This window comes from Lytechinus pictus, chromosome 7 (genome assembly GCF_037042905.1).
Source record: "Lytechinus pictus isolate F3 Inbred chromosome 7, Lp3.0, whole genome shotgun sequence".
NCBI classification, from domain to species: domain Eukaryota; kingdom Metazoa; phylum Echinodermata; class Echinoidea; order Temnopleuroida; family Toxopneustidae; genus Lytechinus; species Lytechinus pictus.
Genome location: NC_087251.1, coordinates 9,406,591 through 9,478,679, shown reverse-complemented (window position 1 = coordinate 9,478,679; position 72,089 = coordinate 9,406,591). Strand labels below are relative to the sequence as shown.

Below are 72,089 nucleotides of genomic sequence, written 5' to 3'. Positions count from 1 at the left end.
AAGTTAGTCATATCTTTATCCACCAACCACGGAGTTAGTTCCAATCTTACTAAACCTGTTTCTCCAAAGGCTTCCTAACTTAGCATACCTTGATATCGATACTATCGGTAAAAAGAGCAGACGAGACGTAGCCTTAGTCACAAAATAGCATAATTTTCAAAAAGAAAAATTATGACAAAATTGCAAATATTGTGATGAATTGGGAAATAAATCTTTTCAAAATAAAAGCACAGGTGAATTATGCATCATACATACTTAGACCATGAAGACTGGAGCATTCAATAGCAGAGAAAATTAAATTATGAATAATTCATTTCATGACTAAAAATCACTTGTGGACGTTGAGATGGATACCCCCGGGATATCAAATTTTAATAGTTTACGAAAGTAAACCATAACGGTTTTCTTTGTAAAATGATGATAATTATACGGTCTTTTATGACTCCGAAAGTCATCAAAATTATAGTTTAACGAAACATTTTTTAATAATTGATACCGAAACATACGAAATTTGACAAATTATATGCATAAATTAGAGATAGAATTATCCAACTTTTAATAGGGGTCTGAAAACAACAAATACGAGTTCAGTTATGGATGGCCTGACGTGGTAGAATCTTTATCGATTAAATCATTTTACTATTTCAAAATTAATGGTTTCGTGGCGTTTTACCAACAGTTTTTATAGTTTCTTTGTATTACAATTATCATTGAATGCATTATCCCACTTGTTTTGTGATGTAATTTCAACCTCGATGATTGATTACGTAAGATTATAATTTTAAAATTTCTAGGCACTTTTGCATGTCATAGTCTAGACAGGAATAACCGTCGTTTCTGGGGATTTATTCAACAATTTCTGACATTTTACTGTAATCCCCATTTACCGACGGTAGGGTGTACGTGTGGGCTCGCATGTGTTCTCATTCCCTCCCTTTTGTCAATTCACAGTCCAAAGTTTGATGTAATTTTACACATCGAATTTACAATCTAAGGATGTATAAACAACAAACTTTTAAAACTTTATATCTCATTGTTTAAATACTTTAAACGATATAGATGAAAAAGGCATGAAAAATATACTTTACCGATGTTTAATTGGGTTGAACACGATAAAAATGGTCAAAATGGCAGCCAAACTATAAAATATTTACAAACGAACGTCAACAATTACGAATGTGATATCGATATTGCTTTCGATATTATACGATCTGCTCCATATGCGAACGAAACCGAAGATAAACGATACTAGTTATACTAGTACTAGTTATAATCGCGATATATCGATTCGAGACATTAAGTTAATAACGATAATGACGTCATTCAAGATGGCAACTTGCAAGAAAAACCGTCAGGTCAGGTGAAAATGTCTTAGATGACAGATTTCTCAATCATCCAGAGGATTTTTTTCAATAACTCCGGCCCAAGGTATGCAATTACTTAAGTTATTTATATTTACCTGATAATGGAAACCATGAAACTTTCAATTTTGCTTAAAAAACAGTTTTAAATCGCGATCTATAAAACGCTAGTTCACTATACGTTGGCTGTAGGTACGGGGCCCCATCCCCTTCAGTCTATGTATGGTGTGTGGAGCCAACGTAGTTCAGCGGAACAACCAAAATACAGAGACTGAAGCTTTTGGTCTAGTCATAGTCTACCCACGTGATGCCACTACGTCATTAAGAAAGAAGTTATGACAGGTTCGGAGGTGTCATAAATATTTAGTGAGGTTGTTGTACCCGATCTTGGTAAAGAGAGCTTCGTGAAACGGTTAGTGGACAAGTAGCTCACTCCGATTTAGTCAAGAAGTTAGACTTATGACGGTGTTGAGAAACGGGCCCCTGGGCGCCGGCCCGCTTCGCGGGCCGGCGCTCCCTGGGTTACCCTACACCAAACCCTACGGGTTGGGCATGAAAAATTAAAATCATGACTTGAAATAAACTTTTATCTGGAGGAACAGCACTCTCTCCCTCCCTCTTTCATAACTCGACATATATATATCTTACATGCACTGCATCCTTCATTATACTTACATTTTCTCTGCTCTCAAAGCCAAGTAGTTGATTTTCATCAGTTTGGATGGAAAAGTCAACATGTTCAACCTCCGTTTGTACCGCAGCATCCGACAGAGAAAATTTCAGTGCTTCTGTCGAGAGATGGCGCTCGACCTCTGAAAAATTGGTGCTTCGACAATGTGTTCTCTCTTGAAGGAGATTCTCGTATAGCTCACAGCAAAGTTTCCTTGATGCTTCTAATCTAAAAAGTTAAAATTGAAATTTACTTGTGTAATAATAAAAAATGATAATAATGGATGGCGCCTTGATTGAACAAATACTTGTCATTAACTGACTCCATTCATCTCAAATACGTTAGCCTTATAATATTCTTAAACCTATTTTGAAGCGATTGTGTAATGTTCCATCAAATCGCTGTTTTCTCATTTTTATTTATTCTATTTATCCATTCATTATGATGGATAGCCCTTCAGAGAAACTGATTTTTAAAGGGGGCCACAAACATTCATGTAAAGTAACATTTACAAAGGACAACACCAAAAAAGTGTAGCATCAACTATATCAGTAAATAAAAATATGCAAAGCCCCTTTCACGACTGTTGGTGCGACTGCTTACAACTGTTGCGATTGTGCTTGTGCAACATATATTTTGACCAAATGATCGCAAACGATCGCAAGAGCGATTGTGAAAGCCCCTTAAAATGATAGAATAAAGATATATCATGTACTTAGGCCAACACAGGCTTAAAAATAAAGGATAAAAAATGGTAAAACCAAATAGATTAAAAATGACAAACGAAAAATAATAAAACATAAATAATAGACCCCCCCCCCAGATACATAAGTAATTGGCAACAACTTTTCTCCGTCCCAACATTGGATATATGAGATTTATTCTTTCGTTTACATTATTTTTCGAATTAAAGACGAAAAATGCAGCAATGCGGTCTTAATGGACCAAGGAATCATGTTTTAATAGGGAGTACAATTCTATGGTAATCAAAATATGTGGTTTTCAAACTATACAATGGTCGCTAAGCGTTGACTGATTATCTAATAATAAGAAACGTATCTTTAATGTCATTATAGTATTAGTATTGTTATTATTGTACTAATTATCATAAATAACCCGGGAGATCGAAATTTGCATTTTGTCAATAATAGGACAGGTTTGCTAGTGACGTTAAGAGGAAGTATTATTGTTATTATTATTATTATTAACATTATTACTATTATTATTATCATTATCATTAGTAGTAGTATAGTAGTAGTAGTAGTAGTAGTAGTAGTAGTAGTAGTAGTAGTAGCAGTAGCAGTAGCAGTATCAATTATATTTAACATCGTAATCATCATTACTTCTACTATCTACTACCACTACTTCTGTACTACTACTACTACTAGTAGTAACTACTACTGCTACTACTGCTACTTCTACTACTACTACTATATACTACTACTACTACTACTACTACTACTAGGCCTATACTACTACTACTACTACTACTACTCCTACTATACTACTACTACTACTACTACTACTACTTCTACTACTACTGCTACTACCACTACTACCACTACTACCACTACTATGACTGCTGCTGCTACTACTTCTACTACTTCTACTATACTTCTACTGCTGCTATGACTGCGAGTACTCGTACCACTTTGCTACTAGATAAAAATAAAATGCTTACTCTTCATGTAAAGTTCGTCTTGTTTCACATTCATCCTCCAGCGTTTTTGTCAAGTTGTTTATATCATGCTGTAAGAACAGAAATTAAAAAATTAAAAAATGTCAACCTGCCGCTTCAATGTCATTAAATCTTCTTTTGTTGCTACATTATGGCGCCGACGCAAAAATCTTTGATTTATATACATAATATGACTCATGAGAAAGAGACATATATCTCACCAACAAATTAATCAACAAATTAATGCGAGCGCGAAGCGCGAGCTGAAATTTTTTAGTATACTGACCTGAAAACCGGAAAAAGGTACCTGTTTATAGGACTGTTTGTAGTAACTCATGAGGAGATACATATCTCACTACATAGATAATGTGAGTGCCGAATAAATTTCTTTATATTCTGACCTGAAAGCTTCATATTCTAAGCATTTTTGGCACCAATGATTAAGATGGGTATCTAAAACAACAATAGATGCAAGCGCGAAGCGCGAGCTGAAAATTTTGATATTTCGATATGAAAAAAATTGACAGTTTAATGGACGTTTTTAATAATACAAGATATATATCCAATCCAACGAAAGATTATTGCAAATCGAAGCGGGATTTCTTTTGAGGTTTAGAACTGAAAATGGGACATTCTATTCACCTATTTAATCATGAAAAGTATGGGTTTTTGCTACAGAAATGATGTGAGCTGAAAATTTTTATATTCTAATCTGAAAAGCGGACATTTTGAGCACGATTTTAAATAAAGAACGAGTTGTGTATTTCAATCTCGCTTGCTGATTTCTGTGTAACATTACAATTTTATTTTATTTTTGCACATGCGGAATTATTGGGGGGGGGGGGCAAAACAACATGTTTGCCCCCCAATATTTTCATTGGTGGGGCGATCGCCCCCCCCCCCAGGATCGACGCCTCTGTCTGACTTCCCAATTTAAATCTCATTGAGAGCATTATTTTTGAACCACATAACACAACCTTTATCAACGAAAACAAGGGGGAAATGTAGGCTTTTGTGATGCCTTTACATCAAAACTCATGCAGGATACATTGACCTAAAAAGTTGAGGAAAAAAAACAAAAAAATGTTGATTTTATCGTACCTGATACCCGATATTTGCTTTGTGAAGCATCCTTTCAGTCGCTTGAGATTTATTGAGTTTCTGTTCCTATGTATAATAGATACATGCAATATTCTTTTATTTCAGGTGCATAGTTAGGAATCAAAATGCGATTGCGTTATTTCATTTAATAAAAAAAAAACTTGGTAGCTTTCTGCCCAACATAATTATGCCGGCGCTGAGGGCAAAATCATACTTAACTTGGGCAACTACTATCAGATGAATTAAGGCCACCGCACACCTTACGACTGTTCACGATCCGATTATGGAACAAATCGCATTTTGCTAATTTCCTGAAAATGTGAATGGAACATATTATTTTACTTGAGGTTTAAATTAATTGGAAGAATACTAATATAACCATTTTGAAATATTGCAAGCCTTTATTTCGAAGTAAAGGCCAAATTAGTTTCAAATCGTAGCCAATCATACGACTGCTATGACGTCATTACGACTAGATATTAAATTCGCTTTTATTCTAAGAAGGATGATAGCATAGTCACAGATTTGTACATAGGTATTCGTACGATGATTTAGAACATTACACAGTTAGATATTCCAAGTCTCAATGTTAGCATCAAATTCTACTACATTTTATTCTGAAATCGGGTCGCAGACCAATCGTAAGGTGTGCGGTCGTGGGGGTGCTGAAGTAAATTTTACAAGCATAAAAGAAAAAAAAAGAAGAGAAAAAAAGGTTTTCACTTCAAATTGACTGCCGTTTTGGTCTCAAGAAATTTGACATGCAAAAAAAAAAGTTTTAACACCAAATATTAGGCCTTTTCCATTAACTCTCCCAATTTGTCACACCTACCAGAATTCCAGGAGGTGCTGCCTAAATGGAAAATAATACACGCGGCACCCCTGGGAAAATCTTGGGGGTGCTTCAGCACAACAGCACCCCCGCTTTCCAGGGCCATGGGGTGACAAATAAATGTGTCAATAAGGGAGCCGATGAGTTACAAACTCAATTTTACATCAAATATTAAATCAAATTTTATTGGTTCGATTATCTTTAGTGATCAATTTAGATTAAAATACTTAATTCAGCTTTACACGAAGCAACAAACTGAATACAAAATATAAATATAGGGTGTATGACCTCATAATGCTCCATACAGCATTCATGCGCCTATTATTGTTTGTGTGAATAAGATCGAAATCTTAAAATATCATAGCTTCATTATAGATAAATCCGACTTTGATGAAAGTTTTTTTAAATGTTCTATTTATATTAAACTCAACTTAATGGACTAGACCTTTAATCCCGATAATGGAACATTTACAATTTATACGTACTAGTTGCTGGAGCTTGTTAAAGTCATCTGTATTCATGTATCCGCCTTCCTTCTTTCCATTTTGTGTGTCCATAATCTCCGCTTCCATCTCTGTACTTTTCTGGAGATCACCATCTTGATTCGGATGATCATCTCCACCATCGGAACAGCTGGAAGAAACACTGCTAGCTCCAGGACCACTTTGAACCCCAACATCTCCGAAGCCTTTTATCTCAATCCCTGAAGCCCCTTTCTCTTCTCCTATAGCTGATGTGACGACCTTCGTCATCTCCGATTCATCTCGCATTCTATCCTTGTCCAAAGTCGTGATGTCGAGCAGACTCACTGATCTTCGGAGGACGACGTTCCGTTTGTCGTCGTCATCATTCACCGTTTCTTCTTGGTGATACTCCGTGTTCTGAGGAGAGGCTGTGGCACCTTTGTCTGGTTTACTGTTGTTGATGGGTTTGTTGGATTTGATTGTGAAGAGCTGAAGGGAAGAGGTACTCTGACTCGTTTTCATCTTTTTCTTGTTGGTAGCTTGATCAGAGATCCAAAACCAACCTCCTGTCGTGTTTGGCGTTGGTCCATCCGCATTACCCTTAAAAATATATATTACAGTAGATAATTGAGAGATGGTGTTTTTTGGTCTTGGATAGGGAGTAGACTAATCGGGTGCATCTCATATTTCTTCAATTTCAAATCAATAAAATGGACAATGTTTGTATACCACTGTGATGTCCACCACCATCACCACTTTGTACCACCATGATCTTGGTCACCATGACCGATGCCATCACTATTTGTCTTTATTCTTGCACCGAACTAATTTCCATCTCTTTTCTGTTCTGTTCAAGTCTTCTGAATTTCTTTCTTTTCTCCTCTTCCTCATTTTTTCTTCTTCTACAATGTATTCCTTCTTCTCCCCCTCATCCTTTTTCTTCTTTTCCGTGTCTTTTAATTTTTAATTTGCCTTTCCCCCCTTATTTTTTTTTAAATTCTCCTTATTTTGTTTTTCGGTCCACTCATGATCATAACCTTTAAAAAAAATCCTCTCATTTTCTTTTCCGTTTTCAATTTGTCTGTCTTGTACCGTATATACCCAGTTGTTGTGTGTCCGGACAGGTTGTTTGTCCGGACGATCAATTTTAGGAAGTCATTTGGAATAATTTACAAGCTATGTTTCATCAGTTTTTAGTACAAAATGAGAACAAAATAGAAGATGATTACAACTATTGCATTCATATTTTTAGTGTAATCCAAAGACAAAAAAGAAGGCTTCAAAAATATAAAGTGTCCTGACACCCGACCCCTCCCCCATCCTATTCTTTTTTGTCTTTGGATTACACTAAATATATGAATTCAATACTTGTAATCATCTTCTATTTTGTTCTTTATAATATTTCCTAACATTTTGTACTAAAAATTATGAAACTTCGCTTGTAAATTTTTCTAAATGACTTTCTAAAATTGATCGTCCGGACACACAACCTGTCCGGACACACAACAACTGGGTATACCAGAATTGCAAATTGTAAGAAAATAATTTAGAGTAAAAGATGTTGTTTTTATACGGCAACATCACCATCACTATAGTATCACTCTCTAGGCCTTAGGCCTAATCACTTTTATTAGCAGCTGTAGCTTCAACAGTCAGCATACCATTATAATCATCATCACCATTATCGGCCTAGGCTACACAAGATTCCTCCTACACCCACCACCAATACACCACACAATATCCTCATTATCACTATCTGCATTACCCTTACTCCATTGAACTCTCACGTTACATCAAACTTAGATCAACTTACAATTTTCCCATCTTCCAAGTTATCTCCGCAGCCCGCTGAAACTGGATTCATATTCAAAGACTTGTAGCAGCGTGTTTCTCTTAAAAATTCTTCAAATCTTAACTCTAGATTTGTTTTGTTTGCTCTATTTTCAAGGAATTAAAATGCCTCAATAAGGTGCGCGTGCATGCAGGTTAATACGCGCTCCGGGAGCTCAAAAATAAAAATTCGCGCAAGAAGTGACGCCTTACGCGATCAAGGCCGAGGAAGAGGAGGAGCGCCGGAGGGGGGGGGGGGGGGGGGAGGAGGGGAAGAAGAAGAAGAAGAAGAAGAAGAAGGAGAAAAGAAGGAGAAGAAATTGAATAATAACCTGAGGGAGAAAATGATGAAATGAAGATACAGAAAAAGAAAAAAAAAAAGAAAAAAAAAAGAATGATGATGAACACGAAGAAAAAATAATGAAGAAGAGGAAGAAGAAGAAAAATAAGAAAATGAAGAAGATGAAAGAGGAGGTATTGGAGGAGGTAGAGGACCCAAGAAGATGAAAATAGGAAGGAAAACATCAAGTGAAATGAAATTGAAAATTAGTTCCCTGATTTACATGTATGATAAACGATTCATCAAAAAATTAACTCGTATTTCTAAAATGAAATATTTTTTCAGGGCCATAATTTTGTTCCATAATGATATTCTAAGCAATATTATTGAGCAATGTTCTGAGATTTTCCCAATTTATACGTTATCATTTTTTTGGAATGATTTTGGCACTGTCATTTTCAAGACTTCAAACACAATAAAAAATCGGAATTGCCCAAAATTTCTTTATGAAAAAAAAAAGTCATTTTCAATTAGGTTGTTTTAATTCAGCAAATGTTACTTTTCCGTTGTCTTTTCAAGATTCCCTTTCGCTATCTAGTATTATATGTTTCGACTATCCCTTTCCTCCCGCCATATCCTTTTAGATACGCTCTCTCCTTTCATTTGTCATGCTTACATTATGATAAAGAATACTTACTACATGTCAAAATAAACACGGAATTCATTTTCGTCTCATCCTCTGTTGCATTTTTATCAATTTTGTATGGATGTATACAGGAGCAGAAACAAAGTATTCTGATAAGGGTGTGGAAAGACGACCCAGTGAGAGAGTTGCTCACACACGACCGTGATCTCTCTCTCTCTCTTTCTTATCTTAATCTACTTGGCAAAACAGATCATCTCTTGCACCTTAATAATAATGATAATAATAATAATGATAATAGTATTAATACTAAATAGGTTCATTATTGCGGACTGAAATAATCGCTAGAGGGTATTCATTTGTCTCGCAATCTACTATGGTCAACAAGAAAGCTAGTGAACACTTTTTGCGAGAGTGATCACGAATTTCCTTGTTGACCATAGTAGATTGCGAGACAAATGAATACCCTCTAGCGATTAATAGTAATATAATGATGATAATAATAATGACGTCCCAACCTTATTATGCCGCCCCTGGTTATATTTCAAGTATGTTTCATTAAAAGTTGATTTGGTAAACAATGGATGCAATAAGAAGCATTTTCTAAAGAGATTATAATCATCATATTTCTGGCAACCCCCCAAGAATTTAGCATTTAAAAAACTTTCCCCTCTACATGGTCTTGTGAAGCAAGGCGTTGTCCAGTGTAACAACCGTACACGAGAGTGAAACTTCGCATCAAGTTTTTTTTATATATATTATCAATACCACAGAAAGAGTATCAATCCCCCTCTGCATATTGCAAAGCTACATTGTAGTGCAAAAATTGAAAGACCATTCTGCTGTTCGGTGTTCCAGGGCCACTTTCTTCTTGCCAGAAGTTACAAATACAGTGGCGAGTCCAGGTGGGGCACATCTGACCAGTGCCCCATTTTAAGAGCCATGAACAAATACTTTTACGTGTAAATACGTGGAAACGCAAGTGAAGATCTTTTTTTTTTCTTGCTTGTCCATTTTTTTTTCTTAACAAAAGTGCCCTCCCCCATTTGGAAAATAATGGATCGCCCCGTATTCATATCTATCTCACATTGCGATTTATCTATAAATTGTTGAGTAAAGACTTTTTAACCATACAATTTTTGATCAATCGGAATGTGAGTTAGATTTGAATATATCGCAACACCTGTAAGACGGTGTTTAGTTGTTCATTGATGAAGTCAATCATAACTGTGCACAGGTTAGCCTTAATGAAACATCCCATTTCCCAGGAAGTATACTTTTTGTTGTTTTTAGTCTAACAATTCATGTAAATAACACAATGAAATATGTAATATTCCATAAAGAAAGAAACTGACACAGCTATTATGGCTGGATAAATATAAATGCTGTATATTCCATGTAATAGTTTTATACTCACATCACATCACTCTACTGGCAAGACAGTATAAAAATATAACATGCTGAAATATATTTCAGAAACAATATTATGCAGCACTCCTAACTACAGTGCTTTAGATCTATAACCACAGTAAATAAATTGAAAATAAAACTTACAAACTTTGTTACTAATTTGGCATTGTTCACTGAATCCATATGCCCCACCCTTCAAAACTATTGAATTTGATCAAAACATATTGTTGATTATAGTAAAAAGCCCATATAATTTTAAAATCTGTTCCTTTTCCAAGTACTGATAGCATTGTTTGATGTTTCATATGAGTCAATAATATAAAAAATTCTTGGAAAATATACAAATATGCTATATATCATTTTTTTAAACATGGCACTGCATTTACATTTTTCAAAACATGGAAATAAAATGATTTTGATACACCTGTCCTGAATAGAATAGGCTTGTATTATTCTGACAAACTAAGAATACATATTCACACATCCTACTTGCCTAACAATGAATGACGCACACTGGAAAACTAAAGCACTCTGTCATGTGTGAATGAACTACTAATCAAGATAAAAATAGTGATTATAATATGTACATATAAGCATACTTGCATTAAATTCTGATATCCTTAAACATGTTCAACATCTCTTGTACATTCTGAAACTGACATGCAAGTGATATATTGAAATACAAGTACTTTAAAAGAAAATGAAGACCCTTGGGAAGGTGTAAATAAATATTAGTAGGGAATAGGGATATCACAAATTTGAAAAAAAATGTTCCATTAATATCATACAAAAAAGAGACATACTCTGAAGTTTATAAAGCCTGTATACAGCTTTGGGAATGGTACAATGATTATGATATTCAAGTATTAGTTATCACATTCCAATCTAAATTATAGTGAGCATTTTCATTGACTTTTTGTGAAAATTTAAAGTTTCCCATTCATTAGCTTTAGAGACTATTCATTAATGTTTTATCAAAGCGGGCACCGTTCTCATTACATGATAATAAAACTATGTAAGATTGTGTCCTGAAAATGCTATCACAGTCCATGATTTAGAAACTGTTTTTATACATAACAGAACCAACAAGGTATATTTTTACAGCAAAATTTCACCCACATATATCCCATTTACACCTAATATTTCACATATTAGTATTTTTCATTTTTGTTGACCTTGAACTCAGCTTTGAAAATTACATGAATGATCTTGAGCTTTACCAAAATGTCTGTCATTCTCAAATTATACAGCAATCATCAAATTGATAAAAAATAAGATAGCAGGATTTGGTTGAACGTGTACATTCTTGATTCTTCACACACTTAATGTCTAGTACATGTAGTCCTTAATTCTTCATAAGGAAGAAAACTTAATATCATTTTTCAAATGTATCACAGGAACATATATTTCATGTTATTTTTTTTTAGTTTGCTTATTTTTTTTTTAGTTCGCAATGACACAAGCTGCATCTTGTAAAAGAATACCCCCAAAATCTATAAATTGTATTTCCATAGAGATGAAGAGTTGTTCCAGTGAGAAGAATCACCTTTAAATTCAGTCTATCAGAAATTTATAACTTATTCATTTTGTAACCAAAGCTCTATTGCCAGCATTGATTACCCCTGGATTTTTCTTTCCTTCTACTCTTTGCAATTCACAATAACCTTTAATTCACAATCTACAATGCATTCATGTGTCTTAGTAGATATTCTGCCCTCACTTTGCAAGTAATGCTTTAAAGAAATGTTATATGTTCTTATTGCTAGTGAACAATAGAAAATACAGCTTTGGTTACTAATAGTACACTCTAACTTGGACTGACAAGAGACAATAGATGGTAAAATGAGCAAAGGTTTCAATTTACAAAATTATTAAAGCATATATTTCAGGTGATTGAAAGAAAGAGCTTCCCATTGTAAAGAATGTCTAAGATACATGCAACATACAACAAATACATGTAGCTACTGTACAATATCTAAACAACTTGTATAAGTTGATTTAAATCAGGAATAATTTATAAATGTTATAGTTATGTAACTACCATAGATACATGTAGATGCTCACACATACAGTGTATAAAAAATAAAGTGCACAATATCTCCCAGAATACATGAATATGGACAATGTTGTCGATAAAATCCACTTATTGTGACTGATATTTCATCCATTCTTTCCACTTATTGAATATTAATGGATGTAGTAAGGAGAGTAATTTAACATAAAAATGACCAACAAAATCTCAATTATCTTTTTTTTTACATCTACATTAAAATGATAAAAGTGGCAAATTCCCTCACTCATTCTGTTTAAAGGTCAAATCCATGACCTTTCAGAATACAGAAATATTTCCAGGCATAGGCATTAAAGCGCTTGGAGACAGTCAAGACACCGGAAGTCTTTCACAATCACCTTCTCTCAATTTATAGGAAGCTTCTTACTTGAGCAGGTGTATCAAACCACTGATTGTTTACACTGGTTGATATAGCAACCAGGAAGAGTGCTTTGGGTGGTTGGTTAAAATGAAAATGGACAGAGTAGGAAAGGAAGCACTTTGTGGGGGGATGTTTGCATGTTTTCAATCAAAAGTAATCAGTGTAGCATAGCAACAGATTGGCAAGTTAATGATGAGCTCACACAATCCAATAACCACATTAACAGTATAGCCTTTTATTAATCTAAACTGGCCTTTTAACACAATACACACTCTCATGTATTTCCATTTAAAGTAGGCCTTCTCACCTACATGTAGGTGATCTTATCTGTCAACATAGTATTTCATACAATTGCTTATCAAATTCTTAGTGAAATTTATACTCTGTATACATGTATTAAAGTAAAACCAAAACATTTTCATCTTGCAATGTGATTGCTCATGCTTCATCAGACATGCATACTTTTTTTTTCTTTAATTTGCACCATTTTGCATACATGTACATGTATTTGTTTTTCAAAAGTGTAATCAAGAAACTCTGAGTAAGCAGATTGTGAATATGTACAAATAGGCCTATAAATATTCATGTGATATGCGTATCAATGCTTTTAGGGGGACAGGTATTACAATTATGCAACTCTTGATACAATAATTTGACTTCAAAATAACACATATATAACATAACAGAAAAGTGCAAACATTTACATGAAATTTATAAGCACTGACAATTTTAGTGAAATCTGTAGATTAATTTGACTGGTCAAGAAGCACTGGGGTAGTACAGTATTCTGATATCCATTTTATCTCAGATAAAATATTTCATCCGAGATAAAATCAGTTGGATAAATTACACTTAAAACCTCTTTGAATCAGTATTCTGGGCCCCAATTTAACTTCATTTTTATCTCTGAAGGCCACACCTATTTTTCAAGCAATATCCAATGAGAAAGGCTGTTTCATAGCACTCTCTCATTTCATTTATAAATAAGAAATCCTTTCTGACAGGTTTCATGTCAGATAACAGCTCATGTTTTATTTATCCACGATGCTTGCTGTTTAAGTCTGGAGTTAATTTATATTTTTGATAGTCTAGGGTTTACACTTCATGAAGACATATACATTTAAAGAATTTTAGTGGAATATACATGTAAACCATGAAAAATAAAATATAAATATCAACGAAGCCAATTTTAAATAAGATAAAATAAGATTTACTTATGGTATTTGCTGTATACATGTATGTAGGGGAAGTAGGCCTACAGCACAAGAAGAAAGCCTAAAAATGTGTGTAAGTTTAAACTTAAATACAAAATCAAGTACACTCTGAACTGGATCATATCATCATATAACTTAGTTCAAGCCGTATATTGCAAAATTGCAAGTATACATGCTGAAATCGCCAGTACATTAGTAACCACACATGGTAATATATAAATAATGCTTGGAAAAGAGCACTGTAGTTATCAACCATTCAAATGGATTTTATTCATATAACAAACACTTCTGTGGTCATTTTTATTGGATTCCCTTTACATTTATTTCTGGAGAGCATTTCATGTAGCATCAGTAATTTTCACTTATAAGTTTACTCTGAGCCAATCAGATGCATGGATGTCAGTAGCATATAACAAGATTAAGTGAAAGTCACTATTATTTTGTTCCATAAAATGCCCCCTGATGGTCATACATGTACTATAAATTGTATTTGAAATTAGGTGACCACAGATAAATAAGGCTAAAACAACACAGGATTACATTTGCAACGCACTGGTGTTTCAATTTTTGACATCCTGCATTCTATGTTGACTCTCTTCATGCTAAACACAGAGAGCACTTTCCCTAATTGACAGCCATTCTTGATTGGTGCCAATTAGATTAATGGACAGTTTTCCCCTCTCTCTCCCTTACCCCTATTAATCCATTTCTCTACTTATCCAATAGACTGATTACCTTGTGCGTCATTACCAAAGTCTAGAACGACTACATGTTTTACTAGGAGGCTTACACAATTGTTTATGCAACTACTCGAGACCGTTTTGATCATGTGGCGTGTGTAAAATAAATTGTAAGTGGGATTAAAAGATGCCAGGTATCATCTGATTTTATCCAAACATGATTACAATTACAATTCCATGTCATCTTAAAGCCCCAAACAATATCTCCCCTTTCAACAGATGCAAAATGGAGCCCCTATTATATAAATGATATCAAGTACATGTCATTGAAGCAGAAATGATTGGCTTGCTGTTGATAACTACATGTACCTGTATGGACTGATGAATTCATATTAAAAACTTACTTTATGTTTGTCTTTGTCCACAGTAATATTATTTCTTGCGAGGGGGTGGCTTGGGTCTACTCTTGGTATTTTTGCAATGAGGAATATGCCTTTCAGCTGCAGTTTGATTAAACTTGCGTGCACAATAGGGGCATTGTTTGTAGTCTGGGTTTTCTGATGGGGGAGGTGGAGGAAGATCAGATAGCTTGCCCCCTTTAGCAACGTATGCCTGTGTCTCACGAGCATCTCGTATTGATCGTACAAAGTCCTCATGTTTACGTTTCCAATTTGATGGCTTTGCCTGCAGCAGAGAACAAACATAAAACAAGCAAATATGACATAAGATGTCTATCAATCCTCTAGGGGGAAGGGGACCCACACACCAACATATGAATGCATTTGATCTTTGACCATCAACAATGAGAAAAGTCTATTTGAAATTAAACCTACATGTATGATGATCATTACAGAATGCACAGGACCAGAATAAAAGCAAGCATTTGTCAGGAAAATGAACTAGTTTTAAGGAAACTACGTTCAATAAATTTGATTTAAAATTAAATTAAAATCAGTAATATTCAAATTCAGTAATACTAAATTTTGTGTATATTTCTTAAAATTATTAATTAAGAAGTCAATTACTGAAAGTTATTCATTGCAGTTAAGGAGGCGTGATAGCTTAGTCGGTAGAGGGGGGGTTTCAGATTCCAGTCATCTGAGTTTGATTCCCACTTGGTGCACCCGTACCGTGGTAATGTTTATTCTCATTACCAGGTCCATCGGGATGGACCTTAATTTGTCGGTCCTTTCATTGCTTGCTTAAAAGTATTTACGCTTTCTTAGCAATCAGGTAAAAATCACCACCATAATACCACTTTTAAATCACAAAAGTTTGTTAGATTGAGCCATTTAGAATTTTACAAAATTATGAAATACTTTTGCCCTAGTTGTACAGTATTTTACATTTACATAACAAATGAAAGGTAATTTTCATATTGATTTTTTTAAATCAATATTTCTTAGGTAAAGTCTGTAAATATTAAACAAATTGTGTAAATACATGTACATGTAGGCCATGTTTAATTCACCTCATAATCAGTTTTTATGAAAAGAAGATATCCTACTTTCCAACTTTAACTTTACATTGTGTGATACATGTTCTTTACAAAAACTACTTGTGAGACACCCTTTCATACACAAAGCAAAATATCCTACATTCCAACCATGCATGTTCAGTCATGATTTTGGAGATAAGAATGATCAATCAAAATAACGGGATCCACATCACCATTTTATAAAACCAAGCAATAGAACTGGGACCTCTAGGCCTGTTTTGTAAAGACTTACAAGTATGGTAATTTGCCATTATTTGTACTATCAAAACATTGATTGTGATTGGCTGTTGAGCCTTAATTTCCTAGTAGGTGCCATAATTGCAAAGTTACCATTATTGTAAATCTTTATGAAATGGCTCCTGATCAAATTCAGAAGGTAATTCTTGCCAATGGTTTTACTGAATATTGTACATATTTTCAAAAACATCTAATGACACAAGAACTTTAGCATGCTCAATAGATGAAATTACTTCACCCCTAGAGTGTTATTACTCACCGGAGGATCATTCTTCAAGTGCTGACCTTTCTTAACATATTGAGCAAGTTCTGTCCCCTGAGTCCTATGTTGAGTAGTGTCAAATACCTTCCTTTTCTTCTTGGATGCATTCTTACATACAGACTTATGCTTGGACAGTCTGTCAGCTGCAAACCTTCTCCCACATACTGAACATTCAACTAGATTCAAATCCATAACTTCTCCTCCATCATCAATAGCTTGATCATATAGACTGGTATCATGTGACATGGGAGCAGGTGGTGGAGGGGATGGTTCAGGGTCTGGGTCCCTTGGCAGTGCTTTGCGCTTTGGTTTTGATAACTGTTTCTGTCTAGATTTAAATTCACCTGCTCTGCTCTCATAGTCATCGCCATCATTACGATAAGTAAATGATTCTTCATCCTCATAATGGGAAGTGGCTTTACTCTGGGATTTTGTTTGCTTTTTCACAGGCTGCCTGCTCTTTTGGGCTGGAAAGGAGTCCATTTCATCATCACTGTCATCATCCATTGACATTCTGGCAAGATCATGTTTATGTTTGGCAATCATGGCTTCTAGTTCACGCTCTTTTGCCATCATATCATCATATTCCTTCTTTCTTCTGTTCTTGGCAGACTCCATCTCATCTTTTAACTCCCTGTCATAGTCTACAGTAAAGTCATTATTTGGTTGAGAGTGTGTATCCTCATATTTCTTCAAACGTTCCTGCCTCTCTAAGTCTTGTTCTTCTTGCCACTTCTGAAAATCCCTTTTCTTGCCTTTCTTTGCTCTCATTGGAGATTTCTCCTTTGAGATAGGAGGGGCTACCTTCTTGCGATTCAAATGTTTAGCTGGCTGAGGTGGCAAATCATGTGTAGTGTTCATATTGTTTGGTGAAGAATGTTCATAATCAATTCTTTGCTTGGAACGATGCGAAACCTTCTGAGGTTTTGATAGTGGTTTCATTGGATGATCATCTTCATCATATGCAAGATTACCAGATGTTTCATAGACTTCATAGCTGGGTGATGGAGGGCCATTCACCTTCATCTTTACAGAATCACGTTTGATGGGAGCAAGAGGATTGGATCTCATCGTACCTTTGGCAGGTTTTTGTTGCTGTTGCATCTGATTCTGTTGCTGCTGTCTCTTATAATTTAGCATTTCTTGTTGTTTCCTCTCTTCATACAGTTTTTGCTCCTGAAGATCAGAAATTTTCTTTGCTTGTCTGTTTTGAATATTGCTTGCATCATTAGTATTTGAGAGACCACTTGTATTCTTTCTCTCTTGGAGTTTCTTTTGGAAATGCATATCTCTTGATATGATTTCAGCTGAATGTTTTGATTGTTCCATTTGCTTCCGCTCCCTAAAGAAATCTCTCACAATACCTTGCCCTTCATCTGTACCAGCTTTACTTCCATGGCGGGTAACTTTCTGAAGAGCCTGATCTTGCTGCTTGTTGTAAATGGCTAACATTTTTTCTTCCTTTTCTTTCATCAGCTTCTTCTGGTAGGCATCCTGCATGGCAAGGAGCCTTGAACGCTGCGGAGCACTCACATGACGGTTGGCATCAGGTCTTTGAGTCTGCGGCACTGGTATGCGGGAATGACCGGCAGGAGCTGTCCTACGCATGCTGTCTGGAAATCCTGGATACCTGACAGCTGATCCAGAACTGGCCATACCTATAACTTGTCCTTTCATCAAATCTGAAAAAGAAGATATTATATGCTGTATTTTACATACAGTATTTTTATGTAATAGAAATGCAAACTTTCATAATTTTCAAGGAGATAACATCATATTATTCACTTCACAAAGTCATGGAACACTTTTAATGACCAGACCATTAGTTCATTTAAATCTTGACTTTACAACACTGAATGCAATCTAAATCTCAATGGATTACTTTACAAAATACCGGTATGTCAAATTCCATGAAATAAACTTTCACAGTTTGGCAACATTACCGGTAGGTAAGATCGAATCTAGGATTGTGGGTTTCAGAATCAGAGCTGAAGCAAGAATTTCGGGTTGGAGCCAGATGATGCAGATGAAGGCAATCTCTGATGGCGAATCCACATATAGACTATATAATATAACAGATATTGCCTGTCTATCGTTTTGATAAATTACATTTCAACTCCCCTCCAAAACTATATTTTTCCCTCGGCCTTGGCTTGGGAGAATATTTTCCCTCAGCGCGTCGGGCAACATTAATATAATCCCTTGCCCTTGGCCCTGGGAAAAATATAACTCCGTCAGGGAGAGGAAATGTTATATTCAAACTCTAGGTAGGCAATCTCTGTATATATTACATAGCCTATGTAGGTTCGAATCAGTGATAGGTCAATACGCCATCACGTGATCATAGCTGCGAGGATCGCATTTGGTATATTCGAGGTTTTGACGTCACCTCAGTGAATATAAATGCGTTGTATTTTCAATTGCGGCGTTATATTCACTAAGGTGACGTCACTCGCTGATTACAAGTTGCGTAATCATGTTGTTTATTTGATGTACGCGCTAGTGTTAATGCGTCGATTGCATGAAGAACGCGCTTAATGTATTTTCCAATTTTTTTTTCTATTATGACGTAGACCAATCAGAGCTGTACATGTAGCAAGAATTTCGGGTTGGGGCCAGATGATGAAATTGAAGGCAATCTCTGATGGCGAATCCATATGATATAGACTATATAATATAACAGATATTGCCTGGTCTATCGTTTTAATAAATAACATTTCAACTCCCCTCCGAAGCTATATTTTTTCCCTCGGGAGAATATTTTCCCTCAGCGCTGCGCGCTTCGGGCAAAATATAATCCCTTGGGCCAAGCCGCTTGGGAAAAATATAACTCCGTCGGGGAGAGGAAATGTTACCAATTTCAAACTCTACTAGGCAATATCTGTATAATATACTACTCACGTCTTCACGAGAACAGCGGCAAGCCGGCCAGCTACAACGTCGTACTCGTAGCCTTCCCTGGCCCAGTAACAGTATACCAAATAAAAACAAAATAGGGGAAGTCTAGCGGTAGCATCAGAACCGTACCGCAGCACGACAGCCGGGTGATGTGATTGTGTGTGCTGCTGGCGATTCAGTGCAGATCATCGGTTTCCTCTGAGCAAAACAGAACAATCATGGGATAATTAGAAGTTGATGGTAATAAAAGCAGATCTATGTCTACTACTCATGAAGCTCTCAAAATTTCCTTAGTTTTTAGTACGAAATAGACCCTCTAAAGTTAAGAAAAGTAGTTACAAATAGACATATATAGGAGCCGTTGCTATAGAGATTGTAAACCATTCTGCCTAATATATAATATAGTAATAAACGTACGGTACGTACCGTATACCGTACGTAGCGGTACGTACGTAGTATAGTACGGGCCGCCGGTGGCCCAAAGACCTTATAACACTACGTACGCGCGCGATCGACTAGCTAGACTGCAGTGCAAGCAGGGGCCTGTTGTATGAAAGGGTCTTTCGTAGAACCATTCTACGTAAGAACGAGATATCGCTCAACTGTTTCACAAAGCCGATTTGGGCGATACGAAAAATGGTCCTTGGAAAGACACCTCCAGACATGTCCTACGTAGGCATGATCTTCTTTGCACACGTCCACCGCCCGCCACCGTCGGCATTGAGAGAAAATGCATTTACGGCAAGCCACACTGACATATCACCTCTAAACATTTGTTTGGTTGCACTCTGATGCATTTTATCCGGGAAGGCGCCAAGTTATTTTTTTATATGGGGGCTAGTTGTCATCAATTTCAGGTCGTCTTTTTGCACGGCAGGACGACCAAAAACGGATGTCATTTTAACTTCTCCGGGGTACATGTATTATTCCCGAGGGTAATGTATAGGGCCAAATATTTTTTTTAATATGTTTTCTTCTATTCTCCCTCCGTCTTATCCCCACCCCTTTTCTATTAAAAAAATAAACTTGAAATACTTGAAATGGGCGGCACTATATCTCTTTAGCCGACCCCTCATGCTTTCTCATTATAGATAAACAACAAATTTCTTTAAAAGAAATTATGTAACTAAAGGTAAAAACGTGTTCAATAACATTCAGCAAAAAAAAAAACAAGACAAACAAAACTAAGATATTAAACATGCTAAATCATTTATTTAGTTTTATTTTATTTTCATTATAATTATTTTTTTTTTGCTGAGATTTATTTTAATCAATGAATTGTTGGATTTGAAACAGTGAAACAAAACAAAAAACCTGCAGCTAATATTGAATTTAAGATACAGATTAAGCCTATAGCTTACGAATCCATCACAATCATTACAAATGAAGATCAGTTCATTCAAGAAAAGATTATGGAAAGTCCATACGAAGAGGCGCATTTTAAATCTTAGGGTATAGGCCCCTTTCGGCCCTTATGTCATAGCATATAATCTCTATACTCCTTAACTTTGAAATGTTGAACATATATATTTTTTATGTTATTTCTTAAACCTTATATTCTTATACAAACTTCCATAAATTAAGTGATCATCTTTAAATATGACCAGCGTTTATGATCGTTGTCATATTTAGCATTATTTCTGTAAAAGTATTTTTTCCATTGCGGATTGATTCACACCTTTGCTATGTTTTAATTATTATTGCAAAGTACTACTTTATCCACTTGGACATGTTTGTAGCAATTTTCATATTTTCATTTTCTTATGTTACTCATCATGCAACTGAGGTATGTTTATACTCTAAACACTCACATTTGTATTTCTTGCGTTATATCTGACAAATAAAATAAATAAATTAGATTTTTCACACGCAGCCTCTCATATTTTCCTTTTTAGTCTCATACAATCAGACACTGTTGATTTTGTTTACTCCATTCAAACCCTATATTTACCTCAACAAATAACATATTAACGCATAATTTGCAAAATTATCATTATATACAAGTATTCTATAAAAATACAGAATATTGAACTAATAAATGTCGAAATTACTTAGTTAAATCAATTTTTATGTCGGACAACAGTGGCGTAACAGGCGGGGGGGGGGCAGGGGGGCAAGCTGCCCCCCCCTGGCGGAGCTCACCGGGAAAATAAAAAAAAACGGGAAAAAGAAAAAAAGGGGGAAGAAAGGAAAGGGAAAGGAAAGAAAAATGGGGAAAGGGGAAGGGGAAAGGGAAAGGAAAGGGAAAACGGAAAGATAACGGGAAAAGGAAGGAAAAAAGAACAAATGAGAAAGAACAATTCGCCCCGATATACAAATACATTAGCATGATTGGTAAGAACGTCCTAGGACCAGCGGCGTAACAGGGGTCGGTGGCCAGGGGGGGCAAGAGCCAAAAATTTCCCGGTCATATCATGGAACAGGCAATGGCGTCATAAGGCAAAAATTTTGAGGGGGCGATATGGCGTGTCGGGCAAATATATATATAAGCAAGCGAGCGAAGCGAGCGAGCAAAATTTTTTGACATTTTTATTGCAAAAATCAAATTTTGTGATAGATTTTGACATATTAAAAAGATGATATCATATTTCACCCTCCTCTCTTTCCTTTTTCTCTCTTTTTTGTACGCCACGGTGAACAGGATTTTTGTTATGATTGTGAGCATCAGGGCGAAGCTCTATATGCTCGAGGGGGCCGAGTATGGCGCTTCTGGCAAGAAGTAGCTTAATATAGGTCCCGAGCGAGCGAAGCGAGCGAGATAAAAAAAAATCACCTTTTCATGAAGTTAGATTTTAACGTGATATTCAGAAAAATATAATACACTTTCCTTTTTTTCCTCATTTTTTTTTGTTTGGTTGTAGAAATTTTTGGGGCCATGGTCCAAACTCATCCATATAACAGTGCTTTATGGGTGGGGTCCAGGGCAGAGCCCCGGAACCTCTTGATATCAAAGCCATTTTAAACCTTACAGATGGCCACTTATTTTAATCAAATTGCGTGTATATTTATAAAGCTTTAACACAACACATAAATTCAATGCAGTTGTGTATCGTAATCATCCAAATATTGTGAGGGGCACACTATAGCAAATGTGGGAAAATTTGTAAAAAGTCGCCTTCCACAGGGGTCCTTTATTGAAATCACTATAATACATATATTTTGACAATACATGATTGAATAATTAACACAGTATATGACACACAAGTTGAATATGTACAATAGAATATTCCATGAAATTGTCGTAACATTTGTATAAAAAAAGCAAAATCAAAGTGCAAAGGAAAGAAAAAATCCATACAAGATATATATATATATATATGTATTTTAAAATGATATCAGAGAGACTTAATGTAATAAAGTAAAAGATGACCACCTTTTTATGAATTTCTTCTCTTTCAGATTTGTTTTATATATATACTTTTCCATACCATAATAAGATTTTATAAGAAAAAAAATGGCCTGTTAAAAGGAAATTCTAATTATGTGATAGATTTTTACATCATTATAGCAAATATCATGTCATATATTTTTTTTCATTCATCCCATTTCGCTGCCTCCTTTATTTTCTTGTATTTCCCCTTGGCTGTGGAACCACCCCCCGGTACGCCAGTGCTTCAACGTAAAGCTTAATGCAGGAAGGGTCCATTATATAGGGGCCCGTTATAGAACCCATGTAAGGTTACAGATGAAGAGCCCCCACTGCACGGGGTCTTGACTCTTGGACAGAGCCTTTGGAGATTTAGCAAGTTCATGATAGACTTTCATACGACATTATGCTATATACCATCCATTTGTCTCCCCGCTCGTTATCTCAATCCTCGGCAACCCGGTAGTGTACGTTATCTTGTCCCTATTCTTTATTTTCCAATTCAGATTTTGGCTAATTCCATTATGCCTTTATTTCCCGCTTTTGTTTGCCTTTTTGTCATCTTTAATTTATTTCCCTGTCTTACTAATCATGCTAATGTATTTGTATATCGGGGCGAATTGTTCTTTCTCACTTGTTCTTTTTTCCTTCCTTTTCCCGTTATCTTTCAGTTTTCCCTTTCCTTTCCCTTTCCCCTTTCCCCATTTTTCTTTCCTTTCCCTTTCCCTTTCTTCCCCCTTTTTTTTTCTTTTTTCCGTTTTTTTTAATTTTCCCGGTGAGCTCCGCCAGGGGGGGCAGCTTGCCCCCCCCCCTGCCCCCCGCCTGTTACGCCACTGCCTAGGACCATTCTTCCGAGATAGGAAGATTGGCGACAAATCAGCGCTTTCCGTTTCACGAAGGCAATCTTGTCTTCCAAGTCCGCGACATCGTTTGATATCGATATTATCGGAAAAATATTTAGTCTTCATCGTCACCTGAACCTTTTATTTCGAAATGACGACTTTTCATAAAATCATTTATTTCAATTAATGGAGATCAAATAATTTGTTGTTTATTACCGATAGCAGAAATGATGTATGGAGCTTATTTTATGAGGTAAAAGGAGAACAAAAAATGAAGATTCACAAACATACCTGGATAAAATCGAAATTTTCATTATTTCCCCTATCTAGAACACGGTGCTCTATTAAGGACACCTTTCATTGATATTCCAACGAAAGAGACCCTTGTCCGAAAATAAAAATTGAAGTAACTAAGTAATTTCGGCATTATATTATTTCAATATTCGGACTTTTATAGAATACTCATCTAAAGTGATAATTTTGCAAAGTATGCTTTAAATATTATTTGTTGATGGAAAAATGGGGTTTGAATGGAGTATACAAAATCAACGTGTCTGATTGTATGAGACTATAAGGGAAAATATGAGAGGCTGCGTGTGAAAAATCGAATTTATTTATTTTATTCATCAGATATATATAACGCAAGAAATACAAATGTGAGTGTTAAGAGTATAAACATACATTTGCATGAAAATTAAGTTTAAGTAACAGAGGACAATCAAAATGAAACTTGCTGCAAACATATCAAGTGGGTAAAGTAGCATTACAATAATAAAACATAGAAAAATATGTGAAATCAATTTAACGGGGAAAAATACTATTTACAGAAACAATGCTAAAATGACAATGATATCATATACGTTTAAAGCTGATAACTTTATGGAAGTTTAAATAACATAAGCTTCAATAATATAAAAAAGATATATGTTCAACATGAAGTTAAGGAGTCGAGACATTGCTTTAACATGATATATGGCCTACCCTACGTGAGCCTTTACTTTCGTATGGACTTTCCACAACCCTGTCTATCATAGGTACAATGAACTTAACTTTATTTGTAATGATTGTGATGGATTCATAAACTATAGGCCTAATATTTTTAATTCAATTAGTTATTTTGTTACCGGCAGATTTTTTTTCATTCATCACCTTAACACCAATTCAACAATTTTCATTGATTTACATCAATCTCAGCAAAAAATAATCATGATAAAGAAAATAAATTAAAAAGAAAGAAATGATTTAGCATGTTTATTAACATCTCACTTATGTATCGTCTTTTATTTTATTCATTTTTGCTGAACGTTATAAACACATGTTAATTCTTTACCATACATATTTTTTTCATAATATTTATCTAATGATAAAGCATGGGGGTCAGAGAGGTTGCCGCCCATTTCGATATTTCAAGTTTGGTTGTTTTTTTAATGGAAAGGGTGTGGAGAAAATGTGAGGAAATAAAAGAAAGCATATTAAAAAAAAATATTTGGGCATAGATTAATTACCCCGGAGAAAAATGACCTCTGTTTTGAAATTGATGCCAGCCACGTTACGGCACGTTACTTGGCGCCATCCATGCCCCATCCAAGATGATGCATCTGAGTGCAATCGAATGACCCCCCAAAATGTTTAAAGGTGATATGTCAGTGTGGCTTGCCGTAAACGCATTTTCTCTCAATGCCGACGGTGGCGGGCGGTGTCCAAAGAGATCATGCCTACATAGGACATGTCTGGAGGTGTCTTTCCAAGGACAATTCTTCGTATCGCCCAAATCGGCTTTGTGAAACAGTTGAGCGATATCTCGGGCCTGTTGCATGACGAGATGAGCGATACGTAGGAACGTCCTAGGACCATTCTTCCGAGATAGGAAGATTGGCGACAAATCAGCGCTTTCCGTTTCACGAAGGCAATTTTGTCTTTCAAGTCCGCGACATCGTTTGATATCGATAGTATCGGGAAAATATTTAGTCTTCATCGTCACCTGAACCTTTTATTTCGGAATGACGACTTTTCATAAAATCATATATTTCAATAAAAGGGGATCAAATAATGTTTTATTTATTACTGATTGTAGAATTGATGTATGGAGCGTACTTTATGAGGTAAAAAGAAAAAAAACTTTCAAGATTCACAAACATAACTGGATAAAATCTAAATTTTCATTATTTCCCTTATTTAGAACACGGTGTCCTTTTAGAGACACCTTTCATTGATATTTCAACGAAAGAGACCCTTGTCCGACATAAAAATTGATTTAACTAAGTAATTTCGACATTTTATAAGTTCAATATACTGATTTTAATACATATATATATATAATGATGATTTTGCAACTTATGCGTTAATATGTTATCTGTTGAGGTAAAAATAGGGTTTGAATGGAGTAAACAAAATCAACAGTGTCTGATTGTATGAGACTAAAATGGAAAATATGAGAGGCTGCCTGTGAAAAATCTAATTTATTTATTTTATTTGTCAGATATAACGCAAGAAATACAAATGTGAGTGTTTAGAGTATAAACATACCTCAGTTGCATGATGAGTAACCGAAGACAAGGAAAATATGAAAATTGCTGCAAACATGTCCAAGTGGACAAAGTAGTGCTTTGAAATAACAATTAAAACATAGAAAAAGGTGTGCAATCCGCAATGGAAAAAATACTATTTACAGAAATAATGCTAAATATTACAATGATCATAAACGTTGGTCATCTTTAAAGTTGATCACTTAATTTATGGAAGCTTATATAAGAATATAGTTTAAGAATATAAAAAATATATATGTTCAACATTTCAAAGTTGAGGAGTAGAGACTACATTATTGCTTTATAACATTACATTGGGGCCGAAAGGGGCCTACACTACGATTCAAAATGCGCCTCTCCGTATGGACTTTCCATAATCTTTTCTTTAATGAACTAGCTTATCTTCATTTGTAATAATTGTGATGGATTCGTAAGCTATAGGCCAAATCTGTATCTTAAATTCAATTAGCTATTTTGTTAATGCAGACTCTTTTTTGTTTTGTTTCACTGTTTCACATCTCAATTAGTTAGCCCAAATCCGACAATTAATTTTCATTGATTAAAATTAATCTCAGCAAAAAATAATTAGGCCTATAATGAAAATGAAATAAAAATAAATGAATGATTTACCATGTTTAACATTTTAGTTTTGTATCGTGTTTTGTTTTAGCTGAAGGTTATAAACACGTTTTTTACCTTACATCATTTCTTTTATAAAGTCAAAAAGGGGCCTAAGCTTTCGATCCTAGCAGAATCTTCGTCGGAGGCAAAATGACAAACATATAAAGTGGAACAACCATAATATAGACCACAAACAAGCTACAGCAACACTAGAAACAAGGAGACAAAAGGGGCATTAGTGAGTAGAGAAGACCAATCAGGTTAGTGAAGGGGATAAAAGAAAAGGAGTAGGCAGACACAAAGGGAAGTTAGTGTAAGTAAGGCCAAGAGGGATTAAGATAATGAGGCAGGCAACATCAAACAGGATCTGGAACAAAACAGTGATAGAGGGATGAATAACTAGAGAATTAGTGAGAGGTGGGTCAAACAGGTTACAAAGAAAGGCTTAATAAACTGGTGCATAAGAGTGGGGGGGAAAAAGAAGAAAAAGAATGGGGAACAATTGATAATGTGCAAAAGACATATAAGTATATATGATAAAGCATTAAACAAACTAAGAGAAGAAGGTAAGTGTAAATATGTATCTATAAGTGATATGTATATAAATATATCCAAAAAAGAAATGTATATGAAAAATATATAAATGTATACACATATGGTGTAACTGATATGGTAATCCGCTAGGTGTGACGGGAAAAAACATAAGACTATATAGTAGGAAAGAAAAAAAATCTGTATATGTGAAAAAGAGGAAGCAAATTGCCTAAAAAGGTAAAAGCAAATATAGAAGAGAGGGGGTGTATTATGAAGAAACCATAGTATACATGTAAATAAGCAAATGTGGTAAATCTAAAAGAGGTGAGTGGAGAAAAAAACAAATATATATATATATCATTTCTTTTAAAGAAATTTGTTTTTATGTTGTTTAATTATCTATGAGAAAGCATGAGGGGTCAGAGAGATAGTGCCGCCCATTTCGATATTTCAAATAAAAATTAATGGAAATGGTGTGGCCTAGGACGGAGAATAAAAGAAAACATATTACAAAAAATATTTGGGCCTAGCCTGCATTACCCCCGGACATAATCGGAGAAGTCAAAATGACATGTTTTTGCACGGCAAGACGACCTGAAATTGATGACAACAATCCCCCATATATAAAATAACTTGGCGCCATCCCAGATAAAATGCATCAGTGTGCAACCCCCCAAAAATGTTTAAAGGTGATATGTCAGTGTGGCTTGCCGTAAACGCATTTTCTCTCAATGCCGACGGTGGCGGGCGGTGTGCAAAGAAGATCATGCCTACGTAGGACATGCCTGGAGGTGTCTTTCCAAGGACCATTCTTCGTATCGCCCAAATCGGCTTTGTGAAACAGTTGAGCGATATCTCGTTCTTACGTAGAATGGTTCTACGAAAGACCCTTTCATTCAACAGGCCCCTGTCGACTGCGTGCGACGTACGTGCGCGCGCTGCGAATTCAATTACGGTACTCTTACTTACTTACAAATTATAAAAAGAAAAAAAATTGTAATATAGGTCCATGCTTTTACATAGGCGAATATAGGGGAGGCGAGGGACCCACCCCCCCCCCCCTATTTGCGGAGCAAAAGAAGGAAAATAATGAAAGAAAGAAAAAAAAAAAAAAAGGAGAGAAAAGAGAGGAAAAAAAGAAGAGGAGGAAAACGAATGAATAAAATAAGATGAGGGAAAGACTTGAAAAATAAAGGAATCGTTCATGTCACTATATAAAATTTTCGCTCGCGCTTCGCGCTCGCATTGCCTGTCACGTGATTTTCATATCGCGTTCAATATGGAGTTTAATTGTCAAGTTTGAAAGTCAATATACAAAACATGTTTCACCTCGGAAATGGAACTTTCATTATTTTGTGTGATTTACAAATTAATTTTAACAAAGTGCTCAGTCTGTAAAAGTATCAGTTTTATGGTCTGAATATTATCATTTTCTGCTCGCGCTGCGCGCTCGCAAACTTTGAGTTATCAGGTACCTATTATTTTCGTGTATTCCATAAAGTTTTCAAAATATCCCTTTTCAGGCCTGATTGTCAAAACGTATCAACTAGCGCTGCACGCTCGCATTTTGATTGGCGAGTTATGTATGTCTCAATATTGATTATACAACAAACTACTTAAAATCCCCTTTTCCTGACAGTTAAAAATATACTAACTGATGCAGTATTTATAATTACAAACGTGCTTGAAATGTCCAGTTTTCAGGCCATAATATCATCAGATTTCGTGCCCTCATTAGGCATTAATGAATAAGATATTAATTTAATGATTAAAGGGATGGTCCAGGCTGAAAATATTTATATCTGAATAAATAGAGTAAAATTCACAGAGCAAAATGCTGAAAATTTCATCAAAATCGGATCACAAATAACTAAGTTATTGAATTTTAAAGTTTATCAATATTTTGTGAAAAAGGTTATATGCACATTGTCATGAATATTCAATAGGTGGGCTGATGATGTCATATCTCCACTTTCCTTTTTCTTAAGTTATTACATGAAATCATAAATTTTTCATTTTTTCATACATGTGTAAATGATGTGTCCCCATATAAGTTGCAGCAATAAATAACTAATGCACTTAATCCGTTGTCAATCCAATCGTTTTGGTTCTTGGTAGTAAAAAATTGAATAAACCTAATTTCCTATAATAAAATACAAAAGAACAAGTGGGGATGTGACATCATCAGCCCACCTAATGAATATTCATAAAGATATGCCTAGAACTGCATGTTTCACCGGAATAATGCAAATCTTTAAAATTCAATAACTTTGTTATTTGTTATCCGATTTTGATCAAAATAATTTTCAGCATTTTGCTCTGTGAATTTTACTCTATTTATTGAGATATAAATATTTCCAGCCTGGACCATCCCTTATTGTCCCTTTAGTTTCATCTCGCGCTTAGCAAGAGGAATAGGAAGATAGTCATCATTTTCATATTTCTAAAGATGTCCCGGTCCTATATGTCAAAACTCAAAGTAATAATGAAAATATCAGCTCTTTATTAAGTATCCACCTCACAATTTTCCTACAAATTGCTTGAAATATAGAGCTGAAATTGACTCTTTTTTCAGATCGGAATATCAAATAGTTTAAGCTCGCTCTTCGCGCTCGCTTTGATTTCATGATAAAAGATGTATTTAGAATGCCTAGATTCTATAGGCCCGTATTCTGAAGTCGGGTTTAACTTAAACTCGGGTTTAAAGTTGTGGTTTAAGTATGGGAAGCCAAAAGTATCAATTTTTTAATTAAGTTGTATGTTTCTTATGATTACTGTGCTCTTTCCTGATTCATCGATGGTGAAGACAATCATCTACTTATACTTCGTAGACAACTATGAATGATTTGAGAGCCAAATGAGCTGAAATAAGGTATATCTACTGTTAGTGATTTATGTAACAATTGGCTATCCATACTTAAACCACAACTTTAAACCTGAGTTTAAGTTAAACCCGACTTCAGAATACGGGCCTATAGGTCTGAATCTGAAACACGCGTACGTATGTTTATTCAGATACTCAACTTGTTCTCTATTTAGATATTTATGAGCCTATCGAATTTCAGATCACAATATCAGAATTTTTCTGCTCGCGCTTTGTGCTCGCATTATTAATGTAGGGAGATCCCCTATACCCATTATTTTCATGATTTACAAGACACGAATGCTATATAGTGTCCCGAGTTTTTAGGTCTATAAATCTCGATTTTTTTCCGCTCGCTCTTCTTGCTCGCATCAATAAATTATAGTTAAATAACTATCCTATTCACGATTACAAGAATTGATTGAAATTTTCCATTCTTTATGAAGAAATGTCAAAAAATTTCAGCTCGCGCTTCGCACTAGCATTATTTTGATTGTTGAAATATGTAACGTCTTCATGACTATAGTGCAAGCAGTCCTTAACGGGTACCTTTTCGATCAGTTCAAAACGTATATAAAAAGTTTCTGCTCGCGCTTTGCGCTCGCATTATTCATGTATAAGGAAGATCCCAAATTACCCACCCTTTTCAAGTTGATTATAATCCATCCAATCTTGATAATTCTGAATTTTACACACAATAACAATCAATCATTTTAAATGTTGAAATATTTTAAATATTTTTAATACGAAAAATATTTTATGACATATATTGACAACATATCAAAAAATAGTTTACTCTGTTTTATTTCTTCATTTCCTTTTCTTTTCCACCTTTTTTCTAGTGTTTGGGAGAATATTTTTGAGGAGTAAAGTTTTCTAACGCACGGTGGATTGCAACTGGACTCGGGCCAGCCCGGGCCGCCGATTTCCAGATGTAACAGGGGTCTTGATTGGTCTAACGGTTTGGAGTTTTATTTATGCGCTACATTGATCTGTTTTAGTTATCGTATGAAGAGGTGAATGACGTTTTATAATGCACATAATATAGTTCAAGGGTATGGTAAAGCGTTTGATTCTCGCTTGGGCTTGAATTTTGAAGAAAAAAAATAAGGGGATTCAAGTCGAAGATTTTTCATAGTTTTTGCTCATCGAGTTATCTCCCCCATCCATGTGCCCCCATCACATCCCTTCTCTATTTCTAAGCTGGACCTATATACATTCTATTTTCATTACAAAATAATCTGTCTTGAAAGGGTACATAATTGGAATTTTGATTATTATGATTACGAGTTATTCCCTGTTACTCTTCAACGATTCTATTTTACAGCTTAACTTGCATGAGAAATAAAATATCCTAAATCTGAAAAAAAAACACTTGAAATCTGATAACGTTGGACAATGATATAGGTTTCGTTTCGTAATGATCGGCGGGAAGGAAGTAGCGTTTTGGCGAGCGTTAATTTGCCACCTTTCGCAATCCTCACGGACGCTAATATTAGGGTCCCCTAACACAAAAGTTGACGCTTAATCATACACTTGATTTTTAAAATTGATTGTACATTATAGTCAATACAATCAAACGTAGAAAACTGCTCTACAATCAATGCTAAGATTTGTGTTACAGGGGGGTTACATGCCCTACAGATCTGCTTTTCGTGTGCAAAATTCTTCCCCGCGACACCCGCGCGCCATACAATTTTGTATAGACCAGTTCGTAGTTACTTCATGGACAATTTTGGTCAAATGACCTTTCATTTCTTTCATTATGATAGGCAGATTTCAAAGCAAGATATTACGTAAGCTTGCCTTACATAGCAGGATGAAAAAAATAAATAGACCAGGTGACTAGAACAGCACACCAATGAACACTTTATGTAGGTATTTGTTGCATTCCTACTTTGAATGCATATCATAGCATGTTGCACAATGTTCTTGGCAAACTGTGAAATACCAGTCGTTTGTGGACGCATTGTTGTTTTTTGTGGATGTAAATGAAAACCACAATTCAAAAGAATATATGAATAATCAAGACATCAAAGTTGGTGCTTAATTTATCTCATTAGATTTTGAACCACCATGTCACTTAATTAGTACAAATGACCTTCCTCTGATCATGCGTAGAATCTTTTGATCATGCGCAGAAAGGAACTACGAACTGGCTTATTACGACTGATGGCTGGAGATATTCGAAATGCAAGACCTAAAATAGAATATGACATGGATAAGAAAGTGGTTCAATTTTTCAAACAAATCGAGTAGGGCCTACATATTGAGTGAGGAAAAATTTACTAAATTAAGGCTTAGATATAGGCATTTGAGGGCGTAACGGCAATCTCGGAAAAGGTTTTTTCACCGCTGCAAATTTTGCTTAAAATTCCGGATTTGGCCGCGTCCACCATCATCGTCAATGTAATCATCGTTTTGGTGAGTGACTCAGTATTTCTAGCAGTCGTTGATATTAAAATATTATCAGCCGTTATTGGAGAACCCGATGTCATATTATTTTGAATTTCTCATCCGAATACTGTAACGTAAATAACGTGCGTCCAAGGCGTTGACTCGGGGACCTTCCCCACTAGCTGATCGTCTACAATCCGCTGGCTTTTCAGCCGCTATCAAAGTTGGCGCCACCCACTGACCACGTGATCACCAATCGTAAGCCAATGGGTTTCCACGGTATAATGCATCTCTGCTTTTGTTCATTACTCATTGTTCACCTCGCCCATTCAGAAGCTTTCACCCGCTTCATCATTCCGCAGTATGTGAGAAATGAATGGCAGCAAAAGAACAATGAATTGAAAGAACGGATAACGCCCATTCACGAGGACTTAAACCATCGTATCCTGACCCCAAAGGAGGCCGCCGATTCTTTCAGTCGTACCGTCTTCGATTACTTCGCTTTGCAACCTGACTTCGTTCAAGAAAACAACTCCCAAGAATATGTCGAGCATGAACCAAAAACCCTCGCCGATGCGCGGAAAAGAAAAAACTTTCTTCGCCGAAAAGCATTCAGCAAAGAAGCCACGGACGAGGACAGGAAAAACTTCCGATCTGCCGTTAAAGCAGTATCTTTTCTGAAAAAGCGATCTGACAAGAGGAAAGCCGAAAAGACCGCAGCTTACCAAGAAAAAAGATACAGAAATGACTTTTGGAACTTTTCGAAACAAGTATGTAACGGAGACTTTAACAGAACTACGCCCACCATTTCCTTTTCGAAAGAAATCGCGGATGAGTACTACCCACGAAAATATTCTCAAACAGAGCATATTGACTTTAATAGATGTATTTGGTTTCCCTAAATATACATTGATGTTAATGAATCAAACCATGATTTCGATTTGACCCCGGTTACTCCTAAGCAAGTGAAATTGGTATTATATGCCAAGAAGGCATCTTCTGCTCCCGGGCCAGACGGCCTTATGTATGGTCTGTTAAAAAATACTCCGTGTGTTCATCATTTTTTGGCCACCCTATTTTCTCAACTTCTTCTCGAAACACACGACCCCCCTGAGAGTTGGTCCCGTTGTCAAGTAACGCTCATACACAAGGGCGGGGATACCAATGTACCAGAAAATTTCAGAATGATCTCGTTAACTTCTTGTGTAAGTAAAGTTTTCCACCAATTACTAGCAAATCGTTTAGTTGACTACTTGACTACAAATAATTACATTGACCATAACGTTCAGAAGGCATTTATTAATGGTATCAATGGTTGCGTGGAACACAATCAAGTCTTACATGAAATAATGTCACATAGTAAAACTTAGAAACGCACTGTACATGTCACGTTCTTTGACTTAGCTGACGCTTTTGGTAGTGTATCTCACGAACTAATTTCCCATTCCCTACGTCGATTCCATGTGCCCAATAATCTGTCAGTGTACATTCGTAATCTGTATGGTAGATTGCAAGGTAATGTAAAAGGCAATAAATGGTCATCTGAAACATTTATGTTAAAAAAAGGTGTATTCCAGGGAGATCCCCTTTCACCTATCATCTTCTTGTCATGTTTTAACCCCCTAATTGAATACCTCGGTCAAATGAAAGATAGTCTGGGATATGACCTGAATGGCACCAGGATCATAACAACCCCGTACGCCGACGATTTTAATTTGATAACCAATAATAAAGTACAACATCAAAAGATAATTGATCAGTTACATTCACACACATCGTCGATGGGACTTAAATTAAAACCTGCCAAATGTTGCAGTCTGTCAATTTGTGGAGGTACCCCGAAAGAAATCAAGTTCTCAATCGGCACAGAAAATATTCGTTCAATCAGAGAAAAGCCGCACAAATTTTTGGGATCAAATATTTGTTTCAGTGGCAAACCAGCTGAAGTATATGATTTTGTCCATAAGGAAATTGCTGACAGAATCCAAAGAGTAGACGAATTATCCGTACGTCCTGAGTTTAAAGTTGCCATTTACTCACGATACGTACTCAATTCTATCCGCTTTTTGCTCATAGTCCATACATTACAAAAAACCCACTTAGATAAATTCGACGTGCTAACCGATAAATACCTGAAAAATTGGTTAGGTATCCCTTCTCGAGGTGCCAACATTGCAATGGTCCACTTACCTCAAGGTCTCAATATCCCGAGACTATCCGACATTTACCGCCAATCCCAATCTACCGCTTTTAGCAGATCGAGAGTTAAAGCGGATTCAGTAGTTAATCAAGCGATTGATTCTGCTATTGAAAGAGAGTCACAATGGTCACGTAAACAATCAACTGTCGTACAATGTAACGAAACCCATCGTAGAGTTGAAAATGCTATCAATGTTGAGACTAGTCCATGGCATACTGTGAAGAAAACCGTTAAGAAGATAATAGAGGAAGACACAGTTAAATATTGGTCTGATAGAGTGGAGCCACTCTTGGTCCAGGGAAAATTTGCCTCCTTGTTATTACTGCAAAATGAAAACCTAACTTGGAAATCTATTATGTATAATCTCCCAAAACGAGTTCTAAGTTTTGTTGTTAATGCATGTATTGACTCTTTACCCTCTTATACAAACTTGCATACCTGGGGTAAACGCCTAAATGATAAATGTATATTCTGCCCTGGTACCACAGGCACCCTCCATCATATACTCTCAAACTGCCCAGTCTTCCTTGAGAGATATGAGTGGCGTCATAATAACATTTTGAGGTTCATGCATAAAACATTTCTTGAAAATCTGACTAACGGGAATATTTATACTGATTTAGAAGGGCAATCAATCGCCGGGGGCACCGTACCACCCCACATTTTCACAACCACTTTGCGCCAAGATCTAGTAATTTTACGGGAAGATCAAAAAGAGATAATTATCACCGAATTAACAATCCCATTTGAAACCAACATCGATAATGCACACCAAAGGAAAGTCACAAAGTATGAGTCAATCGTCAGGGATATCAAAGAAAAGGGGTACATGGTGTCATTCTACGCCGTAGAAGTCGGGGCAAGGGGCCTAGTAGACCACCGCCTTAAAAAACTCCTTAGAACAACAAGCTCAAAAGTCCGACCAACAGAATTTTTCCATACTCTTTCTAAACTCGCCATACTCTCCTCTTTTTCGATATTCTACGCAAGAAAAGAGCGAACCTGGGGGGAGGTACGTCACTTGGACCCGTAACCATCCCCAAAGGCCCAAGATAATTTGCCTCACTATGTTTTTTGCGCAAGGCAAATGTACTTTACTAATATTACTCTCATAACTTTGTGATGTCAGTAGCTAATTAAGTTGATTTGAATACACAAAAACATATAATGATCACAGCCGTATATATAATGATAATAATTAAGAAGATACCGTAGTTGAAATTGGGTACAAAACACCTCTCGTAATGTTGTCTGTACATTTCAGGTTGTATGCAGTAGTTGATTAATTCCATTTACATATCCAGCTCTGATTTAGAAGACTGATTGAGTGTTTTTTTTTTTCCAACGTGATATCAACGACAGCTTTTACTAATTATTTTCCTGCATTTATGTTACTCTAAATAATTCTCTATATTGGTATATATACGTATTACTTGTCTTGTAATCCATGTACTGACCTGCCATTTGTTTGGAATGGAAACGATGGACCTGGTCTCTTTATGTATATATTGTATATCAGTGTCTTTGAACTTGAATAAAGTCATGATGAAACAACATTACAGTCCATCGAATCGATAATGCATTTAATGTGGATTATTGGTGGAAGACTGGCAATTGATTCCATGGGTCAGATCACCTCTCAAGCCAAACACATTTCGCACATGTACACACAATACGTTTGAAAATGCGGGTTTCTTTTGTTTCTTTTGTTCACTCCTTCTACACAAACGATACGCCTCTAGCACACGATGTAAAGGGTATTATGTTTTACTTTCCCCAGAAATGGGGGGTTATAGATTCAAATTCCGGGGGGACCACTTCCATTGATGAGTGGATACCAGGCACGACCATGGGGTTTCGAAAAGTACCCTAAACAAGGGAAGCAAGTCTTTTCCAGATTATGAAAATGCATCTTTTAACAATTATTTGGCTTGTGAAACCCTACAAGTATTGGAAATATATCCCTTTTTTCAGTATTTTAATCATCGTTTTTGACACCTTTATAACGTTATACATAGGCCTATACGTAACGTACTTACCCACTCTTTCCCTTTTTACGCGTTGTTGCGCCTGGTATCCACTCTTCAATGAAAGTGGGCCCCCCCCCCCGGGGCGGCCTCTCGAGCTCTGGGAGGACCAAATGTGGATTTGGAAAGTCGTCCTAAATCGGATATATCGCTGTTACCATAGTAGCAACCAGAATTTGCACACGAAACGCAAATTCAATGTTTCTGTTCCAGATAATGCGAAACGAAAAAAAAATCTCATGTCACACAATTTGCATTGCAGGACAGAGTTTTAAGACCATGTACGACGGGCCCAAAAGTCTCTTCCAAAATCAACTAACGTCGTAAATAAGCGTTCGCGTTCTTGCAACGAAAGGTCGGGATTAATGATGAGAAGTTGCAGACATAGGATCCTTAATTGCTCCTTGGAAGGGTAATGTAGACTTAAATGCTGACTGAATAAACTGATTACATAAACACAATAGTCAATTTGCATTGTCTGACAAATCCGATGACTCATCGATGGACGTCAGCCTGAGAGTGCACGTATGTAAAGTCTAAGACGAGTCTTCCGTATTGTACCGACGAGATACCGACGGATATATATCTCGTCGGCGTTTAACTGCGAATGGGCTCATTGAAAAATCGGCATTGAACAAGTTAAACTTTTCTTACCCCCTTTTATTCTGTTGAAAGCATTGGCTACTGTGAGCCTCGATTGAGAAATCTATTTAGATTGAATGCGAATTTACAGATATTAGAGAATGTATCGACTATCGATTTGCTGCTGTTACACAGTGGTATTCTTCTCAATAGTTTGGCAGACGGTCTCTAGTTTCAATATCTTGGTCTCCCCTATATACGGAGAGGGAAGCCATTTTTTCGCTGGAGCGGCCGTGGCCCAGGGATTAGTTGACAAAGGGCATAACGTGACTGTTCTCATCAGTAGGGCATATGAACATAGGGCTCAGGATCCGAGGTATTCCAAACTACACTTCCTCATCTTCGATCATCGGAACAGATCGACGGAGGATGTCCGTCAAATGTTTTTCCAGGCCAACACATTCGTATTTAAAAGTAAAGAAACTCAGTTGCTGGAGTTGTTTTCTCTACTTAGCGAGTCGATGGCGGAAGATTGCGAAGGTGTCCTACGTGACGTCACCATCATGAAACAACTGGAAGGAATAGATGCGATAATAGTGGATCCTGCTTGGATTTGTGGCATGGTGATGAGACATGTCCTTGAACGAACTCTCAATTACAGCAAACACATTAAGATGATATCAATGACACCAAACATTCCTGATGGAACCCTGCTATTGTATAGTGGATCTTATTTTAATCTTGCCTTTCAACCAGAGATATCATCTGGATACACCAACAGAATGACCTTCTTGCAGAGGGTCAATAACGTCTTTTTCTTCAGTTCGGTACTCTTTTTAGCAAGTGAGATAGCTATACCACCGTATGAAAAAGTTGCAAGGAACATGGGTTTTGATCAGAACGAGTTCGACCTAAGCTTATGGACTTAATTGGCACAAATATTTCGATTTGCATCTTATCAACATTCATACTTCATCGGAATTTCCCTTTCCTATCGCACCTAATATTATTTTGATAGGAGGGGGTCTGACAGTGACACCGCCAGCAAAGCTTGATCAGGTAATACGAGCATGCAATCAGGTATTTCATTATGGTCACTGACAGCTGTCACCAGCATGCTCCCCAAGATTTTCCCTGGGGGTGCTATACGTGTATTATTTTCCATATATAGGCAGCACCCCCCCCCCCCCCCATGTAAGCAAAATGACCAATATTTTGTAGTGAAAACCTTTTTATTTATTTTTTTTTTGCTTGTCAAATTTATCCGCGCCAGAAATACTATGATCTACATTTTGTAGTGAAAACCCCCTTTTTTTTTGCTTGTCAAAGTTACATCAGCACCCCCAGTTAAAAAAAAAATCGTTCCCAGGGCCCTGACAGTCATGGAAATGTCGAGCTAATATAATAACGGTCCTATATGATATTCTATTAGGAGGTGTGTGTGGGGGGGGGGGGGGGATAAGGACGATCTGAAGGTGAAGATATAGTTTTCTTAATTGATCAGGATACATGGCCCTGACCTCTTTCTTTTCTACTCTTATTCTTTCCTTTTCGCCATCGTATCATCACCTTTTTTCTCTTTGTTTGATCCCATGCAACTCCATTACCCTGAGGGTAACGGGAAAGTTGAGCGTTTCAATAGAATCGTTCTATATAGGCATGCTGAGAACTTTGACAACTACTTGAAAACCACAGGGGCGGTACCCCACCCCCGCTGCGCCGCGGCGCGCCGTCTTGTCAAACACATATTTTTTAATGGATATATTCATGTAATTCATTATCAAAATGATAATAATTTCGTATCAATCTGTAATTATTTTTTCTACTTGTGAACAGAATTTAGAGGAGTTCGTGAATAGTTCTGGAGACGAAGGCATTATCGTGTTCACCCTTGGTACATACTTTTCATCTGTAACAAAGTTTGAGCCAGAGTTTGTCGACTTGTTTGCTGAGGCTTTCCAAAGATTACCGCAGAAAGTTATTTGGCAGTTGAAAGAACTTCCAAAGAAGGAGTTACCATCTAATGTAAAATCATTGCCATGGGTTCCGCAGAATGATCTGCTCGGTGAGTTAAAGACACCTCTCCACGCGCTTCTTCAGCTTCTTCATATACCAATTCTCATTATGTTGCAAAGGATTGCTCCTTGTAATAGCTTAAAGAGCAAGTCCGCCTCCACAAAAATTTTATTTGAATAAAAAGACAAAAATAAACAAAAAAGGGATACGCAATTACGCTTAACATTGAAAAATTCATCAAAATAAGATGTTAAGTATATAGAGTTAAGGCATTTTAAACTTTCGCTTAATTTCACAAAACAGTTTATTTCCAAATCCTGTCTGGGCCGATGACATTACCCACTTGCTATTTCGCTATTATGAAATATGAAATGTTTTAGCTCATTGTCATGTGAAAACAAAGTTTTATTTCTCCCTGAACGCGTGGAATTACCATTGATTAAACATTTTGTGATTCAATCGAGAGGACCGTTATTGTCAAATATGTGAAAAGTTATTGTAATTCAACCAATAATAGAAGAAAAGAAATGGTGAGTGACATAGACTCATTCATTTGCTATATCACTGAATAGTGCATAATGGTATAACCGTTGTGTGAAAAATAAGAGAAACTTTAAAAATGTCATGACTTCTTATACGTCACATCCGATTTTGATAAAATTTTCGTTGTGTTTGTTGGATTTTTTCTTTTTTGATTCAAATTAACTTTTTTTTTCTGGGGTGGAATTGACCTTTAAGCGTGAAGTGTCAAGTCTATTTTCACTGTCTGCCCAGTATCTACATTTCAAGCCCTCGCTGCTGAAATAAAGTTTATTTTCATTTTATTATTTTTCTTTGGCGAGGGGGGGGGGGGGGGGGTGGGGGACAACGTATTAGTAACTTAATATTTACCTCAATCGAATAAGGGATAAATCACCAAAATCTTTTCTTTATGAAATTTGGTCTTCGCCCTTTCCCTTCTTTTTCACTACTTGAAAATCATGCAAAATAAACAAAATACATACAGATACAAAACCTTTTCGTTATTTTTAGCTTTTTCGACACCTTTCTGTTTTGGGTTTTTTCTGGTTGCGTATATATGTAATTATATTAGGGCTTAAAGTTGAGTGCCCCAATACTCACGGGTAGTTCTGTTTCATGCAATATACCCGATTGAGAAATGAACAAAATACTATTAAAACAAGACATTTATTTATGAGTCAAGTTTAATAACAAAGCTTTTTTCTTCTGTAGGGAAGGATTAAAATAATAGGATGTAGTGCTTATACATCACTAATTAAGTTAAGCTGGAGACATTATTTATTAAATCATAATCTAAATGTAACAACAAGTTTTTGAAACCTGCTTCGCACGATATTAGGTCACCCAAAGCTACGTGTGATCATAACTCACGGCGGTAACAACGGGTTTCAAGAGGCTTGTAGTCATGGCGTACCTATGGTCATTATACCTTTCATTGCTGACCAATACGATGTTGGAGCAAGAGTCGAAGCAAGAGGTATGGGAAGAAGTCTCGACAAACACTCACTCAGCGCTGACGTCATTTATGAGACCCTTCATGAAGTCATCAATAACCCAAGGTAATTTAGCCATCAGTATAGGCTTACATTATTATTTTATATCCATTTAGAGCGTTCCTCCCTGAGATGAACATTTTTCTAACAAGGCGCGTATGCAGGGGAAGGGGGTTACAGAGAGTCAAACCCCCTCAGATTTTTTGAAAACATATTTTTTTGCTTGTCAATTTTTTTTTCTACAAAAAGACCTAATTTTTATATTTTTGGTGAATTTTTTTTCTTATCAAATTTTCATCGGATGAACCCCCCTTTTCTATCTTGGCTGACTTTGATATTTTTCCATTGGACATGTGTAGGCCTATATAATATACCACAATATTGGTTGATTTCAGCGATCCTTTACATTTCTAATTCGCTTAATTTTTCTGTTTTTATTGAATATTGCATAGATATAGCCTAATTCCGCAAAAATAAAATATCTTTTTTTTTATTTTTTTTTTATTTTTTTTACTTTTTTTTAAATTTATAATATTTATTTTATTTTATTATAAATTGAAATAAATCACAAAATTTACAAATGATTATTAGGTGATTGCAAATCACATAAACACAAGTTAGTTACACAAAAAAGACAAAATAACCATAATAATAATTAAAAAACCTACCCACTGATCCTCCCCCACCCCCCAAAAAAGGAATGTGGCAAAGTGATAACTTAATATCAGTGTTATCTAAACAAAGATAGGTGATTTGGTAAATAAAGTAAACAAAACAAAATATACAAGCTATGATTATAAAATGGTTTCCCAACAACTATTGATAGGATTAAAAAACACAACTGGTTATCCAAGACGACATAAATATGGAGGTTTTTAAACGAACAAGTATATCAAGGAAACTGAGATACCAAAATAAAATATCTTGTTATTGCATGGAGTAAGTTTGGGAGACAACATATTAAGATTATGACATGTCTTTTTAATGGATGGAGGTTGGGATGTCTGTTCTAAAGCTTTTATTTATCAATATTATTTGTTTTTATTCTTTTGATTGACAGTTATGCACAGGTGGCCAAAGAAGTCTCATCTATCATAAAAAACGACTTTATGTCTGGAAAAGAACGTGCCGCATTCTGGGTAGACCACGTGATAAGATATGGTGGAGATTATCTCAGATCGCCCGCTGCAGAACTTTCTTTCATTCAATTCTATATGTTGGATGTCCTGGCATTTCTCTTCGCGTTACTTTGTATTATATCATTACTTGTATTTTTCTCTTTAAGATTTTGTTGTCGTTTGTGCTATCGACTTGTTTCCGGTAGAACTAAATCTAAAACAGATTAAAAACATAATCTCAAGATAATTCACTGGCGTAAATCCCGGGGGATGGGGGGGATATCCCCCCCCCCCACTTTTCGAGGAGGGGGGGTGGCCTGTACAAACACCCCCCCCCCCCACTTTTTACGAAATAAATGAAAAAAAAATCACAAGAGATAATTGTTTTATTGGTGAAAATTCTTCCTAAAATACCGCTTAACAAATAAAACAATATTATTGAATTATAAAATGCAAATAAAGAGCCAGTTCACCATTTCCAAACGAAATACTTATGTCCTTATTAAAACATTGAAGAGAAACCCCCGTTTCTTCCAATTCATCAATGTTGGGGTCTTTGGGAAGGGAATAAGATGGAATGTCAAAATTTTTTTAATGTAATCTCTAATAAAACCATTAAACCATCATGGGGTAAAACAAATAATAATTTTGGAGGGGTATTTGCCATATGGACATACAGTGGCGTAACTACGGGGGGCATGGGGGCACATCCCCCCCCCCATCGGCTGACCACAAAAAAACGGGGAAAGGGGGAAAAGGAGAAAAGAGGGAGAAAGGAAGAGAAACGTAGTGGGAAAGAAGAAAATATTATTCATTATAATGTTATATTATATTATAATTATGTTATGTTACATTATACATAAGAAACATTTTTATCATAATTTTATGAAACATAATTTGCCCAGGGCCTACGTCTTCATTGTTCCTGGTGCTCGCATTGTCTGTTTAACGAGATATATAATCCTGTTGTGCTAAAACATCCCGTTTTCAAGTCAATATAAACCAAATATATTTCCTAGCACTTGAGTTATCATTGTTTTATGTAGTGACATATGCTTCTTTTTCATGACTAAAAAAGTGATTGCTCCATGTTAAGGTCTTCGTATATATGAAACATTTCCTGTCCGTGATTACGTTCGCCCGTGATTACGTTCGCATTAGTGGATTGGTGAGATATGTCTGCTCTTAATGAATTCCTAAAATCAGTCCTTAAAATGTCCCTTCTTCTGAACTGAATATATCAAAAATTTTGAGCTCGCGCTTCGTGCTCGCATCATTTGGTTAATGAAATACGTATGGTCCTAGTTAATTCCTACAAAGAAACCTTAGAATGCCCCACTTCAGGTCTGAATTATCTAAATTTTCAGCTCGCGCTTCGCGCTCGCATTGTTTAGCGAGACAGGTTCATATCATGATTACACAAATTTGATTATAATGTCCCTTTTTAGGTGTGAATATAAAAAAATACATACCCGTTTAATGACATTGTCCTTAAAATGTCTCTATTAGGTCAGTATAACTGGCAACTGAGCGAGCTTCGCGCGCTCATTAGCGCACTCACTCGGTGATTCAACAATTTTGCTGGTGCCCCCCCCCCCAATGCCGTGACCCACGATACGCCACTGTGGACATATCAATGACAATTCCTTGCATATCTAAAAACATGATTGCAAAAAAAATGCCAAAATATTTCAGTCATCCCCCCTCCCATCAACACGGATTTACGCCAGTGCAAGATATGCGTTAAGGACAATCCCATGAAACATCTCTGTGGGTAATCCACACTTAGCAACAAAACGAATCGCTTCGGAGCAATGGTTATTGAGACTTAGGATGGTGAAAGTTGAAAGAAATCCGACAAGAATGTCATTAGATCACTATAAATCTGTTGAAATCTCAAACTGCCAATTTTCGAAGTCGAATAGTTGGGGCAACTCCCCAAGTATGTACTTATTCTCCAATGTTGATTTCGTTCTTCATGCCTTTTCCCTGTATTTTATAGCTAATAAGTTTATGCTAGAGTAAATCTTCCTGAGTAAAACAATGTTACCCCGTCCAGTTGTATTGTATGGTAATCGAAAAAAAGAGAATTTTTTCCAGTTCTGAGCACCGTTCCTTTCCTTTGATTGTTCATCTTTCTAACCTTCTGCTTGGTTGGAGTTTTCACAACGAGTGGTGAGAGCGGGCAAGACTGAAATGCTATCCTTAGTTTATAATGAAATGTTTTGAGAGAAAAATCATGCATTTATTAAGCTCATATCCCCCAGTTAACGCCCAAAATGTGATATTTTTATGAAGTATTATTTTGTGCGTTTACTATATCCTGCCCTGAAATCATGTTAATTTTTATCTACTCATAACAACAGGGCCGTAACAGGGGTCGGTGGCCGGGGGGGGGGGGGCTGTTACACCCACAAATGTAATAAACGCCCACACGTGTAACAACGCCCACAAATGTAACAACGCCCACAAATGTAATAACACTTTACCCACAAATGTAATAACACTTTACCCACAAATGTAATAACACTTTACCCACAAATGTAATAACACTTTACCCACAAATGTAATAACACTTTACCCACAAATGTAATAACACTTTACCCACAAATGTAATAACACTTTACCCACAAAATGTAATAACACTTTACCCACAAATGTAATAACACTTTACCCACAAATGTAATAACACTTTACCCACAAATGTAATAACACTTTACCCACAAATGTAATAACACTTTACCCACAAAATGTAATAACACCCACAAAATTAATGTAATAGAGCCCAAAATTTCCCGGTCAGATCATAATTAGGGTATGAGAAGGCAGTGGTGTATTGAGGCAAAATTTTCGAGGGGGCCCAAATATGACGTATCGGACAGAACTTATCTTTTTAAAAAGTTGCGAACGAGCGAAGTGAGCGAGCAAAAAAAATGTGACAATTTTATTACAAAAAAATGATATTGAGAAAATAATATCATATTTCACCCTTCTCTCTTTCCTTTTCCTTTTTTTTGTCTGAGTACGCCACTGTGAACAGGATTGTGCGCGAAAAGGAGGGGCATAGTATGGCGCATGTGCCAAAAAGCTGCTTATATCTTCCGAGTGAGCGAAGCGAGCCTGGCGGGAAAAAAAATCACCTTTTCATGAGAATCTAACTTTGAGATATTTTGTGATACTTTATTCAGTAAATAACATCTTACTTTTTTTGGTCTTGGTTGTATAACTTAGAACTTTTGGGGGCAATGGCCCAACCATTCCATCTGTAGGCCTACGCCAGTGCTATGCGGATTGGGTCAACGGCGGAGACCTCTTAAAATCAAAGCCATTTTAAACCTTACAGATTGCCGCTATTTTTAATCAAATCGGGGATATATACAGTATATATAGCTTTACACAACATTAATTCAACGAATTTGCGTTTCAAATTATGTGACAGTTTTTTGCCATTATATTCAGCAAATAACACATTTTCATGGTTTTCCATTCATTTTATTACGTTGCCTCCTATATTTTCTTTTATTTCCCCTCGGGTGTGGAACCAAGACCCCCACGTACCCACCCCTGTACGCCAGTGATTGAACGCCTTATAGTATAGGAAGGGTCCATATGGGGGGCGTTATAATAGAGAGCCCTTTGAAGACTACAGATGAAGCACCTACACTGCAAAAACACCGGTGTTGACTTAACACTAGCCCGGAATCTATATTTCCACACCAGAGAAGTGTTAAACTACACCAGTTTGGTTTCGGTCTAACACCAGGTATGTGTTTATACAACACCAATTAGTAACACCAATTAGTATTAAAACAGCATGGGTTTGATTCCAAACTGGTGTTGTTTCAATACTTTTCTGGTATGGACATATATAGATTCCGCGCTGGTGTTAAATCAACACCGGAGTTTTTGCAGTGTACTGAGTGGGGTCTGGGGTAATGCCCCCGGTAGCTTTGGAGATTTAGCCAAAAGTTGAGACCATTATTGCATAAAATTTAGCAAGCTTAAAACACAGTTTTGTGTGCAGTCCATCTTTCTTCCCGTTCTTTATTTTTCATCCTCGGCAGCCCGGTCGTGTTATTAAGTTCTTCTTTTTTTTTCTTTTTTTTCAAATTTAGCTTTTGGCTCATTCCATTCTACTTTCATTTCCCGCTTTTGTTTGCCAGTTTGTCATCTTTTAATTAATTTCCCTTTCTTAATCATGCTAAATGTATTAGTATATAGGGCTATTTTTTGGAATGGTTTGTTCTTTCTCACATGTTCTCCTTTCGTTCCTTTTTCCGCTTTCATTTCGTTTTCAATTTTTTAATGTTTTTCTTAGTTTTCTTTTCACTTTTCCCTTTTCCTCCTTTCCTCTCCCCCTTTCCTTTCCATTTCCCTTTTCTTTCTTTCTCCCTCCTTTTTCTCCTTTTTCCGTTGTTTTCCATTTTCCGGTGAAATCTGCCAGGGAGGGCAGCCTGCCCTCCCCCCGCATGTTGCGCCACTGCAATGGACAGAATACTTCATTCGATGAAAGATGAAATGAATGATCCATATTATCTTTCACCTCATGAAGTATTCTGTCCATTGCTCTCGTGAACATTCATTTTTGTATGATGAGTAATCCAAGAATTTTACATGATGGCGCCTAGATGACGTCATCATAATCAGATAACTTGAAAAGCTTGTTGCGGCATCTCTAAGATAGACTTTATATAGATGACTTGAAATTCAGTATAAATTGATGAAGCCGATTTAGAGAAATCTTGGCGACAAGAATTTGCTTTAAAAATGAATAAAAAGAAAGAAAATTCTTACGAAATTAATTACAGAGGTGATCTGTCTTAGAAAGACCATGGACCCTATATGGACAGACCATCTAATTATATATAGGATCACACGGCTTAAAACATGTACGTGTTATTATGCTTGTGTTTTTCTTTGCCTTTCTATTCTTCAATTTAATTGTCATATTGTAAAGCATAAAAAATCCCATTATTTTCATATACCGGTAATCCATGAAAAGTAATGACATAATAGAATGTTAACACATTGAAATAAAAAAAAGTCATTACATCAAAGAGCAGAGTTCATAATACACCTTTGAAATCAGACCTAGAAAATTTAGAAGGACGTGTAAATAGCGGATTACCCTGGCGTTGACAGAGGTCACAAAATATGACGAAACTACGAACAGAGTAAAGGGATAACAAGAAGGTGGGGGAGAAAGAGGAGGAAGTTGGAGGGGGAGAAGAAGAAGGTGAAAAAGGAGAAGACTGCATGAGAAGAAGAAGAAGCTTGAATTGAGAAAGAGAAGGAGAAGAAGAAAGAGAAGAAGGAGGAGAAGAAGAAGAAGGAGGAGAAGAAGATCAAGGAGAAGAAGGAGGAAGACTGGAGTGGAAGGAGTAGAAAGAGAAGAAGAAGAAGAGAAGAGGGAGGAGGAGAAGAAGAAGAAAGAAAGAATTAAAGAAAGAAAGAAATACAGCTATAGAAAGAGGAGGATCTAGAAGATCTGAAGATCGAGGAGGAGAATTAAGGAGGAGGAGGAGAAGAAGATCAAGGAGAAGAAGGAGGAAGACTGGAGTGGAAGGTGTAGAAAGAGAAAAAGAAGAGAAGATCGAGGGAGCTAGAGGAGAAGAAGAAGAAGAAAGAAAGTAATACAGCTATAGAAGGAGATGAAAATCGAGGAGGAGCTAGAGATCGAAGAAATAAAAAAGGAGGAGGAGAAGAAGAAGAAGGAGGAGGAGGATGAGAAGAAGAAGAAGGGAGAGGAGGAAACTGAAATCGATGAACCAGATGAACATAATTATATATATGGCGCTGGTTCCCGTAAGCGTTTCCCCCCCCCCCCCCCCAGGTCAGGGCGGGAAATCCCCTTATCTAGCTCCACAGCCGGCCTTTCGTAAATCCCCGGCCGCGATCGCTCCCCGGCCAGTAGGCCTATCGTTTCTGTTCAAAGGCAAGCTGAAGTGCGCTTCCTGATCCTGTGGCTGTGCCTGTGGCTGCGCCATTTAAACAGAAGTTACAAATCTAGAAGCAGAAGAACCAGAAGCAGAGAAATGGCAGAAGGCGAAGAAGATGATTATATGTCAGATAGCTTTCTTGTAGAAAGGTGAGCGCTTACATAACGAGTGAGAACTGAGATATCGACTAGCACTTTAGCAGCTCTGAATTCGATGCCCCACGCGTTTACATTGGTGTCATGTCACGTCATGTGTGTAGATAAGGTACCTCAAGTGCACTCGTCATCCCCGACCATTCGCCATACAGCAAAAGGTAGGGGATGGGACTGTACGGTGTTTAGGCCTGCTTCCTGGCAATTTTTTAACTTCCACTGTACTCTGTAGCTCTGACCCTCTGTTGTACTTGTAACTTCACATCCAAGAAATATTATCCCTTCTTCCAGTAATTCTATGATTTCTTTCGAAATCGTATAAAATTGTCAGGAAATTCTTCTTTATCCTCGTCTGTCCATAGAATCCTATATAGAGTGCCGTAACGCCCTCTTGTGCTGAATAAAAGAAAGCTAATGGGAGCGCGACCACAGAGCTGGGTTATTCATGCTTCTGATCAATACCCGTTTCCGGTGAAGCCTGTTCCTGCGAAGGTATTCTTTTTATAACCTGACACTAAATTTTTTTAAACACTATTTTTTTACATCAGAATTATATTTTTGCCACAGGTGGCGGAAGCAGGGGGGGGGGGGCGAGAGGGGACACGTCCCCCTAAATTTTAGATAGAGGGAATAGTTCCCCCTTTAAAAGAAAAAGAAAAAAAGACTGAAGAAGAAAGAAAGAAAGAAGAATGGAGGAAAGGAAGGAAGGAAGCAAGCGATTTTCGTCAGAAAAAAAAATACAAGCAAAAAAAAAAAAAAATCGCATCCAAATGGAGGGGATTTGAGTCAAATATTTGAACCTTATTTCCAGAAAAATCTTAGCTATAATTGACAGGGCCCTGGGAACTATTTTTTGAATGGGGGCGCTCAATTTAATATGCAAAGCCCCCCCAAAAAAAGGTTTTCACAACCAAAATGGAGAACAAATTATTCAAGCTATACTAACCTCGCACAACGCATGTCATTTGAGTATGAATTTTGACGTTTTCATTCATCACACGAATGTGAGGGAATAAAACATGCCAAAACCTACATTTATTGTCTACATAAAATTCAATCCTATCAACTAACTTGATTTTAAAAATATAGTCGAAATTATTTATAAAAATGATTTTTTAACACTTACCTCCATACTCGGCCAAGATACTCCGTCCGAAGATCCTAAATACTGCAGTGGAAATTACGCAAACAATCGAAATTCGAATTTTCCTATCAAACAGTCTCAATTCAAGTCGTCGGTGCTGATGGCGCTACATCATAAAATACTGCTGAACAGCGAAAAAAACAGAGGAAAAAAAAATGCTGAGCGCCTAGAACGCAACCAGCAGTACAGCTGATCCGACATAAACAAGCATGTTTATTAAATAATATCGCGCGCCCTCTCTATGCGTATTCCGGATCAGGCGAATTAAATCCATGCCTTCTTCGACATAAAGAAAAATCATCAATATAAATTACCAGAAAGACAAAGAGCAGGCCTCTACAAAAAAAAAATCATCACGGATTTACTGGCACTGCCCTTGGCATTTCTTTTTCTTGACTCTTGTTCAAGTTGTTCTGGTCACCTATTTTAGTCTGACGACTCATTGTTTATTTGGTTTGAAGTCCTGGCCAGGGTGACCAAATTTCACAAAATGAAATACAGGACAATCGACAAAAAAAAAATATCAAGAAAGATGGCAACACAGAGTTAGACTTGTGAAAAAAATATACAGAATTGGAAGGGAGGGTGAACGAAAGAATTATGGAGCACGAGAGAAAGAAAAGAGATGAATTGAGAAGAAAGAAAGAAAAAATGAAGGGGAAAATGAAGGAAATAATAAAAAATATAAGAAAGTTCAAATAAAAGAAGGATGAGAGAGAGAATAAAAATAGATAAAAAGGTTTCCGTCAATCTTTGAATTGAATATAGAAAGAAAAAAAAGAAAAGAAGGGAAGATGAATAAATGTGTGAAAGTCAAAATAAAGAAGAGAAAGACAAAAAAAAAGTAAGAAAAAAGGAGGAGGAAAGAAAGAATGAAGGAAAGAAAATGTTTCCTTCATTCTTGGAAAGAAAGAAAGAAGAAAACAGGAAGGAAGGAAGAAAGGAGGGAAGGAAGAAAGGGAAAGAAAGTATAATGCAAAAGAATAAGGACAAAATGAAATAAATAATGAAAGAAAGAAAGGAGGAAAGAGAGGGAGGAAAGAATGAAGGGAGGCCAGAATGAAAAAAAAAGAAAATAATGGAAGGAGAGAAAGAACGAAAATAAAAAAGAGTGGAAGGGAGAAGGAGTGAAGGAAATAAAAAAGGAAATGTAATAAGGAAGGCAAGTAAGAGAAAGAAGGAAAGAAAGAAAATGAACAGAGAGAGAGAAAGGATCAAGAAATAAAAATAGATATGTAACAAAAAAGGGCAAGAAGGAAGGATAGAAGGATAGAAAAGAAAGAAAGAGGAAAAAGTTCAAACTTCAAGCAAATAAAAACAATCCAATCATGTAACAAAAATCCTAATGATATTTGGTGTTTTTTTAAAATATATTTTTCAAAAAAAAAAAAAACTTTTTAGAAATGAATAAAATACGAGAGGTCTGGTCACCCTGGTCCTGGCCGAGTCAGTCCGAAGCTTGCATGCATTCAGCGCGATCTAGCTCGAGAGTCGACTGGCTCGCGATCGCTCGTGTACGTCCGTACATGCACTGTACAAGTAGCGCCGATGTATTAGAGCATGCGCTCAGAGGGCGAGAGAGGGGTTTCCCCAGCTAGCTCCTTCGTCGGTTAGTAGCGCATGCGCACAGTGTAGTTTAGAAAGTAAGATGGCAGCCCCCCACGAACGGGACCGCTGGCGATAAATTGTCGGTAAATTGGCGCTGATTTGACATGTTTCCACTGTTTTTTGACTGGTATGACATTGTATGAGAGATAATTGGCCGATAATTACAATTTATCAAAAAATTATTAAACTTTACTGTCAATTTATCTTTTTCATTTTCAAAACAACCACTTGCCCGATTGGGCAATTGACTTTGAAAAATGCTTGCCCGCACGTCAATTTCACATGCCCCGGGCAAGCAGGCAAGAAAATGGCTTCATATATTATTGTAAGTTTCATATCAAAAGCTTATCTGATTTAAAATCTCTTGTCTATTACTAATTAAAAAAAAATTCCCCTGAAAGTGGTGCATGTGCCGTGCCAGTGGTTATCCTGTGCACGGCGGCAGTAATGCACCCATGGGTGCGCAAACTGTGCATGCGTGAAAATCGCAGCTCAATTCACACCCATGGGCGCATTACTGCCGCCCTTATATCAGCATAGAATACCAATTCAAATGACCATCCTGAAAAAATTATGTATGATAGTTATTCCCATCAATTTGGAGCTCATTTTGGATCCAACTATATCTCAGGCAAGTTGGTCTCTGCTAGTATAGCACTTGTTGGGCGTCAAGCACACCTGTCGTTTTGGGAGAGTGAGGGGCTGTACATTGTCTGTGTGCGAGTCTGGACTGTGACTGTGAATTAACCGAGAATTGTTTAGATCGACTCAGCGTGATTCTGTCTTCCATATTATTTTATTAACGGCGTATATTTCATCTGCAAATATCATTGTTTTAGATATTTTGGGAAGAATTCTGCTTGGGTACTTTTTTTTGTTGTTTTGTGATCATGGAAAATACAAACGATCTTTATTGCTCTGCATCCAGCTACTTTTGCAAAGCTTACCCCGGCCCTCAGTGCATTTCAGCGCGGTCATGACGGAGCAAAATAATTGACTTGATATTAATTCCCGCCTTCAAATTTTGATGCATCGAAAAAGTAAAAAGTTGAGAAAGGTTTGTGGAATATGAGTTATGACGATGTTCGAGAATTAATCCTGATAATGATATTTTTGATAATCCATTTTTAGACACAGAATAATTGCAGAGCACTGACTCGATTGAAATAAATACGAATGTCTCAAATTGAGCTCTAAATTTATATGAATTATTATTGGATGTAAATTATTACAATTTGATAACATTCTATGGCAATACTGAAAATATTGGTAATGTCGACCAGCAAAGACTATACGTCTCCGAGATAAAGAAGTACATTGTGCATGTGCGATTGATGACATAATTTTCCATTCATGAATTCTAATGCGGAGTTGGGCACAAACTAGACCAAAAGCTTCAGTCTCTGTATTTTGGTTGTTCCGCTGAACTACGTTGGCTCCACTCACCATACATAGACTGAAGGGGATGGGGCCCCGTACCTACAGCCAACGTATAGTGAACTAGCGTTTTATAGATCGCGATTTAAAACTTTTTTTAAAGCAAAATTGAAAGTTTCATGGTTTCCATTATCAGGGAAATATAAATAACTTAAGTAATTGCATACCTTGGGCCGGAGTTATTGAAAAAAATCCTCTGGATGATTGAGAAATCTGTCATCTAAGACATTTTCACCTGACCTGACGGTTTTTCTTGCAAGTTGCCATCTTGAATGACGTCATTATCGTATTAACTTAATGTCTTGAATCGATATATCGCGATTATAACTAGTACTAGTACTAGTATAACTAGTATAACTATTCTATTACATAATTTTCTCCTCATTGTCAAGTGAAACAACGCTAATTCCTCCATGAACAGTTGGAACTAGCATTGCTAAAAACTATATGATTCAGTCGAGTTGGTCCCTATTGTCAAATCTGTAAAAAATGAAATATTGTATAATTCAAACAATAAAAAACAAAAGAAATAGTGAGTGATGGACATCATTGACCGTCTCATTTGTATGTCACTGAGTTGTGCATATCACTGTTTTGTGAAAAATAAGTGAAACTTTAAAATGTCATAACTTTCTTATTTCACATCCGATTTTGATGAAATTTTCAGCGTTATGCTAGTTTGATTTTTCTCTATTTATTCAAATCAACATTTTTCTGGGGTGGACTTGACCTTTAAGTGCCAGCCACTAATCCCCCCTTTGCCAAGTTTATTTTGGGTAATGCTCAAGAGAGTGATTTTCTAATATTGACTATATTTGAGACACTCACTTTTCATTCGTAGGTTATATGAAAAAATGTTGTACATGAAAGTTGTTGGGAATTTCATAATCTCTCCATTGATGCCCATATTTTCTGATGATTTTCTAAGCTCTTTACTTCTGTAAATTCGCAATGTTCATGTGTAGTCCCCAGCTTGTTTGCGTGCGCTGTTTTTAGTGTGTTGTGTCTATGTGCAATCCTAGCATATACAGTCCTGTACTGTACACTACATGCATGTAGTAATGAAATGGTGGTTTTATTGATTTTTTTCTCAGCTTTTTTCTCTCTTTTTTGTTTATACCTGACCATAAATTTTTGATAGGAAAGAAAGTTGTCTCCTCTAATCCCCTGACTGAGACTCTTTTATCTCTTCCTGGGTTTTGTTCCATTGACCCCCCAAAATGAGTGGATTATGTCCTAATTTCACTAACAACAAAGTATTGATTTAAAAAAAAATGGTTTTCTGTGTTACATGTATACATAGCGCCTGATTACTCTTTATGTTCACAAGTGGCTCTCGTTCTTTGTAATTCCTGCATTACCTATCTATATTTACAATCCCTGTATTACAATTATCACATCTGTGTACTACATGCTTTACTTGAAAGATTGTCTAGAAGGGAAAGAATTCGAAACTAGACCTGACTTGTAAACAATTTTGAAATAAGTTTCATATCTATGAAAAAAAAATCATCCTATCTTATTTGTGTAACCATGCAGCCTAATAATACTTATTGTTTTAGTTTCTTTTAGTGTTTTATATGATTCGTTCCTAAATACTTTAGTATTTGATGTGTACATATAATTATAATAGGTATGCGATTCATAGTTTGTCAGGGATGTAATACATAACCAACCCCCCCCCCCTTTTTCCAAGCATGTATAGTAACTCAATACTTGGTTATGGTATTTTTTTCTCTTTATCTCCCTCCTTCCTACCCCTCATCTGTCACATGCACTCTTTTGCTATAGGTTTTTTTTTTAATCTAGTCTTATATCCAGTTCATATTGATAAATGTAAAATTTTCTGAATTTGAGTGAATCTATTTTGAATATTTTTTTTTGATGAAATCAGTTTGTCTCTATTCTATTTATATCACTTTGAAGTTTGAGTATATAAGTACGCATATGTTTCTCCAAATTATTTATAAACTCTCACTCTCAATCAAGTGCAGTCATAATTTTGCCATCAAAACACTTACACTTTCATATTGCTTGCTCATTTTACATCCCCCTTCATCTCTCTTTCATCTGTAACCTGAAATCTCCCATTTACTGGTTTAGCTATGCATATGACTCCTTTCCAATATCACTTTTTTTTCATATGGCACAGCATACTCTAACATGCCAGCCTAACTGCATAAACATGTACTGTACTGTATATCTATTTGGTTTACAGCTATTTATTGAAAGAATTCAAAATGCAAACAAGAATTTTAGTAAATATTGCAATATTAAAATTTACATATTGACCTGACAATGTTGTATGTACCACAATGTACCACAATGAAATAAAAATGAAGGAAAAAATATTGGATTTGAAAGTGCTCTATGTAGTGTGCTATGAAATAATCAAGAAAATAAATATGATAGTACAATCAGAACAACCCTGGTAACATGCTTGCAACTGATTTTTTTTTAAATCTTACACGGTATATCAATTATTTGCATTAGTCAATACGAATTTGCAAGTTATGCCATATGATATGGCATTAAAAAATACGATGGGTAACATGACACAGTTAGATTGCAATGAAATCACGCAATCAAGAAAATAAAAATATAGCATAACGTTAGGTAGATAGTACTCTGAAATCTCTATAAGACTATATTGCAATAAAGTCACATGATAACATAATGCGTATTGTAAATGTAATGTATAACCCTGGCGCTGCACTGGCATCACTGTCACAACTAAGCAGCTAGCAGATAAGATAATACAAAATTTTACCAGGTCTTAGCTTTTCATATGGGATTCTTCTTCATGTCCAAAATTTATTGCACTGTATAATCTGGCAGAGGGATTTTCACTATCAGAGTCGTTTTGATAGTTATCAGTACCGTCTTCTTCTTGACACGAATCTCAATGCGTGGGACGTAGTCATCGTCTGTGCTCTCAGACACGCTCTCTGCCAGAGATTCCTCGGAGTCCGAATCTGCCTGGGGCTGTGCATCCCTCAAATCCTCAATACTATCGCTCTGACTTCATCTGGGTCATAAAGTCTCTGCCCCTTCTTTGGTAATGGAGCCATGATGCTCATAAAATCCTGCAAAAACTCGAAAAAGTCAAATGTAAGTCATAGTTATTAGAGCAATATTCTGATAGCTTGATTCGTGTGCCGTACAATAAAAACTATTTCAGTGTGCGTGCGATACACAATTAATTCAATGCAATCGGCGTAAACAATCAGCATTATGCCGTATGTGCGCAGTCATGCACGAAGCAGGGGAAGGGTGTGCAAGCAATCATGTACAAAGCAGTCGGCCATCTAATTGATTAAATTCTACATGTAGCTTGCTAGCAGTTTACAAACGTGCATTCTTACATACAGCACACAGATGGATACATACACTGCACATTTTTTGGCTTAAACTTTAGTACAATGGGTTTTAGTAAGTATTTTTCTTGAATTTGGTTTTATAAAATACTTATATGTGATCTGGATTTGAGTTTCAGCAATTTGCTTAGCCAAGTAAAATCTTTCTAAATACGTTCAACTGAATACTGGCCCAGGCCTTTTGTTGGAGGAATGGGGGGGGGGGGGTGGATATTATGTGGCAGTTAAAGCAGAAATATATATATGTTGTCATTTTCTACTTTAGATTTACCTGTTTGCTTCATTACATTACAGCAAGGATTCAAAACCCAAGCAGCTGGCATGGGGGAAGACGGCTCGACTAAATAAAATGGAAGCCAAAAGAAAGGAAGCTGCTCAAAAAAACAAATCAAAGTTCAAACCAGTGAAGGTGCGTGAGGAAGAGCAGAGACAGAAGGGTCTTAATAGTGCAATATCAACACAGAGTAAAGGGTTTGCCATGCTACAGAAAATGGGCTACAAACAAGGTTCAGGGCTTGGAAAGACAGGTTAGTTCTGTATTAGTTACCAAATTCATTTTCATAATTTTAGGGAAAAATTTTATTTAATAATTTGAAAAGTTAAAATATCCATGCTGTAAGGCCATAAAATCAGTTTAAAATTGAAATATCTTAGCAGTGTAGTAGTTGACAATTAGTATACAAATATATCAGGCTTTGAGAAAGTACAGTGGGAATTATTTGTGCTGCGCTCAACCCAGGTGAGGTGAATGGATTCTCCGTAGGAAGAAATTCCTTGAATGCTTGAGTGCCTAGGCCTAGGCCGGGGTAATATAATAGCAGGGTCCGCTGGGAGAACAGTTTTCAGAACTGAAGTGGCTTCCCTGGGTAAATATATCTATATTATTATTTATCCGAGGTTGGACTGGCAAGAGGCAATCACTATTTTTCCCAAGGGGGAAAATAGTTACATTGCCAGTCCAACCGAGCATTAATAATTCGCACTATTCTTTTGAAAGAAATGCCTGATAATTTTTTGTATATCCCTCTTTAACTTGTAGACCTAGTCCTTGCTGATTGCAACCAATCTAGACCAATTCTAACATTGCCGGACCTAGTCCTTACTAGTCTTGTGCTTCTCGAGCTAATGCTAGCCAGTCTCTGGGTAGACTGCCTGCAGCTTCTAAACGACTGCAGTTAATGAGAAGTACGCTGCTCGGTCTCAAGATAATTTTGTAAGCGCGCAGGCTAACTTATTTTTAAGACTCTTGTATCGGACTTTGACTCGCCTTATTTGTATGCCAATTCACCATCAATTTAGGTGTCCTGTATGAATGGCCATCATGGAATCATATTTCCTGCATGAAAATCTAGACCCAATTCTACACTGACTTTTCGGACTGTCAGTAAATAATTTGAGCGAGATCTGGATCAATGATCCGGTCAAGTCGGGGAGCATGCGCAATTCAACGTTGAGAGAACATATCGAGCATGAGCATGTGCATTTCTTCCCATGAAAAATATGTGAATAGTGAAGTTCTATTTTGAGCAATGTTTCTATGGTTGAAAAATTGAAATGATTAAAATACTATTCCCAGGAAGTGAACTCACAGAAAAGAAAAAGCAGTGAAATCACATGTTTGGTGTACTGTTATATAGTACTTGTCGGTATTTGATTTCAATGTTAGTAGATTATCACCAGCAGAATATTACCAATAAACAAGAATTTGCCAATTCCAAAAATGAATAACACGTTCATAATGAGCTGTGAGAGCAGGGAAGGGGGAAATGAAAGTAAGGCTTTCATCATTGGTGCTTTTTGATAAAAAGCAGGCATTTAGGTACCAATTTATGAAGTTTTAAGTTGGTTGAAAGCAATCTACTAAACTGTCCTTGAAAAAATAGTGATTAACTTTTCATAATCGACAATATTTTGGACTTATCTTGTTACTGTGATACACCAAGACAATCCTTGAACCATTATCAAATATTCAATATTCTTTCAATACAATAAAAAACCACCCAGCATGACTTTATTTCATCACTGAGTACAATTCACATTATCAATAACTGCTTTATTTGATATGTTTGTTGTAATTTTGCAGGAAGTGGAAGAGCAGAACCAGTTGGAATTGAAATTAAGACAGGTAGGAAGACTGTTTTAGGATTCATACATCAAACTAGATTCATGTGTGCATATTTTAGAGTTATTACATTTGGGGGTGATAAGGTAAGAAGTCAAAGGTCAAATGTCATTATATATCTGGAAATATCTCTTTATAACTGAAGATCTGTATGAGGGATCAATATCAAGCATGGCTAAAAGATAAAATCTGTAGATGAAGATGATCAAAGTAGATTTTTGGGCAACAAGTCAAGATCAAAGATCATAGAGGTCATTATGTGGAGCGTTGTGGCCCAGTGGATTAGTCTTCGGACTTTGAAACAGAGGGTCGTGGATTCGAATCCCAGCCATGGCGTAATTTCCTTTGGCAAGAAATTTATCCACATTGTGCTGCACTCGACCCAGGTGAGGTGAATGGGTACCTGGTAGGATTTATTCCTTGAATGCTTTAGTGCCTATATGGCCGCTCAGCTACAGCTGGGGTAATAATACTATACCAAGTATATTTCAGCGCCTTGAGCACATAATCAATGTGGATTTGGCGCTTTATAAATACTCTATATTATTATTATTATTATTATTTCATGATTTCAGAAGATGAGTGTGTAATTATTGTCGATCTGACAATGGTGTAAGCGTTACTATGGAGTTGGGAATCCATCCACTTTTTATTTAAATCTTGTTGTTTACTTGTGGGATTTGACCATTGTCATGTATTCACATTTCTTCTAGTTGTATAGTCACTTTTCTAGGTTAAATCTTCGAGGACTGAAAGATTAGATATTTATCAAAATTGGATTTACTTATCCTAAAGTACCATAAGATGATAGAAATTAAAGGGCCGTATGAATATTTCTGACAAAGGGAAAGTTTTTATTCCTGTGAGAAATCAAATAACAAGCTTTTACTCTCCCCTCACTACCTCCACCAGGTTACAGATTTAATTTTCTTACATTCAAAGATCTATTGGTTAAACCTCTCTGATAATATTTGCATTTCATAATAAATGCATAAAAATTGCACCTTTATTGGGATGTCACTCTCTTCATCGTATATATTTACTTCACAATTATTCCAAGAGATATGACCATAACAGTGTACCCAACTCCCTGCATTAGTCACTGTTTCTATTCAAAAGTGATTACAATTCTCAAACACTGCAATTTTCCTAGGATCTCATTTTTAATCCTGATGATTAATCTGATTCTTCCTTCAGCTTGACCAGTTTAATTTCTTTAATTTCTCAATTTTCATTCAAAGGGGATGTTTCACAAAGAAGTATGAATAAAAGTCTTGCTTAAATGCTGATGCGCACATGACATGTAATGTTATTGCTTAATACTCAGTAGCGCGCATCCTCTTTGCAAGATTTGCCCAATGCGGTGATGCCTTTTATACTGGGAATTCAAGTGTGACTCTAAGTCATATTTAACTCTTTGTGAAACACCTCCCTGGTGCATGCTATCCTTTTCCTGGAGAGGATTTAACTGATCCAGGAAGAAGTTTTAGACTCAAGAGCCTAGCTGTCAAGTTGTCAGCCCATGTATTATAAGGCCTTGTGAATTTATTTTCAACTTAATAGCATTTGAGATTTTGTCAGCTGCTTTTATCACAAGCACTGCATCAAAGCACATGTGGAATGATTTTCTATTGACTTTGGTGCTGTTTCTCCACTCCCTTTGAAATGTTTATACTTCTAGGAAGAGGGGGTCTTGGTCAGGAAAGCGAGCTGAAAAGAAAGCAAGAAGAGATGGCAAAGATGAGAGAAGTAATGGTCCATAAGAGAGCTAAAATGGAGGTTTATCACAAGGGAAACTTCCTGCAAAAGATGAGTGAGAGGTTCTCTGAGAAAGAAGTTGAGAAAGACCTTAACAGCAGTCAGAAGGCATGTGCTCATCTCGATCAGGCACAGGTGAGATACAGAGTTGGCAGAAAGAAAAATATATTGATCTCAAACTGATACAGATTTCTTTCATGTTGAGATGCTCATATGATGTCCCAACTCTCAACAACCTTGACATTAATGTTTGAATTAAAGCATATGAAATATATTGTTTCGGTCATGAATAAAAAGAATTGATAGTTTTTTAAATATTTTTTTTAAGACATTGGTTTTTGCCTTTTGATTTGAATATATAAGTTGTTGGTCTATATGAATAACTGGATATCGCCTTATCAAATGTATCATATGATTCATTTCAGGGTTACAGTGAACCAGAGGTAATTTGGTACTGGCCTAAGAGAATGCCTCCAGAAGAGGAAGTAGAGAATGAGGAGGAAGTAGAGGATGAAGTTGAAGAAGAGGAAGAGGAGACAGAAGAATTATCAGTGAGTTTGTTGTGCATTTCAAATTTTCTCTTTTATATGAGTTTAAAGAATTCATTAATCATACTTTCTTTATAGAGTAGACCCCTAGTTTGTTTATTTATTTTTTTATTTTGTAAGGCCCCCTTACCACAGAAAGCCCTTGAAGAACTACTGAAAGACTGTAAATAGATATGGTATATCATTAATCTCCAAGATTAGCGAAATTTGCTTTGTCCACCCCCCCCCCCCCCAATACCACTAAAAGACAAAAAAAAATCAACTTCCAGCAAGAATCAATGGAGGACCCGGAAGATGGCTGAAAGTTACGGAGAGTTCATTGAGGCTAGGTGAGAGATAACTGAAAGATCTTTTAGCATACTGCCAGAGATCTATCAAAGATCAACTAAGATTTCTGCAAGACTGACTCAGACCACTAAAAAACTAAAAGTCTAACATCCCCATTCAATAGAGCCAAGTCCCTTCAACGAAGACTGAAACACCGAAAATTGGCAAGGTCTTTCAGCAGTCTTAACAATCACTGAAATTTATGAGCCCTGTGGGATGGCTCTAAATACTCCCAAAAAGACATTTGAAAGACTAAAAAACAAAAATTCCAGCAAAATCACATTACAAATTTGATGACAGCTGAAAGTTTACTGAGAGATCAATAAAACTATCAAGAGATCAGTGACAAACTGCCTCAGATCTAAATGATCAATCAACGATCAATCAATTGTTAATAAAGTCATAACTCTGAAAGACTTACGGATACTTCTCGTATTGCCTAGCTTAGACTAGTCATACAGATATCTTTCAGTGGTCTTTCATTATTATTTCAATAGTCTTTCAGAGGTCTTTTCTATAAAAAATCACCTTTTGCATTCTTTCTACAGGTCTTTCAATAATCTTTGAATGATCTTTCAGTAGTCTTGCAGTGATATCTGCAAAAAAAAATGAACTTGAAAAATTGTGGAATGAGTTCCTTTGAAAGTTCATTGTTAGGCTGCTGAAAGGCAGATGAAATACTATTTTTGTGGGAAAAAATGAAGCTAACAGAGACCCTGGAGACAACTCACATGTCACAGAGGAATTGTGAAGGCCTTGGAGATGGTTGGTAGTAATACCTGAAAGGCCATTAAAAAACCAAGCAAATTCAATAATTCTCACATGATAATTACGTTTTACCATTTTATCTTCATTTTGGCATTACAGTATCATGATGATGTGAAAGCATAAATCTCTTTCAAAGCAATACACCAGTCTTTCCCATTTTGTATGTCTTGTTTACCCCCTCTTTAATTTTCTTGTTCTGAAATTTTTTCAGAATATAGATAAGCTGAGTGAATTAACCCATTACCTGAGGACGCAACACCTATATTGTGTTTGGTGTGGCACAGCATTCAATGGTAAGTATACTGGATTATCTTAATACCACCATAGCTTTGAAAACAGGAGATTGCTAACATTCCCAAGCACACAAAATGTCCTTTGTATAAAAAATTGGTCAAGTCATTGAAGAACATAATAGCACATCATAGCTGAGCTGATAAAACCTTGTGTGTCAAAATTTAAACATTTTGAGGGCAGCTTAATAGAAAAGGATTTATTTAAAAATTTAAACAGTGGTGGCAATCTCATGTTGTCTGAAAACAGTCTCCTGATACCTGTGAAGAACTCTTTTGAGGCAAAAAAGGTTGCTACCCATGTTCTAAATCTTAAATCTAGCTTATTCTGGGCTGTCATCAGAATATATCAAATTTTGAGATACAAGGTTATATTAACCCAGCCATGATATGGATTCTTATAATTAGTGTAGTTGATATTAAGATTTTGATTATATGTCTGTTTTAATTTATTTCACAGAAAACAAGTGATTGCTTAATTTTTATCAAATTAAGTATGGCATTCTCGTAGTAGACCCCTTTTCTCCCCATACAAATTCCAGCGGGTGCATTGCATTTAGTGCTGTTGTCGGGAACAAAAATCCATGTCGACATGTCGCTTAGAAATTAATCCCGACATCGACAATGTCGACATGAAAAAGGGACCGTAATTTAGCCTAGGCTCCCTAACATAAAAAAAAAAAATCATTCGATCGTGGAACATTACACTCTCAATCAAATGTATTCACCTTGACACGAGTGATATACCCACACTAGATCTATATAATACAGGCTCAGTTGGGGAAAACATATTTTCACTAAGCTAGAGTGTATTCACTTCCAAAATCACCGATTTAATCCACATTTTTTCTGGAAAATCAAGTTTTTGTACCACGATCCGGTCTCGAAAGCATTGCGCAATAACACTTGGAGCCAATTTGAGAATCACCAATTACAACAGTGATCATTATACGCTGGTACACATGTGCTGCAAACGCAAGCTCCTCAAGTTGACAATAAAAAATAATGAAAATCGATCGATAATTTCAGTATCACTTCCGCGGCGATCCGTGCAACGATCTCCAAACGAAGGAAGGGAAGTTTTCTGTGACTTCGTGATATGAAGTAAGCGCTCAATTGCGGCGGTCACAACTTTGACAAAAACACGTGTTCGCTGCTGCTCATGTTTATGTGAAAAGTAATGCATTGAGGAGCAACGTATTATCAAGCACGGTGAATAGCGATGGGTACATATTTCCGTGGATGGGTACGGTGAATGCTACTATGCTACGCTCGCTATAGCGCTAGATATAGATCTAGAGCGATCGTCGGGATCGAGGGCGGCTCGATCGGGCAGGCCGGCCCCGCACTGACGTATTTCTGCTGCCGCGCAGCTCACAGGTATTCTTTTTTCATTTAATGCTCTGCTAAGCTGAATAAACCTTTTAATCGCGCCAATTACTCTGGATAAATGCTTCTAACTTTTCAGCTAAGCTTTACATTCATGACTTTAGGCTAGACCCCTTTTTATTTTATGTTTACATGTCGATGTGGGTGCGTGCATGTCGACATGTCGGAAACATTGAAAATCCTTTGTATGTCGACATCAATGTCGATATGAGGCCTATCGACAACAGCACTAATTGCATTTATCATTTCTTTTCTGGGGTAGAATTAATGTTTAAGGGTACCTTTTGCAGATGATATTACACTGCAAATATGTTTTGATTATGGATTTGAAATCCTTTTTTAATTGAACAAAACTTTTGTGATCCAAAATATGTTCCTGCATGAGAGATACCTACCACCAATTTCTGCTTTTAGAGAACTTCATTCACCATGCAAATTATGCAGCCACAAGTCAAAACAAGAGGTTTTCCAATGACCTTTCCTCTTCAGGTCAAACTGTTGCATTGCAGCTGTGTAGTGACAAGGCCAGTTCTCTGACTGTGCAATGAGATGATAAAACAGCCCTTTGAGAATAATGTTTTGTCAGAGTGGGTATAGAAACATATATCTCACTGGGATAAGTTGATACATGCAGCCCAGGATTAATACACATGCTTATTATGCTTACGGTACATGTATCTCAGTTGCCAATTTTCAGCTTACCTGGTTTTCAACTAGTTTTCTTTTTTTTCACATTTGGCTTGCTTAGACAGTATCAGATCATTAAATCTAGGTGTATGATGATGTTCAACTCTCGATTTCAAAGACTCATTTGGAAAATATCCAATGCAAATACCTGAGTTTGGCTTAACATGTAATTCTGAATATGAAATTCTGCCCCAGTCCTAACTGTATCTCTTACTCGAAATCAAGAGCAAATGACAAGTCATCCGTGGAACATATATGTATTTCATTTCTTATTCCAACACCAACAGATGACAAAGATATGGAAGAGAACTGTCCTGGAAACAATGCTGATGTACACAGATAACACCAAATGGAGAGAAGCCATCAAACCTTATTTAATATTTCAGCTCTGGATCAGTGACAGCTCACATCTTCTGTCATTACTGAACTTTACAACCTGGAACACTTGATGACTGAAAGCCAATAATCTATATTGGAAATGCCACTGCCTAGTATTAATGCATTACTTAGTGTCAAAAACATGTTGCTTCTGTTACAATTGACCCCCTGAGTTCAGTCTGGAGCTCCAGATAAGGCAAAGGTAATTAACTATGTTGATAAAATTCTGAAGATTATTAATACATGTACTCATATATTTTTTTTGAGTTACGTACAGTTGATGAGTTATGAATTGAAATTCATACTTAATGTGAAAAGAAAAATCTGCAATATTTCAACTGTATGCACCCATCATTAATTAATGGGCAATAGAATTGAGTCTTTATTGAAATAACATCTTTGAGGCCTCTGGCAGGAAAATTTTTGCTACCAAAACTTTTCGGATCATTCTGAATATTGCATACATGACCAAGGATTCAATTTGATACCACAAACAATTCTTCCATAAACCTCCTTTGACCTGTCCTAGAGTGACCTGTCTTGAGGGCAAATTGACCCGTATTCGGGCGTAGTTATCGTCCCAATATTAAGTGGTATTGGGCGAGCTCACGAATACTAAATACATCTCTATGGTGCTCACAAAGAATACTCTCGCCAAAGCCGCTTGAAACAAATATTTTACCTTGGAAAAATAGCTATTCTGTCCGCAACACTTCCGGGTTTTCAACATAGCATATTCAAATTAGATGAAGTCAGCATGATGCCGTATATCAATAGCAATAGAAAAAAAAGGTAGGATCAGGGATATTTTTATGGGTTACACCAATACAACATTTTTGTTTTTTGGCCTAATGTTCTGATTCACAGCAGCCTACTGATGTATTGCAGATAGTCTGATTTAATATATATTAAAATGATACCAAATGTCTCTCAATTCTACATGTCACAAATATGTTGCCAAATATTGTGCTCAAGGAACACAATTTACAAACAAGCAAATTGTCTAAACTTACTCAATATACAAGAAAATTTCCCCGTACGTAATGTGAAAATGCTCGTGGACATACAAAGGCTGGTTACTCTGAAAGAAGATTAGTGAAAAAAAAAGTGCGAGAGTGTCTGGATTTGAATAAATAAATCACTTAATAATCAATTTAAATGTCTCTATGAACAAAGAACAGCATTAAGGCAATTAACATACATTTACTACCAATAGTAGGCATACTTCTGAAGAGAAATTTAATAAATCTTTGACAATGTGCCCTTTCCACTCCACATCTGGTCACAGGCATCAGCATGAACACATATAGGATTTGTGAACTTTTTGGAAGTGCAGAATGTTGCAATGCTGAAGAGTTTCCAGCAAACCTGATGGCATTCTTGCATTTCTCTTCTAAGGTGTTGTCTCAGTCATTGCCGATATGTACCTGATGATGGTAGGTCAGGGCCTTAGAATTCAAGCAATGTTGTATACATTCTGTGTTATGTACCTCATTGTTACCTACTGCTTGATTGGCTAAGTCAATGAAATGTGTATCCATGTTCGAATTGAAACCATCCAAACACTGACTGAAAATCTCAATTCTATAGCTGTCGGCAGTATTATTAGTGGAGAGATTCCTCCTTGTCTGAGAGAAGCACCTATGTGGTATCCTCATTTCTCCCCCAGCCAATCGACTCATGTGCTTCATGTCTGGGTACACATTCCTGTCAAACTTTGTCTTACTATTTGTCCTTATCTCGGAAAGCTCATCCTGGACTAGCTTCACATCCGTGTATGCTTCTAGGATGTCTATGTTGCATCTTTAAAATAGACAACTGAGACATTTGGTAACCCAAATATGAAGTGACATATCTGGATAGCTGCAATGAACACAGAAACATATCTGATATACTTCTAGCTAATCCACTTGCCTGGGTGACAGTGTCTCAGACCTATTCCTCTTCTGACTTAATCTTATCCAAGGTACTTGAAACAGTTTCATGCATGATATGGAATTCTTCATAGACCTGTTGCCTTTCAACCTACCTGGTTTCACAGAGAAACCTTTGCAAACATTTTTTTATTATTTTTTTAAATATTTAGGTATTTATTGATATAAATCATAAAAATCACAATATTTTCAAAGGATTTACATGATTAAAAACATAAATTCATGGAACATGAAAAGAATGAAATAGAAATAAAAGGCAAATTATATAAGTAACAAGAAAAAGTTTTTAAGAGGGAATCTCTGAGACAGGGAAAAAGAGACAAACCTTCAAGAAAAAAGAACATGCCGTACGAGAGAACCCCCGCCCCCTGCTTCCTCACTTTCTCTCACTCCCTCTTGCACACACGCTCTTACATGAACACTTCCACCCCCCCATACAAACCCACCCAAATATCTATGAACAGTTTTCCTTCTGAATTCTGGTATGCAAGTCTGTCCGGTAAAGGAAGAAAGCTTTTTCCTTCATCTATAAAATACTTGAGATGGTCTAACTTATTCTGCTTTTCCAGCACACGCCTCAAAAAATCTTCCGATGAATAAATCTGGTCACCCTTGAACTTACTGTTCTTGAATTTTGAAATGCAACATGAATCATCCTTGGTTTTATACCCTTTAAAGGTCTGGTTGAGTCTGCGCTGGATTTAACCATCTCCTGACACTTCTCATCTGGGGCCTCTGGAACTCTATGGAGCACCAGATTATTTTGTATGCTCTGGTTTTCCAAGTTGTCTCATTTCTCCACATCTCCTACATCACCCTTTTCAACTCCACCACATCATCCAGGTGCAGCTAGCATGCAATGATTTTTTCCGCATTCTTATCAATCTTCAACTCAAACTCATCTAGCCTCTTAACAAATTAATGTTCCATTCGTTCTCCTTAATGAGAGAAGCGTTCATCCAACTTCTGTGAGAAAGTGATGAACCTCTTGGGTGGCTGTCCCTCAATTTCAATCAAATCCTGAGAACATGAGATCATGATTCAACACATCATCGTAGTTGCTTACCACCGTTACTAGTCAAGAATGGTGAAATGCAGAGATTATAATGAAGGCATGCTTTCACTTTATTTCAGATTAGGCACCCTCCAAACTTTTGTTATCATGATTGCTTGTAATTTGTCCTGTCTGTTCAAATTTATATCAGTTATTTCTTTCTCTAGACATCTCTGTCTTTAAGGAGAATCCCTGAAGAAAAGGCTAACTGCATGCAGAGTAATTAATGTGCATGTTATTTATCTCTTGAACTTTTGATGGCTCTGTTATGACTTACTTTAAAATGTGACTCGCACACTGGAAGTAGTGTGCATTTAGTGACTCCTATTTGAAATTTGCTACCAGCCCCTCTTTACATTTTGCAGCACCAACATATGTTTGTGATTGGAAGTTACTTGATTTAATCCTATAAGGCCCTATGTTAGGCTTTGGAAGTATGGTTATATAGTTACACACTGGAATATATGGTTCTTTTCCATTACTTTGTTTTTCATTTCAATTAGAGAAATTGTTATTATTATAAAAGAAAACAAAGAACATGTTGTTTCATATAACCCAATGACTAATTACACAAAAAATACCACATTCTTCTCAACATTAACGTCAGCCATAATCATAATGGACCCATTCATTCTTCTGTTCATTTTTTGGCTCTCAACTGCAGCCCTTCCCCATAATTTTACCTCCATCACAGAATCATCCTGTTCTCTTGTGATACACATTCCCTTGTTTGATGGTGTGTCTACATTTTCACTAACCTAAATAGCACAAAATTTCTTGTTTATGTGTCTGAAGATCACTCCTATAGACAGGTCCAGATTTGAGAAAAGTAGACTGCCTTAGGCAAATCGTGTTAATGCTGAATTGAGAAGTGTTTTAACATAATTTGAGGGCGCTGAGTCCAAATTTGCTGTTTGCCAACCTTGATTTTGATGTTAAAATCCTCAAATTGGCAAAAACGATATGGCCGCCATTCTACACCCATTTTTACTCTATTCTGACCCCCAAATCTTGTAACAAAAATGTTTGTCAACGGTTTTTGGTACTATTTGATCTCAGAAATAACATACTAAAAATCCACCAAAATCCGTATCCGGGAAAGTGGTTATTTTCAAGATGGCGTCTAAGATGACAGCCATTAACTGAAAATTAATATAACCGGCACTTTTTCTACCCTAGACACCTTTTTCGGTGCATACATGTATTCAATGGTGGAGAGCATAAAAGGAAAGAGTGAACATAAGCACTCCAGGGTACCTGAAAGTCCAAGATTGCGCAAAAATGGCTGTAATGGCCTAAAAATTCATAATTCATCTATTACGTATTTTATTTCGGTTTTATTCATTGGTGATTTCAAGGGTCAAGAAGTAAACCGGAACAAGTTACAAGGACAGTGAACGGTCCACTATGTCCAAAAATCCAAGATGGCTTTCAAAATTGGAGTCTAAAATAGCTGTTGTTATCTAAAAAACCCCAAACCCGACATAGTTTGTTTAATATTTGCCTTGAGGATATGATGTTGGTGTCTAACCAATGGTTTAATGGGTCAAGAAATACGTTGGGACAAGTAACAAAGACAGTCTATGGTCCTCCATGTCCAAAAATCCAAGATGGCTGCAAAAATGGAGTATAAAATGTCTGTCGTTAATTACAAACCGACACAGTTTGTTTAATAACCGCCAGGAGAATATGATTTTTTAGTATAACGCATGGTTTAAATGGTCAAGTATTAGATTGAGACAAGTTACAAGGACAGTTAGTGGTTCCAGTATGTACAAAAATCCATAATGGCTTCCAAAAATGGAGTCTATATAAGCCGTTCTTACCGAAAAACTGACAGTTTGTTTAATATCAGCCTGGGGTATATGATTATGTTGTCTAACCCTTGGTTTAAATGGTCAAGTAATACATTAGGATAAGTTACAAGGGCAATCAATGGTCCTGTATGTCTAAAAATCCAAGATGGATTCCAATTAAGGACTCTTAAATGGTTGCTGGTACTTAAAAATTGACATAATCTATTTAAAATCCATCTGGGATATATGATGTTGGTGTCTACACTACGGTTTCAAGGGTTAAATAATACTTTTGGATTAGTTACAATGGTATGAAGCTGTCCATTTTGCCTATTATTTAAAGATGGCTTTCAAAGTGAGTCTAAAAAGACTTCCATCACCTTAACATAGTCATAATTAGGTGAACAAAATCTACACTATTGTGGTTTGAAGGCTAAAATAATAAATCGGGACAAATAAAAAGGATGGTCAGTTTCCTTTTCGTCGTAAAAAGTCCAAAGTGACTTCTAAAATTGCGTAAAAATGACTACTGTCCCCTAATCATAAAACCATAGGATAGTCCTAAGCACAAAAATGACGTGTCTTGAAATACTTATCAGTGAATTATGGAAAAAATTTAGGTGAAAGTGTACCTTACTTTTTTAAAGTTAGTTTTTTTTATGTTTACCTATTGTTGCACCACCGTCTAATTATGTCACTAATTCTTGTAAAACATATTTTCATGAGTCTTAGAAACAGAGACACCAAAATAGTGGCACTAGATGGGATATGAAGTATTGTCATTTTTGTAACAATGGTGGCCAACTTGAATGCAATTTTTGGAGCGTTCTTCATTTTTTTTACAAGATGGACAACATTGTATCCCTGTAATTCGTCTTCACCTATATCATTCGACCCTTGAAATCATGAGAAAGACACAAAAATGTTTCTAGGTAGATAGTATATGAACTTTGCAGCCAGATTTTTCAGAAATAGCAACTATTTTTTAAGCCATCATCATTTTTTTTTTGCAAACTGCACCACTGATAAACCTTGAAATTTTTCCAATGTAATTTTTCTCTTTGGAACCATGATCTTTTATATGTTTTATTTTATTCTCGGTAGACCCCAAATTTATTTATACCAGGTGGATATTCTATGCATTTGGACCATTTCAAAGTTGCAACGTCCATTATAGACGCCATTTTGGATGGTCATCTTGGATTCTCTGACACACTCACTGACCATCTTGTAAAAAACATATCCTGTTTCATTATTTGCCTTGAAAGTTTTTGATGATTTTGATTTTGATTTTGAGGATTTACTTTATTTTTTGAGTTGACGGTACAACGACTGCCGTTGTGGACGCTATGTTGGATTTCCAGTTAAAGATGGCTGACGAATCAGTCGGACACATTATGTTTGCAACCCTGGGTATAAAAAATAACGCATAGATCCCAATTTCTGAAATATAATCACCCATAAAAATCGTTTAATATGGGAAACTACATTAAAAATGCCGCCATTTTGTTTTTTGCCGATTTGAGGATGAAAACGTTGGAATCAAGTTTGGCAAACAGCATTTTTGGATTCAGCACCCCTGAATTACCTTAAAACAATTGATAAATCAGCATTAACACAAAATGCCTAAAGCACTTTTTCTGAGCACATTTATTCAATTCTGGACCTGACTACTATTCCTTTTCAACCCCGTTACCACACTTCTGTACAAGTGTAGACAAGTTTGTTATGCCTTTGCTTGATCGAGAAAATAGAGATAGAGATTTTCTTCTGGGGATTGTGACTTTGTAGTGGATGAATGATTTATTTCTAACAGCCCCCAATAAACTTACCCAGTTATGGTGTGGGGTTACAAGGTATACTATAGTTATTCAGTCATCAGTGACAAGATTTATTTAGAAACACATTGGTCAATGGCGACACTGAAACAACAACCATGTCAATATCTACATGGTCTTGGAGAAATATCACTTTTGCTCTGGGGACATCTTTAGATTTTATTTTATGACATTTACTTAAAGTTTATGGGAAAATTACTTCTTTGTCATAGTATACAATTGATATTCCCCCTTCCAAATTGGATATCTGGATATTACAAGCTACAATCTTCTCATCTTGGTCAGAAATATAAGCAGAAAGTTCACTAAACTTGGCTATTGTGAGAGTTTCAATGTGCTTCTTGAGACGAGATTCAAATCCTTCAAAAAACTTAGTGAACCAAGCTTGGGGTCTCTCTCTTTCTACCTCCATGCTCTGACACAGAGAACACCTGGCGTTCTCTAGAATAAAGCAATGTCGACCGAAGAAGTATCTTTTTTTTTAGATTTAGAATCCAATATTCTTTCAGATCTTTTGTCTTTATAGTACAAATAATAAAATGCGTGTCTCTACAAAAAGGCATTCTATGCATCTTTTTTAGCCTTTTTATGTAATAGTTTTACTCTTTTTAGCTCATTTGAATAACTATTATTTCTTCATTTACATTTTCTCCTCAACTTCAGAAACACTGATTGTAGCTTATTACAATCTTCTTTGAACCATGGTTTTTCTTTAGTGGTTCTTTGTGAATACTGTTTCAAATTTGTAAGATTACTTGTCTTCACCATATTTGATTTTAGAAGCAGTATCAATATAAAACCTCTTTTACTGAATCAGATAGCTTATTTATTACATCTTGACTTGGTTTATTCTATATCAAGTCAATTTTACACAAAATTTCATTAATCTTATCTTAATCAAGGCCATTCATAAATTTGGTAGCCAGTAACTTATTCCATTTAATTCTTTTATCATAGGTCTTGTCATGCATATCCAAATTTCCAGTTTCTATGCATTTTTCTTTGGTTTCAAATGAATTTTTATTGCCACAATCTAAATTATAATCTTATGACAACAGTGTTTATTAGACAATGTTCCATCAAAAGGGTCAACCTCAAAGTCATTTACAATATGAAATGAGTCACTGGAGATAAGACAATAATCAATGCTACTTGAATTTGAGAAAGGCTTTGTATATCCTAGTGGTATGCGCTTCGTGTCTTTATTATCCGTCTTAGTTTCCGACAGACATGCAAAATTGACTTATTTATTATTTCCGGTCCTGCTTACAGATAGGGTCCACTTTTGACCTTTTTTCCATTTAGAAGCCCCATGCCAAAAAAATAATGAGTTAGAGAATAACTATCATTGTTAGTTACATACCATTAGGTCCTACCTCCACTAGCTTAACCGGACCACTCTCTGTTTCCTTTGGGTGGAAAAATATTCAAACATGGCCAAAGCGAG

At 36.2% G+C, this 72,089-nt stretch overlaps 2 protein-coding genes and 1 pseudogene across 3 annotated transcripts; 2 read left to right on the top strand and 1 right to left on the bottom strand.

The window, feature by feature from the left end:
* Window positions 1-10,221: 10,221 nt before the first annotated feature.
* Window positions 10,222-19,954, bottom strand: LOC129283643 (uncharacterized protein DDB_G0284459-like). 2 transcript variants are annotated; one of them, XR_010294066.1, is made up of 4 exons: window positions 19,494-19,954; window positions 16,590-18,274; window positions 14,062-15,279; window positions 10,222-13,748 (listed from the first exon to the last, which is right to left on the bottom strand). XR_010294066.1 is itself a non-coding variant. In XM_054919358.2 (3 exons), the coding sequence occupies exons 2-3, from the start codon at window positions 18,267-18,269 to the stop codon at window positions 15,028-15,030; spliced, it is 1,932 nt and encodes a 643-aa protein (XP_054775333.2). In that variant the 5' UTR covers window positions 18,270-18,274; window positions 19,494-19,954; the 3' UTR covers window positions 10,222-15,027. The 2 variants fall into 2 exon arrangements, 1 of the variants encoding a protein (XP_054775333.2); XM_054919358.2 differs by having other exon boundaries at window positions 10,222-15,279.
* Window positions 19,955-36,563: 16,609 nt separating this feature from the next.
* LOC129265013 (UDP-glucuronosyltransferase 2B16-like) lies at window positions 36,564-45,566 on the top strand (annotated as a pseudogene).
* Window positions 45,567-47,984: 2,418 nt separating this feature from the next.
* LOC135154698 (G patch domain-containing protein 11-like) lies at window positions 47,985-67,580 on the top strand. The gene is made up of 7 exons (XM_064101872.1): window positions 47,985-48,184; window positions 56,048-56,280; window positions 57,837-57,878; window positions 59,557-59,768; window positions 60,059-60,184; window positions 61,488-61,569; window positions 63,930-67,580. Exons 1-7 carry the CDS (start codon window positions 48,132-48,134, stop codon window positions 63,983-63,985), a joined length of 804 nt encoding a protein of 267 aa, XP_063957942.1. The 5' UTR covers window positions 47,985-48,131; the 3' UTR covers window positions 63,986-67,580.
* The last annotated feature ends 4,509 nt before the right edge of the window (window positions 67,581-72,089 follow it).

Excerpts from the sequence above, each read along its gene's own strand:
- LOC129283643 (XM_054919358.2), bottom strand. The coding sequence starts at position 18,269 with ATGAAAGGACAAGTTATAGGTATGGCCAGTTCTGGATCAGCTGTCAGG. Across the intron at positions 15,280-16,589 it reads ACTTGAAGAATGATCCTCCG|GCAAAGCCATCAAATTGGAA; the intron begins GTGAGTAATAAC and ends TCTCTGCTGCAG.
- LOC135154698 (XM_064101872.1), top strand. The coding sequence starts at position 48,132 with ATGGCAGAAGGCGAAGAAGATGATTATATGTCAGATAGCTTTCTTGTA. Across the intron at positions 56,281-57,836 it reads TTCAGGGCTTGGAAAGACAG|GAAGTGGAAGAGCAGAACCA; the intron begins GTTAGTTCTGTA and ends GTAATTTTGCAG. Across the intron at positions 59,769-60,058 it reads CTCATCTCGATCAGGCACAG|GGTTACAGTGAACCAGAGGT; the intron begins GTGAGATACAGA and ends GATTCATTTCAG.